The 72089-nt window shown below is 38.4% G+C and overlaps 3 protein-coding genes and 1 non-coding gene across 4 annotated transcripts; 3 read left to right on the top strand and 1 right to left on the bottom strand.

Annotated features, from left to right (window-relative positions):
• Nucleotides 1-6792: 6792 nt before the first annotated feature.
• On the top strand, nucleotides 6793-16518 carry LOC141653190 (DDT domain-containing protein DDR4-like). Its single transcript, XM_074460870.1, has 12 exons — nucleotides 6793-7754; nucleotides 7869-7979; nucleotides 10102-10188; nucleotides 10311-10348; nucleotides 10426-10507; nucleotides 11125-11231; nucleotides 11380-11548; nucleotides 12598-12690; nucleotides 12808-12931; nucleotides 13931-13973; nucleotides 14074-14250; nucleotides 15217-16518. Exons 1-12 carry the CDS (start codon nucleotides 7290-7292, stop codon nucleotides 15929-15931), a joined length of 2211 nt encoding a protein of 736 aa, XP_074316971.1. The 5' UTR covers nucleotides 6793-7289; the 3' UTR covers nucleotides 15932-16518.
• A 4861-nt stretch (nucleotides 16519-21379) lies between these two features.
• Nucleotides 21380-24489, top strand: LOC141653188 (eukaryotic peptide chain release factor subunit 1-2). Its single transcript, XM_074460869.1, has 2 exons — nucleotides 21380-21578; nucleotides 22917-24489. The coding sequence occupies exon 2, from the start codon at nucleotides 22945-22947 to the stop codon at nucleotides 24256-24258; it is 1314 nt and encodes a 437-aa protein (XP_074316970.1). The 5' UTR covers nucleotides 21380-21578; nucleotides 22917-22944; the 3' UTR covers nucleotides 24259-24489.
• A 24631-nt stretch (nucleotides 24490-49120) lies between these two features.
• On the top strand, nucleotides 49121-49850 carry LOC141652136 (auxin-binding protein ABP19a-like). Its single transcript, XM_074459767.1, has one exon. It carries the CDS (start codon nucleotides 49121-49123, stop codon nucleotides 49757-49759), a length of 639 nt encoding a protein of 212 aa, XP_074315868.1. The 3' UTR covers nucleotides 49760-49850.
• A 6875-nt stretch (nucleotides 49851-56725) lies between these two features.
• LOC141654469 (small nucleolar RNA R71) lies at nucleotides 56726-56832 on the bottom strand. Its single transcript, XR_012548028.1, has one exon. It is a non-coding gene; the product is annotated as a small nucleolar RNA R71 (small nucleolar RNA).
• Between the last annotated feature and the right edge of the window lie 15257 nt (nucleotides 56833-72089).

Genomic DNA, 72089 nt, shown 5'->3' with positions numbered 1-72089 from the left:
ATTTTTTCTTTCTTTTTCTTTTTCTTCAACTCTAATTCTTTCTTTCATAGCACAACCGGAAAACAATGACATCCGACAAACAAATTCACAATGACATAAATTTTAAAGAACATCCCAATTTTGAGCATCCCATCACCAAAAGACATAGCTACTAGCTTTAACAAGGGTAGGCTATTTTTAATGTAGTTAGGGAATACGAACATGTGAAGGGGGCTAGAAAATGGGCAAATTTATCAATGTGAATTTTGCTTCAAAAATGCATAGCAAAAGGAAAGTAATGCTTAAAAGAGATGAAAAGAAGACCATATTTGTGCGTTTTGATGTAACACACACCATAAGGAGACCTACCACTCACCTAAGTGAGACCAAATAAAGATGAAATGGCCTTTAAGGAGGTTCTACCTTACCAATTTTGTAGCTTGCCAAAAGTCAAGATCAAGCCTACTTGGTTTAATTTCCATCTTCCACCTACTATGTCAAGACATCCCCATGCATGCTATATCCCGTCAAAAGTAGCGAATCAAGAGTAGACTAACAAGCCTCCCCCAAGCTAGCAGAAACATTAGGGGATTCCTTCACTCAGCATCTCATCAAAAAAATGGATCAAAATTCCGGTGGGTACTTTGTCCTTGATGCTAATAGAGGTTTTCGGAGGTGATTTTATTTAAAAATGAAGAAAAATAGAGATAAGAAGTATCGTCCCTGGCTTTTAAAGCATATGGAAAAGATTAGTATATCCCGTCTTTTATTAAAACGCGTAATAAGGAAGAAAGTCACGACCCCGATCGGGATTGACCGTTAACTTTTTTTTTTTTTTTTTTTTTTTTTTTGGAAATGTTACGACCCCGAACGGGGTTACAACATGGGGTAGTACGCTATCCTTCAAAACGCCTCTTCTCCTCTTCAAACACCTACAAATCACAACTCAAAATAGCTAATTAATCTAAAATTTATTCCTAATGAAATTGCGTAAAAATTGAAACAAAACAAAAACAAACTAGTTTTTTCCTAACGGATCCTCCATCATCCTCTAAAAAGCACGTCAATGCCCTAAGAAGTCTATCATATATTTGCGCATGAGCAACATGAAAACATATGTACGCAATTGATAAGATCAAAACATGAAAGAGCAAGGGTACAAATTTATAAATCTTATCGATGGGCGCAAGAGAGACTTCAAATATTACCACCGTATCACTCCACTCGTCAGCAAGAGATGGAGCATCATGCTTAAGACCATAAAATAAATCGTTAGAGCACAAATTATAATCATATATGGTCTCAAATGAGTGGCATAAAGAATAAAATAGGAGAGGGTCATCAAAAATAGGGAGTTCATCCCACTTAATTTCCATATCAAAATTGCTTAGCCCTCTATCTTTCTCGAATGGATCAACAACATTCTCTACAAATGGATTGTCAAGTGGGTAATCACAAGGAATCTCGACAAATTCATTTGTAGAAGGTGACTCATCTACTATGGGGTTAATTTCATCAACATGAGTCTCTAGATTTTCTATTTGAATGACACTAGGGGGAATTTTAATAGATAAAATCGGACCATCATCAAAATTCGACCTAGACCTGTCAAAATTCGACCCGACCCGGAAACCCGACCCGACCCGACCCGTTTTTTTAGGGTTACAAACCCGGTTTTTTCGACCCGCGACCCGTTCGACCCGAACCCGAAATGACCCGTTATTTTAGGGTCGAGACCCGACCCGAGCGGGTCGACCCGTTGGGTCAAAGGTACATCAAGAATTTTATTAAAATATTAATATTTATATATTATATTTGAAAAAATAGTTTAAAAAATATTTTTTTTATTACTTAAAATTACAAAAACAACTAAAAAGTTAATTTTATATAACTTTTATAATATTTAGTAATAAAATAATTATTAAAAAAACTTTATTTTAATCATTATGTCAATATAATTAATGTAAACATTGAATATCATTAAAATATTAATTTTAAATATGATTTACCTTTTAAAAAAATATTTTTTTAATTTAAAAAATCGTTTAAAAAAGACGTTAAAAATTATTTCTTGACCCGTATTCTGACCCTAACCCGACCCGTGACCCGTATAACCCGACCCGTATCTGACCCGACCCGTATTCGACCCGACCCGTATTATGACCCGACCCGTATGACCCGACCCGTATGACCCGACCCGAGACCCGACCCGCCCGACCCGTTTGACAGGTCTAATCATCATCATCCAATAAATCAAAATCATTAGATTGAAAAGACTCACATTGGGGAGGTGAAAAAGCAAAATGAGAGAAGATAGGCTCACGTCGTCTCGGTTACTCTTGAGAATTTTTTCCCAAACGAGCCTGTAAAACTTTAAGCTCCTCTTCGATGCACCAATAATGGAATTGGCGTGCTAATTCCCGACATTCGGAAGCCATGAAATTTAAGAAATTCCAAAGTTCCGGCCCAATCATGTTGTAAAGATTCCCATTACTCAATTTTAGAGTCAATCCACGGGTCTCGGAATCCATGCCGCCAAGCACGAAATTACCCAAGTAATCCCCATCAAGGACATGTCCAAAGGAGATGAGACTATCGCAAAAGTAGTAGAATCGGTCAAGATAGTCAGGAAAAGGTTCATCTTGGAGTTGTGGGATGAATTCGTAACTCATTATGTAAGGCCAAGCTTTATTACCTACAAAATAGGCACTAAAACTACAAGAAAATAGTGAGATGAATCTCAAAGAACAAGTGTTTCTCGAGACAAAATAAAAAGATAAAATTCAACAACTAATTAGCAAACAAAACCGCCTCCCCGGCAACGGCGCCAAAATTTGATAGGCTATCGCACACCTATACAAAGATAATATTTATACCCTAGATAACAAATGAATGTAGTACTTAGGGGTCGAACCCAAAGGAGACGGGAGTTATTAATTAATTGTTATGGAACGAAGTTTATCTTGAGTCGATGCGGTTGATTGATTGATTGGTTGATTATGCAAATAAAATGAAAACAACAATAAAAAGAATTTTTTTAGGGAGGTCGGGTCACACATGCTAATTACGTAAATGTTTATGTCAAGTTAGGAAGTTTATTTTGCGGTAAATGTTTAGGCTTAGAGATACCCACCTTACGGCATTAGTATCAACCATAGATCGAGTCCTAGAGAAACTCCCGTCCATGACTAGGTCGTCCTACTACACATGCTTAGTCTAATTCAATTCCGTGCCTCTCGACTTTAAAACGAATGAACAAACTTAATCGATGAATAAGACCTTTAAACATAGATTAAACATTATGGTGCAAACATGTGATAGAAACAATTATACAATATTAACTTATCCTTATTTTGACATTTACAAATTACTTAATCATGTATGGCTTCCTTTATTCCCTAGACAAAGGTAAATTATTCTAACATTGTAAAAATATAAACTAAACTAATGTTAAATGAAATGATAAATAACATAATTAAAATAAAGATAAAATTACCTTGAATGGAAATAGAAGAATAATTGCAAATGGAAATAACTTGGAATAAATCTTGAACTTGATAATAGAAATGTTGTAACAAACTAATACAAGCTAAACTAAACTACTAATATTTAGAGAGAATTTTGGAATTAAAATATATGTGAATGGTGGTGTGTAAAGGTGTGTGATTAGCACCCCTTATATAGGAAATAAGAGAGCAAAATTTGTAGAGGGATCCAAAATGGCATCCTAAGCACACTCTTAATTTTCTCTTCAATTCTTGGTTTAATGCTCAAGGTATCCAATGTTGGTGCTTTAATGCCTTGTTTATGAGTGTGATTAAGAGCATTAAGGAGGACATCTTAAGTATTTTGGCATCCTAAGCTCTTCTTTAGCATCCAAATTTTCCACCACATTTTGGACTTGAATTCTTGGGCTTTGACTTGCACATTGACTTTGCTTGCATTTTCATTTTGATCCAACACTTTCTTCATGCAAAATTCATGCACTTCCAATACTTAGTTCAATCTTGCTCTCATACTTAGCATTGCTTCTAGTGTTAGCACATTTTATAGTACTTTAGCTCATTTAGCTCATTTTCCTACAAAACACACTTGAACACACAATTGCATTAGAAACACAATATTAGCTTAAAAACACTTTGATAAGTGCTAAAATGATATGTAAAATCAAACTAATATAAGGGGTTAAAATGTATAGAAAATGTACTTATCATGTATATACAAGAGCAAGATTTAGAAGAGAGTATTGAGTTTTTTTTTTGGGGGGGAGGGGGGGTAAAAGTAGGTGTTTAAGGGATGCTTTTAGCGAGGTATGCATGGTTCCTTGGGGGATGAGCGTCATTTTCTTAGGGGTAGAGGCTTTTTTCAAGGGCTGGCGGACTAGTTAGGGTAGGCGGATTAGTGGTGGAGGTTGATTACTGGGCTAGGGTTGAATGGGATTAGGTAGGATGGTGTTTGGTGAGTGTGCGAGTTGGGTTTTGTTTGAAGGAGGCTATCTTAGGAAGAAGTGACACAATGTTATCTATTACACCATTCATGGACAAAGAACAAGGAAAGAGGAGGAAACAAATTATTAGATGACAAGTGGACCAAATTGAATGTGGAGATCAAATTGTCTATCAAAGACATTCCTAAACTAGAAAAGCAAATAGTTAACTAAGACATTCTAAGATGGAATGAGTAAACAAATGTACTATCAGAAATGTAAGAGTGCAGTTAATGTATAATACGTAAAGAATCAGTTAATGTATTATACAACTGGTTGCATATACAACTTATTCAATGTAGTTGCGCTTTGTTATAAAGTCATCGAGCTCTACTAACAAAATTATCGAGCTACGATACAAAGTTATTGAGCTTAACGAATAACTATTAAGCTCAATAATTTCGTAAAATTGCTCAATAACTTGTAAAATAGCTCAACAACTTTGTGTAAGAGCTCAACAACTTTGAGGCGGTTGTACAATGCCACTATACAACTGGTTGTAGGATAATATTTGTGGTAAAGAATAAGGGGTAAGAATGTCATTGTGCAATTAATAAGTTACCAAATATATAAAATTCTAAAAATGGAAATATAATACTTTTAAAATAAATGGATTACAAAGTCTTTTAACTCGAATCCGTCAACTGTTTGTTGTTGTATCAAGTGAGATCAAAAATTGCCACCTCTGCGCACAAGGTCACTGAATTGCACGACTTAACTATAAAGCCACTGAATAAGTAGTAGTCAACGACTTAGTGACTTATCTCCTTACTTGAAAAATAAATAAATGTGAGTCTATGTGCGTCTATTTTGGATAATAAATTCCAGTGTTTCAATTTTTGATAAGAGGTATTTATTTTAACAGTACACTTCTTACAAATTACAATATTACCCGTCTCATTTACCCTCCTCTCAAATCCTCTCATCTTTTTTTTTTATCTTACATGGAAAGTAAATTGATATATTATGTATACTTCATACAATACGACTAAAATTCATTTGGTAATTGTACTACACGAACAAAAAAAAAACGGAAAAACGTACCCAACATCCTCAACATCCCCTCCCCCAACCACCAACTACCTACAACCACCCTTGCCCACAGACTTGCATTCCGTCGGCCACCTTCTCTTTGATTACATGCGAGTCATAGACTCTGTCCCACGAGCAAACTACCTACTTCACTCAACCACAACCCTATAAACCATCCCCCAAAATTCGATTCCCACCACTTTCGCACCCTTATCACCACTACACACTCTCTCCCATCACCCTTATCACCACCCTAGTCGCCTCATCCGCTAACCACCACCACGTACATATCTTTCTTTTATCGCACACGAACCACCAAACCATACATTAACAAAACCAATAGCTAACTAAAACAAAAAAAAATTGAGAAACACAACACTAATTCCATGTATAATTAATTGGCAAATCAAGGTTTTTTACATTAGAATTATACGTAATTCATAATTGAATATATATGATTGATTAGAGTTTAATAGTTAGAATTTTGAGAGAATTTAGTTTATTAGAGTTTGTATAATGTAGGTAGAGCTGGCCAAATGGATGTGTTAGCCCGGGCCGACCTGCCATTCGGGTCAACATTTTGTCGGCCTGGCCAACCCGATCCTCTACTCGGAATGACCCGTGAATCGTCAAGGCGGTTGTGGTCGAAGAAAATGGATCCAGACCGCCTTGACTCGGCCGCCCAAGGGCTTTGCCAAGCCTCTCCGAGTCCACCTCCCTTTGAATGGCCCGGTCCATCACCGCTCTACACCAAGGGCCGTTTCAAGGTCGAGTTTGGTGAACCTGACTCGCCTCCGAATGACCCCGCCCGTCCCAAACGCGGCTCGTGGCCACCTCCAAGTATAGAGATATGAAAGTGAAACTATGTGAATAAGGTAATACTCCCTCCTATTCTAAATAACTCTCCCTATTTCCTTTTTCGTCAATTCACAATACTCTCCCCATTTCCTTATTTGGCAAACTTTTATACTTATTTTAATCACCCTACCCCACAATACTCATACTTTATCTTATTTTAATCACCTTACCCCACAATAATACTTATTTTAATCACACAATACCTTTCCTCTCTCCAATCTCCTACCCCACTACAATACTTTACCATATAATACTCCCTCCTTTAATTTCCGTGCCTCTATATAAAGGGAGGATTATTAAAAATAGGAGGAGTATGTTAGTAAAATAACTACTCTGAAAATAAATTCACAACTAATCCGATTATTCTTTACATTTTTTTTCCCAACCTTTACTCCGAAATTAAGGACCATAATACGGTAATACCCTTGAGGGCTTGAGGCCTTGACCCATTTCCTCGGTCTTCATCCATTTCTAAATTCCTAGATTCCCAAGTCCCTATTATATCAGATGTCCCCCAAGTCTTACCCGTTTCCTTTGTCGTCTCCAAAGGCTCCCTTCTCTTCGAACTAGCCCTAATTAACCCCTTTTCTCCCTCTTAAAAAAATCTGGAAAAATTTAAACAACTCCCCAAAATTTACCACTTTCTTTACCAAAAACAAGAAGTAAAAAAAAGATAAAAACTTCCGAAACCCAGATTTTAAACTACCCATTAAGGCAATTATTACCCTCAACAAATCCGGGATTAAAGGGTGTTTAGGCATATTTAGTTATTTTACTGGGCAATATTCAAAATCTTTGGGTGTGTTGAGTACCCAGAAAGTTGAATTTGTTGATTAAAAATCATTTTAGAGTGTATTTTATGTAAAGTTATGATCTTTGGTATAATCCCTCTTTAAGTTAGGTTAATACTCACAGTTTTGAGCTTTTATTGAGCATGAACGACACCGTTTTAGACCCGATCCATGGATCTTCGGGTGGGTTAGACTTAAATGGAGATACCAACAAACCCGAATTCGAAAACCCGGGTTTAGTTGAGGTAAATAGTAATAATAGTAATAGCAATGATGTTGTTGTATGTAGTAAGGGTGTGAAAAATGGTAGGAATAGTAGTAATGATGTTTTTGTTAAGAGGGAAAGGCCCACCCGGGCCTGCACGACCCGGGCACCGAAGTATGTGGACCCACCAGTGATTGAAAGGCGGCCCAGGGCACCGAAGAAGGAGAAGGCGGTGGCGGTGGTGGAAGAGGAGGATGTTAATGTTAGTGAGGAGGAGAATGAGGGTATGGGGCAATGTAGTAAGGTGGTCACTTCATTGGTTAACCAACCTACACCTGATCAAATGCCACGGTGGCAGTTGCGGTCCATGTGGGAATTGGCTTCAATACTTCATTTCTTGCATGTCAGTTGAGATTTTATAAAAATGTGTTCTTTTTAATTATTTGCTTAATTATTATTGTTTGGTTGGGTTTGATGATTGAGGTTAATGTGGGTGGATTTTGGTTTGGGAATGTAGGTGTTTCGGCCGCTTTTGAACATTACAGTTGAGTTCAGTGCTGAGGAGTTGGAGTCTGCATTGCTTACTCCAAATGGTACACTGGGCGATGTACATATACCCTTGCTAAAGGTTGGTGCTGTAAAATTCTTCATTTTCGAGTTTGCATGTGTTTTTTCACTTTGCATTGTCTGTGACATTGTGCAAATGTTGGTGTCTTGGTTGCCAATGCCATTGTTGGTTCGTTATGAATGTAATGGCCTGTGCTCATTGAATGGTGGTTTGAATTAACCATTTTAGCTCAGAAATTGTGGCATGCTTTTCCTTTTAAGTTGTTTTATGCTCTGGGTGTGTCTGCCTGCCATTGTATTTTAAACGTCCTTTGGGTCTAAGGATAGGACTATTCTTTGACGTTAATGGTCATGATTTATATGGCGCTGTTCAGTTTATATTGCTACTCTTGTTTAGTTGATGGATAGTCTTATATAGCTTGGTGCTCTTTCTAGGTTGAATAGCTGTAACCTATTATGTTTGAAAATTACCCATTAGAAAAATGATGTCGACTACAAATGCGACATGAACCTTGGTATTTTTGTACCTCACCCTGAAGGCCTGAACCTATGAGCTTATTAAGTGTTACTCGAGTATTTTAATGGTAGGTTCTAGTTGACCAATGAGATAGTTTAGCAAATTGCTGTGCTTGCATGTATGCATGGAGGAAGTATAGCTCATCATTTATCTTTAGGGAACTATATAGTAGAAGCTTGGAGATGAAATTAGTGACCTTCTTCAGTTGTGGGTTTGGGTGGCTAGTCTTTTTGCTATTTTGTATGAATTACATGTCAAGGAAGTAAGCATTGTTCTAAATTTCATATCACGTGATCATTTAATGCTTGTTGTTTGCGGTTATCAGCTTAAAAAAGCAGCTGGATATAAATAGTTTTAGGTATCAAGTTATCGGTTGACAGTATCACCTAAATCTGTGGTGTCTACCCAAGGGCCTGAGCCCTGAAGTGGCTTAGTGGAGTACGCTTCTGTTCACCTTGTCTTTTCTGCTGAGTTCTATTCATATGAGAGTATGTCAACTACTCTTGAGCCTCTGGTTTCATCATCTGCACATAATTTAATGCAACATTTAGAAGATGTGACCTTTGGTGGAAGAACAGATACTCTATATTCCTACCGTATTACTAGTTCCTGTGCGAATTCTTGAATGTTGAGTGCGGTATGCAGTGATAACTGATAATAGGCATTTTACAAAGATTTAATAAAATTTAGAGGTCATATATCAAAGCTGAACATAAATTTGTGTTTTTTCCTTGTGTATTAAGATTTCACATTTTGAGGCCATTTTCAGATATATACTGACATATATCCATTAGTTTCTTGCTCGCTACCCTGTCAAAAGAGCCAAAGATAGATGACTTGGTTCACTAATATGGCACTTAAACCCTTGTTCCTGTCTTCTGTTGGAACCAAAGTGAGCTTCGTCGCATTTTTCTTCATTGTGAGTTGGATAATGCTATGCCCTGAAGACTAATTGGTATTCGAGACAAGCAATGATCATACTTGAATTCTTGCGGTAGGAAAGAAGGGAGGTGGCTTTAAATACGCGTGACCAAGGTTTTGTTGGTTTTGTGGCCAAGGTAAATAAATATCAGGGGTGACTTCCGACCAAGGCTTTGCTGGCTCTGTGACGAGGGCAGCTTATAGAATATATACCAGAGGTGTTTCCGAAAGAAAGTGATGTAGGCTTCTTGCCTCCTATTCTCCTTGCTATGTTTCATTCCCAGTGTGTTCTCCCCCAAAGTTTTGTCAAGTCTTTGAAAGTGTGGAGACAATTGCTAATTATGTGGGTTGGGGGAGTTTCGTTACATGTATTCCTCCAGTGTTTCATTTATGTTATTGCTCAACTTCTATTGAAATTATAGGAGAGTTGTTTATGGACTAGCCGTTTGTCTTTGCCACTGAGTTTGTAAAAGACTTAAAAAAAATACACACTATTGAGTATTCAACAGCTCTGCCTCCAACAAATAAATCCTGTACTCTTGTATTGATAATGTGGAGTGTGTTTGTTGATTAACTCTGATAAAGAGAATGGTAATCATTGCATTGGGTATACAAGAGTTAGCGAATGGCGAGTTTATATCTTGCATTGGTCTGTAGTGAGAATATGGGATGTTGTATGATAGCATGTTATCGCCGAAAATGGTATTTTCACTGATTGATGTCTACTTCTTTTTTATGTTCCTAGGCAATTCCCCCAGTTATCCGCTCGGCTTGTGGACGTGATACATGGGTTACCGTACTATGTAGAAAATTGAGAGACTGGTGGCACTGGGTAATCTTTGTCCCTTTATTTATTTATTTATTTATTTTTCTATTATTTTTCTTATGATTAGCTTGTTGTAATCTGCCTTCTTTTTTTTCAGCATTAATTGTAGTTGACTTGTAACTTTGCAGGTTGCTGAAGGAGATTTACCTATTGTTTCTGCCCAGGGGTAGGTCTCAAAATGCTTCTACGGTTTTCTCTATTTGCTAATTAGATCCCAACAGTTTCCATTATGTTTATACGCAGGGCTGAGATCGAAACATATAAGAATCTAGATCCGGCAGTTCGTGTTGTGATTCTGAAAGCTTTATGTGACATTCGGGTTGAGGTAGTGCCATCACTTATAAGTTAATTTTGCATGCTTGAAAGTAGATGGCATTAGAAATTAGAACCTCTCATTTAAACGGTGCTGTTGTCTTTACACTCTTGGATGTTATGTAATATACATGTGCTTGCTGTTGACATTACACTCTGATACCACATAATCCTATCAGCAGGCGTTGCAATTGTTTATCGTTAATCAGATATGTATCTACAACAATATGCAAATACACAATTCCCTTGACGACAAGACTAGCCTTGTTATATCTCCTAATGTACAATGAAATCTCGAACAAGGGTGTTTTGTGTTAGACTGTTAGGCATGTTAGGAACTTGCTTTTACTTAATTATTCTGGCTTCTGTGTCTACTGGTTCCAGGACAGCCTTTTTTATTTTGGCTGTGTATCAGCGAACATCTGTTTTTTCTTTAACAAGGATTCTTTCCTAAAACGACAAAAGTCAATTGAAACCAACTTCTTTGTTATGATAGGGAGGTTGCGTTACTCTGATCCCCTTCCCTCTTTAACCTTCTTAGTTGTGAAGCTTGTTGGAGCAGTAGACGTAATGATAGTGCTTTTGTTCCCAAGATGCTTATGTTGTTTCTATTTTGCCTTTTATCTCCAGCAAGATGATATCAGAAGTTATATTGATAACTCGGTGAAACATGGTGTTCAGCTTTCAGCATTTCGCAAAGCGCGCATTGGGGGTGATTCACATGGAATTTCGTATTGGTAGCAGTCCTAATCTAGTATCTATATCTCTGTCTCTTCAGTTTTATTTGTATTTTTGTATGGCAATGCTTATGCTTTGTTTTGCTTATGCTGCATTCTGAATAAGTGCTCATGTAAATTGGAATTGAACTTGTTTGCGGTTGTGTAGGTATGAAGACGATGAGTTAATTGGCCATAGGCTTTATCGTGAGTCCCGGAAAGTCGAGAAAAACATTGAGGTGAAGAAAGGAAAGACCAAGGGTTCCCATGTTCTTCCGAGCACATCTTATGAGTGGGAAACAGTGGCGACTAATTTGGATGAATTTCTAGATGTTTCTGTAAGTGTCCCATTGTGTAGAGTATCATTCTTCACCTACTTTCTACTTCAACAAATTTGCTTTAACATGTTTGATTCCCTTCCGGCTGGTAAGAGGGCAAAGCTGAACACTTTCCAGGCTTTGACAGATCTGTGTGATGAAGTAGTCTTTAGCTTGATTCATGCCACAAAGTTAAGCTGGTACTTTCTCGAGTCTGAAATAGTCCGACATGTTGGCTTTTACCGAACTCATTGCATCACACAACAGTTTACGCCCCATTTAAGGAAGTAACGGAACCTTCTTTTTCTAATGTATTACCATGACTGTTCATTTCTTGCATAAAATGCCTGAAAAAGAATTACAGTTGACGCCTTCTATCTGAACATCAAGTTGAGCTCAAGCCCTTTGGTAAATTGCTAAATCAAGCCAGACTGGTTTATTATCTTCTTCATTGAACCAGACTAAAGTTAGTTATCTAATAGCGATTGAATTGTTTATGAAGGGCTAAGAAGAAGCTCAGCAATGTTTACTTGCTAATAATTTGGTGTGTCGCCTCATTCGTAGGAAGATTTTCTTCAGATATGTACCATTTTGGCCTTAGAAAATTAAATAATGGGAAAACCCCATCAGAGTGGAACTTGAAGGAAAGCGGTGTATCTTTGTGATAGTGATGTCACCGTACACATTCGACTCCATAGTGTTAGGGTCTTTGTTGGTTGCTATCTCAGCGTATGAAAGCCCATATTCGTGGACTAAACTGGTCATTTTGTAATACATTTAGCTTCAAGAAGTTGTTTATGCTGCAGACAAGAGTAATTCAAGAGATGTATCCTGCCTTGATTTGCCTTGGTGTGAAATTCATCATCTTTTATCAATAAATATGCTATCCTGAATTGGATTTAGTGATTAAGTGCTCCTAGTTTGACTGTTTTAGACTTCAGGCATCTGTTGAATTGATCGTGTGAGTGTGTTGTTGTTCTTGCTGGGGGAGGGTTATTGTTTCTAGAAGGCTAACATGACCTGGTAGTATGGATACTCTTCCAATCTGAGTTTCATCCTCCTGCCTGCAGGAAAAGCTTTTCTCTAGCACAAGCCGAACAGAAGTTGCGCTTGGCAAAAAATTGAAAAATGATATGATTCCTGAGATTGAAAGGATTCACAAGGTATTATTTCTTTCTCCCATATGTGCAACTCCAGTAGTAATTGGTCTTTTGGTTTGCCCATGATAGTTTTTTTTTGTTTGGCTCGTTTTTTACGTTGCTCATTTTGTTTTGCATCAGAAAAAAGAAAAGTGGTTGAAAAAGCAGCACCGACAAGCTCTTCTTCTCGATAATTTTGTTAATATGGATGGATTTGGTGCTGGACGATCTCTTCGTGACAGAAAACCTGTTACTTACACTTTTGGTAAGGGCGTCACCTTCAATACTAAACCTTGGATGCTTTGAATCTCATATTTTCCCTTATTCGTGAACCTAAGGGATAGTGGTATAATGACGGCCACTTATGTTTATAACATTTAAGATCACATAAGCTGTCTACTTAGATGCTATGTTACTCCGACTTGGCTGCAAGTGTTGGAGTATCGAATACGGTTATTTTGTGTGAACTTTTCTAGTTGTTGGTCTAAAACGAAGTGTCAAAGTGTCGTGCTGTGTCGGAATGTCTGACACGTGACATGCAACCAAAGTAAAGAGTTGGAGTAACATAGCTTAGATGTTTGCAGAATTTGGGACTGAATTTTTCTTACATGGGCACTCATAATAGGTAAATAAATTCATGGGAGACTGACAATTTCCTGGTTTATTTAGTGGACAATAGCTTTTATTGGCTGTTTGATGGTCAGTTTGTTTTGCCGTATGTGTCACTTGGCTTTGGTATATGATTGACTGAAGCAAAATGACTTACTGAATTTTCAGTGGTATAGAGGAGATAATATTATTAAATGAGTTTGTGAGAGGAAATGGAGAGAAAAGAAATGGAGAGGATCCTTCTTGTGTTAAGCAAACACAAATTCTCATTATAGACGGACACTATCCGTCTATACGTATAGACGGATACCATTTTCCCTCACAAAATACTCATTTGCCATAAAGTGGGAAACACATGGAGGGTGCCCCACCTTGTCCCCTACCCATTTTATTAGAGGTCTTTACCCGTCTGTTCGCCCCACCCGTCTATACCAAGACCTATTGTTAAGCAAATGTTTTTCTCCCATGAATTTTCATTTATGACTCTCGGATGAATAGATGTAAAGATGATTAGACAGCTTGTGGTTGTACTTGATCCATGATTATTTTTTCAGTGCTAAGCTTTCTTAACATTATGAATGAATAGTATCTCGTGTTTTTTTCAGTACCAAAATCATCTACCAGAGTCTGACTAGATTATTGTATTATTTTGCAGATGATTTTGACCGATCAATCAATGAGGCTATTAAAGTCACCAAGTATGCAATCTTTAGATAAATGTTACTTCATATAAAGTTATCTTTTATGAATCTTCGGGCCCTTTTTTTTTACATCAGTGTCTTGCATGTCCTTAATCAGGCGCAAACAGCATTCACCAGAACCTGGAATTAGAAGGGAACTTACTAAGCCTGAACCCTCTGCAAATGGTAGATGGAATGGCTCTTCACATTCTTCGATGCATGAGTCATTTAGTGCCCTATCTCCTGATTTTGATGAAATGGATGAAGATCACAAGTCTGAACCATTGGATCGTAGGTGAGATTATTTATAATACATTTTGGTAATTAATATTGTCACAGGTGAATTATATCCTTTCACCGAAGATCTCCAAATATTAGAAGACTGGCCCTCCCTCTTCCCCCACCAGACAACGCACAACCACTCAGCCCCTCACGCCATCGCTACCCACTTTGTGCCTCCCTTTGTGCCGCCTTACGCTGCCGTCCTCCATCTATGCCGCCAGGCCACCACCACCCACGCCCACCACTACTCAACAACTCTAAATATTTTTCAAAATCCTGAATAAAACAAAAAAAGTGCCTAAAAAAAGCCCATAAAATTGATTGACTTGATTGCAATTAGCGACTTAAATACATGTTCTATATTCAAATTATCGAAGAAGTTTTATTGAATTCAGAGGTTGTGTGGGTAGTACTTGAGGGAATGAGGTTTATAGTCTTTTTAATTAGGGGTATACAATTTGAAAGTAATGCGCAAAAAGTACTACGGTGAGTAAAAAGGTTTTGTGAAAATAAATTACGTTGAAGTATATCCTTTCTCGAAGGATCTCCAAATATTACAAAACTGTCCCTGCATTTTGGCCCTCTGTTCCCTACTGTCTGGCCTCATTTGACTTTGGTGGTCAAACAATGATGACTTTCACCGATATTGCCTCACCAAATACAATAATTACATTTTAAAAATTATATTATGAAGTAGTTCTTTTAAAATTCAAGTGGCACATATGCCTTTATGTCTTTACATATACATATATATATATATATAACTTCATGGCTAAAGTGACATTGGTTGGCCAGTAAAGTCAAATGAGGACAATAATGTTGGAATGGAGGTGCTAAATTGTGCTGAAAGAGGGAATTTTGGGGACATTGCAAATGAAATTAATGGGGATAATGCAAGCCCCCCACCCATATAAATATAATTTCCCTCGTTTTCTAGCCTGGGTTTTGTTCCATCTTATAACATTCTCACCGCTGACAGTTCCCGAAGGAGACAAAAATCTCAGAGATATTCAGTGGAAGAGTTTGTTGGTGCATTATCAGATGATGAATACGTTGCAAGTGATGATGATATTGTTGGGGAAGCTGTTTATTACGATGATGAAGAGGAGCTTGAGGATCGTAAACAGAAGAAGAAGGTGACAAGCAGCTCAGAGGGCGAAGGAGAGGAGGAGTATGATTGGAGCGATGAAAATGGAGACGATGAGTTGGAAGAAGAAGAGGATTCAATGAGCGTTAGTGAAGATAGCGACCAACCGAGAAAGAGGTCAAAGGAAACACAAGGCAGGGCCCGCCGACAAACCAGATTGAGGTCAGCTGACGATGACCCTGGTTTAAGGCGGAGTAAACGGTCCACAAGAAACCAGATTGATTACCAAAAATATGAATTTTCGGAATCTGAAACCGAGTCTATAAAACAGAGCAAGACAAACCTAGTTGAGTACTCGATGGGAAGTCAGGACTCTGACGAGGGTGAAGAAGAAGAAGACCAGGAAAGAGGGTTTGACGAGTCTATTCCCATGGCGGTTGAGAAAGATGAAAACCAACCCTCGATTAAGTCGGAAAGTCCAAGCCAAGATGAGGATGATAGAGTTGGAGAGAGACGGTTTCTTGACCTTAATGAACTTGCACCGGGTCCTGGTTTGGAAGATGGACCCAGTGCTTTAGTGAAGGACAATGATGGAAAAGATGAGTAATTTGAGTTTCTTCCAGTATCGAATATCTTTCCTAGCCAGGTTTAAGTCTATGGGCGGTTTGAGTTGACACTTGAGAGTGAGCCCACGAAGAATATTTAGTCAATTTTCCCTGCTAGGGATTTCTTCCGGGGGACTGGGAAACGATCGCTGCTATGCAATTATTCCCTTGATCTTTCTGCAGGGATCGTCACAGTGCAGAGAGAAATTTAGTAGATTTATTAGTCATTCTTCAGAATAGTACATGGAGAATGGAATAGATGTTGAGATTAGTGGTAGTGTGTTTAGTGTACGAAAAACTAATTAGTAATTTTCCAGCCTTCCTAGAGTAAAAGCCCTGTTCTCAAATTTTGGCGACTGATGACAAAAGTGTCTTGTAGTAATATTACTCCGTATTATCATTATTTCGGGTGGCTATATTGGCTGGAAATTCATGTACTTATGGAGCTGAGGTTTCCTATGTTGTAATTTAACCCATCTCCCCCCTTTAAAGGGCTGTCTGGTTTATCTTTGTACCTTTAAAAGATTTCTGTAATTCTTACTCTCTGCAGCTTGATTCATGCTAATATACAGACTTGCCGAATTCCTTGTAGAGAGGTTTTCTGACGAGCTACAATGGAAATTGTGTCAAAACTGCATTTTCATTAAATTGTATGCAACTATTTTGTAGATTAGTTTGCTTTGTTTCTATGATTATGTGAAATCGAAAACTTGTGGCTCTTTGTTTCTATTATGAATGTAAAAGATGAAGCCATTTCATAACCGGGTTGTTGCGAGGGTTGAGATTGTTTTTTCAGGGTTGGAAGCAATTTCCTGTGAAAGTTGGCGACTGGGTAGGATGACGGATTGGCTGAGGATGGTGGGTGAGTAGAGGTTCGGTTCAATGAGGATAGTGGGTGAAGGAGGGGGTCCGGGAAGGCGGGAAGTACCAGTGCGATGGTGTTTGAGTAATTGTAATGACTAGACACGATTTGCATTTAAAAAAAAAAAAACAATCCGATATTAAATGCAAAGAATGATTCAATGATTTGAGTCCAAATTCAAGGATTTTCTTATTGAATCGTAGCTATAGTAAGTAACTATATCATATACTAATACAAAAATTTCAACAGTCTTATACTCCCTCCAATTCATCATAATGTTCCCATTTGGGAATGGCACAATACTTAAGAAAGTTGATTATAAAATAATAAAGGACAAATGTGGGGTATAATGATAGGAGAGAGGGAAGAATAATTAGTAGTTAAATAATGATGAAGCTTTTGGTAATTGTTCCCTCCAAAAGTTAAACACAAAATTAGACATGACTAATTGTTCCCATATGAATATGCCTTAACCCATCTGCATACTTGATTAACCGCCTAATTAAAGTTTACAAAACTTGGTTGTTTAACAACCATTACATATGGAGACATGCCTCCATTTACCAATAAACCAATGTTTATTAAATAAAATTACATAGGATTAGTAGCTGATTAGTATACAAATTACAGCAATTTTTCGTCAAAAAAAAAAAAAAAAAAGATAAAACGGCAGATCAATGATCAGAGGACTTCAGTTTTCATTAAGGGTTTCCCCTATCTTGTCAGCCAAATTGGTTGTCCTTCAACCAAAAACCAACTGTCAAAGTCTACATCCAACAAAGCAAGTTGCCTTAAATATGAAAATTTGGCACCAAATTCAAATTAGGAGCCAAATATCACAAACATTTCAGTTTTTGCGCCCAATTACTTCTCAAACATTGTGCAAAGTTCAAGTGTATATAAATAGAGATGCAGTTAGCAGTTGGATCATTTATTTGAATAGAGCCAAAAAGTATCTTTCTTACCATTACATAAATCAAACAATAAACATTCTCAATAAATGAAGAAACCAAATCTAGATAACTTGGAAAGAGGGAGAATCAGTGATCTTCTTCTAGAGAAAACCATTGATGGAAAAGTAAAGTATGGAGCAATGGCAGAAATTGCAGCACAATTTGGTGTATGCAGCAAAACAATAACCAAAATTTGGAATAAAGCTAAAGTTCAACATGCTGCAGGCCAGGGAATCAATGTCAACAGCAGACTCAAAGGTAGAAAGATGCCAAAAAGAAAGGAGTTTGACACTTCTAAACTAGAGAGTTTGGAACTTGCAAAGAGGACAACTCAATATGAAGTTAGTAAAGGGATGGGTGTTAGTCAATCAACAGATGCGAGATGGGTGAAGGCGGATCTGTTGGATTCACATACAAATGCAATCAAGTCACTTCGACAGAGATAAGAACAAACTTGAACGATTAATTTATTGTCTTTCACACCTTCAATATGATAAAAATACCAAACGTTTTATTTTCAAGGATCAAAGCAATGTGATTCACATAGATGAAAAATGGTTTTTTATTACAAAACCAAGTCAAAGGTTTTATGTAGGAAAAAAAGAAAGAAGACCTTTTAGATGTGTGCAATTTAAAAGATTCATAACTAAGGTTATGTTCATGTGTGCCGTATCAAGACCTAAATATGGTCCAAATAAAGAAGTAATTTGTGATGGGAAAATTGGTATATGGCCATTTGTAATGGAGGTACCAGCTAAGAGAAAATCAAAAAATAGAAGTGCAGGCACACTAGAAACAAAGAACATAGAGTCAATTACTAAGCAAGTCACCAAAGAAATGTTGATTTCTAATGTTTTGCCTGCCATTAAGGCTAAATGGCCGCAAACTACGATAAGAATATATTGATACAACGAGGATAATGCAAGACCCCATATAAATAATGTGGATGCAGATTTGAAAGCATGCTCATCAAGATGAGTGGAACATTCAATTTAGTTATCAACCTTCAAATTTCTCGATTTAAATGTTCTTGATTTGGGGTTTTTAGAGCCATTCAATCTCTTCAACAAAAGGAAAAATCAAACACACTACAAGAACTTCTTGACAATGTTATGAAAGCTTATGAAGAGTTGGAAGTGATCAAGCTTAACTATGTGTTCATTACTTTTGAGGCATGTATGTTAGAGATTATGCAACTCAAAGGTGGGATTGACTATCCTATACCTCATATGCACAAATCAAAATTAGCATCACAAGGTTTATTACCTGAGTATCTAGATGCTAATATAGAATTGGTGAAAGATTGCATTAGATATGTAACAAATCTTGGTCATGGAAGTAGAATTACTGAACTGGTAGAGTCATTTAGTAGTGCATAAAATAGTGCGAGAAAATAGTGTAGAACTAACGGATGTTGCGAAGGTTGCGGTAATGATCCAACGGTGAACATGAAGTTGTTGGTAACACATCAAGACGAGTGCGATTACTAATGCGATTCGGGTTGCGAGATATAGTAGAAGCATGAATGTGTCGGTGAAGATAAATCGAGAATGAGACAAGTTTTTGAAGACAACGACGGATGTATGTATTCGAGACGTTGTAGAAGCAAACAAGTTTTTGAAGACGACGGATGTATGCATTCGGATATAGCGAAGCATGAATGTGTCGGTGAAGATAAATCGAATGTGCAAGTTTTTGAAGACAACAGGACGAATGCAACCAGAGTACAAGCATGTAGAGTAGACAACAAAATGAATGCAGTAAAAACATAGAAGGCACACATGCAATTTATGTACTCTTTTGAACTTTGCACAAGTTTATATTGTCTTTTGGGCAATTAATGTAAACTGAACTAGTTAAATGGCAATTGTGCTATTGTAGTAAGACTTCAACCAAATTGAGTTTCAAGTTAAGATAACCAACAACACAATCCATACATAGCCTGCATCACGATTACGGTGGTGGCGTAATGCATGAATCGTGTAACTATGCTCTCAAATGAAATCATTGAGCATAAATAAACTGAACAAAAGGAGAATAAAAACCCATAAACAGCAACTTTTACATCATCAGTCCTTCAAACCGTATTAAAAAAAAAAAACAATAAATTAGGAGAAGAATTAGACCTCCCATCGTGTTTTTCTTCCAAATCAGGAACAAACAAAGAGCAATACTGAGAATCAGGGACGAATGTATCAAGTTCCCCATAACTGTCAGGAACAACATCAAAGGAGTCAACTATGGGCTGACTGTAACCACCAACATCCTCAAAATCTTCATGCATGACATCACCAGTAACTTCATCTCCCATTAGTCCTTCATCGGCATCTTCATCTTCAATGGCAAAGATGGGATCAATTTTCGCCATTTGAGTCAGCATCAAACGACGGTATTTTGGGCTTTCTCGTCTCTCAACCATTTTTTTCATCCTTCTTTCTACATCAACCGTAATAAACTCCGCCATCTCTTCCCTAGCCTTCTGATAATCATCATTTTTCCCAAAATCAAGGATACCATCACCAGAATCAGTAACAACTTTCTCACCTACATCATTTCTTTTCACCCCCTCGCAATCTTCATCAAACCCAACCAAAACAACAGAGTTGTTAAACAAACAAGGGTCATCTTCAAGATCCGAGTCAAGATAACTCAAATCTGGAAAAAATTGATAAAGTTATCGAATTTCTGGCGATTGAAGTAAAAATCCATCGACATAATGATTGAATGATAGAAAGGAGAGTGCGAAAGTGAAGATCAGAGATGAGGAAAGGGATTATATGTGAAACAAAGGAAAATTTGGACGGAAAATAAGAGAGATCTGAGAGAGAAAGTGAGGAACAATGGCGGAAAGAGAGAGAGAGAGTGACAAATAGGGTTTGGCTGATTAAGGGGTTAAATATGGCGGGAGGGGTTAATTAGGGTTTGGTTAATTAGGGTTACGGGTTAAATGGGCTGGGTTAATAATTGGGTTAGTATTTGGGTTGGGTTAATTAGGTTAATTAGTATTTGGGTTAGGAAATAAAGTAGGGGTACAAAATGTAAAAACACAAATTAAGTAAGGATAGAATGGTAATTTTGTAGGTGAAAAAGTTACTAAAAAAGGAAAGGGGAACATTACCTGAATAATCCGTTTTGGGAAACAGGGAACATTATAGCGAATTGGAGGGAGTATAATAAAGTATCAACTAATAATTACTTGAAAGAAAAGACTAACTCACCCGAATTTGAGCCATTGGGTTAGCTCAGGCCAGACCCTATCACGTTGACGAATCAGGGTCAGGTCCAACCGAGGCCAACGAGTCAGGTTTAGGGAAATTTTTCTTTTTTAAAAGATTAAAACTAGTATAATATATCTAATCAAAGTTTCGCAACCTCGACAGGAACAGGTTGAGAATCGGGCTGGTCAGCTTAGGATCAACGTTAAGGTCCGGTCGAGGAAATTTAAGCCTAACTAACTAGTTTTTCTCGGGTTGAGGGCGAACCAGGTCAAGTTAGATCACCGTCAGACAGTTTGGGAGGAATGGACCCCGACAAGTGGACCAGGCCCGAGCAAAGCCGAGTCAACCCGCACTCTTGAGTCTTGACCACCTCTAGTTGGGATAAATATATATAGTTGTGCAATAAACGCACAAAATAGTGTGGGACTGGCAACTGTTGCGTGAAAAAAACAATCTAGAAACCTAAATAAAAAATTCCTTACGCAACCCAAATTACTGATACTATATGAACCAACAAAAATAAATCACAAACCCTAATTCCTCAATTTATCTCTACGCAGCCGTCCATACCTTGCTCTTTCCACACCTCAATTTCTCTCAGATCCCCAAATTAATCGTAAATCTCTTCTTTCTTTCTCTTAATTCTTCTTCTGTATTTAGTTTTTAATTTTTCTCGTTAATTCCATGTTTCAATCGATTTGATATGTTGATACTATTTCTGTTGGATTAGTTAGTTTGTATGTTTGCGCGATTTCTGATTTGTTTATTTGTTGAATCTCGGATTTTTGATGTGATTAGGATTTTGAATTTTGGATGGGTGTGTAATTATGTGATTGATGATGATGTTTAGCTGAAAGATAAAGATTAGTGGATTTGGTGTAATTTGGTGTTTTAGTGTGGTTTTTATGCGTATTTGAGAAATTTGGAGTTGAATTTTGGGAGTTGATTGATGTATTTGCGTCTGCTTTGATATAGGAGTAAACACGAATTATCCGACTCTAGAGTGAATTGATTGTTGTTACTGGTTTTTCAGTTTATTTGGTTCGAGTTCGTAAATTGGAGGAATTGTAATGAGTGAATGCATAAAATTGGGGAAAGATATGAAATTGTTAGATGGATTAGAAGGTGACATACGGCTTGAGGTGAAATTAATGAAATTTGCACTTGTTTCACTGGAAGGAAATCGATTGTTGAATTTGTTGTTGGCTATTTTGTCAGTTTATGTGGTTCAGGTTTGTAAATTGGAGGGATATTGACGAGTTAATGTAAGAATTTGGGGCAACGGTTGTTAGGTGAACGTTGTGTGAGGATTAAGAAATTAATAGCATAAACTGTATTCATGTTGCTTACACAAAAAGAATTTTTTGAAGTTGTAATGAAAGTTTGTTTGCTTTTGGGGTACTAGGTAGAGGAATTGTTTAATCCCAAAACCAATTTGCTTCTTTTATTGGGTTTTTTCTCAGCGGAAAATAGTTGTAAGAAACAGGAATGGGAAGGACTGTCTAGTCTTATAATACCTCTTTTAAGTGAGAGCAAGGCTCAACTAGGAGTTACAACAAGACGTTTTTTTGAGTAAATTTGCTGTGCCTCGTCACAGAGGGGCCATTGGCAGCTGAGATGACCGTGGAACCATGTGATGTATTCTGACATATCAAATCATATTTTTCTGTAATCTGTTCTGTCCTTGGTCCAAGTCGAAACTATAATGTTCAAGTTTTTGTTTGGATATAGGGATTGGTCGAGAAGGGGAGGGCTTCATTGGATGTAGAGGGAGGTGACCGATTATACTTTGCTATTTGTATGGAGTTGGTGTTCTGTAGAGGGATAAGTAGTGGAATGGAGAAATATTTTCCTTCACATTTTACAAAATAAACCTTCCCGTGTCCTCCTTCTATCTAGCCAAACTGTTTTAGACAATTTGTCTTCTGAATATACATTTTTGTACCCTTTGCAGGTAATTTTGATCTCCGCTTAGGTTCAAGATGTCAGACAGCCAAGAGACTGACAAGAACATTGAAATATGGAAGATCAAGAAGTTGATTAAAGCATTGGAAGCTGCTAGGGGAAACGGAACCAGCATGATTTCTCTTATCATGCCTCCTCGCGATCAGATTTCTCGTGTGGCAAAGATGTTGGGTGATGAGTATGGAACTGCTTCCAACATTAAGAGTAGAGTCAACCGTCAATCTGTGCTGGCAGCCATTACGTCTGCCCAACAGAGGTTAAAGCTCTATAACAAGGTCCCTCCTAATGGACTCGTGCTTTACACTGGAACCATTTTGACAGATGATGGCAAGGAAAAGAAAGTAACTATTGATTTTGAGCCATTTAGGCCAATAAACGCCTCTCTGTACCTGTGTGACAACAAGTTCCATACAGAAGCACTGAATGAGCTTCTGGAGTCGGATGACAAGTTTGGTTTCATAGTCATGGATGGTAATGGGACCCTTTTTGGGACCTTGAGTGGGAATACAAGAGAGGTACTTCACAAGTTTACTGTGGATCTTCCAAAAAAGCATGGTAGAGGTGGACAATCTGCGCTTCGTTTTGCTCGTCTTCGTATGGAGAAACGACACAATTATGTGAGAAAGACAGCAGAACTTGCCACTCAGTTCTTCATTAATCCAGCAACAAGCCAGCCTAATGTTTCTGGACTGATACTTGCTGGGTCTGCTGACTTTAAAACTGAACTTAGTCAGTCAGACATGTTTGATCCCCGTCTTCAAGCAAAGATATTGAATGTGGTTGATGTTTCTTATGGTGGTGAGAATGGTTTTAATCAAGCTATTGAGCTGTCTGCCGAAATTCTCGCCAATGTTAAGTTTATTCAGGAGAAGAAGTTGATCGGAAAATACTTTGAGGAAATTAGTCAGGACACAGGTAAGTACGTATTTGGTGTTGAAGACACACTCAAGGCCTTAGAGATGGGAGCTGTCGAGATACTCATCGTTTGGGAAAATCTGGACATCAATCGCTATGTGCTGAAAAATGCATCAACTGGGGAGATTATCATAAAACATTTCAACAAGGACCAAGAGGCTGATCAGACCAACTTTCGCGACCCTGCTACGAATGCTGAGCTTGAGGTTCAAGAAAAGATATCATCGTTGGAATGGTTTGCGAACGAATACAAGAACTTTGGTTGCTCTCTTGAATTTGTCACTAATAAATCACAAGAAGGGTCTCAGTTTTGCCGGGGATTTGGAGGCATAGGAGGAATACTCCGTTATCAACTCGATATTAGATCGTTTGATGAGCTCTCTGATACTGAAGAAGTCTATGACGATTCTGATTAATCAATCAAAATCGACGAGCAATGAGTCAGTCGGCTCTCACAAGTGGCTAAAGTGGGCATGAATGATATTATCCCTTTTTGAGGAAATACAGTTATATTTCAAGGTTTAATTCATCTTTTTCGACAAACTTGTGTGTATTATCTTTTATTTTTCTTCAGAATTTTTGTCATCAAGACGATGTAGTATCATTGTTTTTTCCGAGTTGGATAGTGCTTGAAGTGGTTGGTTTGATTTAGCTGTCGGATGAATCAAATTGCTGTAGATTGGAAATCCGGGCTTGACGGGTAGATGATGTCAAGATGCCATTGTCTTGAGTCTTCCGAATCTTCCTAATAAATAATAATGTATGGTCACAGGCAGTCTGACATCTTGATAGTCCGTCGTTTGAGAGCTTTTTTTTTTTTTTTTCCTTTTTTTTTTTTGTGTATCGTTTTGCCCAGTTTTGAATGCTGTTTTACCAATAATTTACTATGCCGAAGGCAATTTAAAAAAATGATCTGTTTGGTTACATTAGAGCATCCGCAATGATGAGGTTCCCCATATTTTATCTTTCATTTTCTTATTCGTCCACCTCATTTTTCACTAACTTTTTCATTAACCCTCCTCATTTTATAATTACATCTCCGCAATAATGAGGTTTCCCAACAATTCTAATATACATGTAATATTTTGGGAACCTCTCCAAAAGAACACACATTTTGCCTTGTATTTTGTTGAGGACCTCTCCTAAAAGTAGTGGAACCCCATATTATGGGAAGGTGTGTGCAACAAAGAGGTGCCTCATATGAGGAGAGAGAAGGTATATGGGGAGCTAAAATCCCACCTTTGCGGATGCTCTTAAGTCCCATGAATTGTAATGATCTACGATTTTCATTAGTTCAAACTTCAAAAATGGATGAAGTCGCTTGCATAAAATGGATGAAGTCGCTTACCAAGATCCCCAAGGTAAGTTGTTTATCTAAGCATTGGATCTTCCTACAATAAATTCTTACTTAAGACCGTCTTAAGTTAAGATAATACTGACAACTGATTTAAATAATGTTGAAAATAAAAAAAGGTTATAAGAGGTCTTTAACTTAAGATTGTCTTTAGAGTCGGTCTCCTGAGAGACGGTCTCTTAATAAGCTTTATTGAGAGACCATTGTACAATTTTAAGAAAATGTGGTACTAAAGGCAATAAAATAGGTACAAATCATGATTAATGATAAAATGGGTACATTTATTATGTAAATAGGTACGGAATTACTTTGTCACGATCAACAATAAAAGGGTACGAAATACAAATAAAAGGGTACGAAAGATTGGTCTCTCAATAACTCAGTGAGAGACCGTCTCTCCTAAGTTTTAGTGTTGTCTTTAACAAGACCCCGATTGAATCAAAAAATTTTTTTGCAGTTTGAAAATTTTCCTTTAATATTTACTTCGATGATTAATGATTATTTTTGCACTTTAATACAGTATGTAGAACTGTAGAAAACATCAATTTTACTACCCCTTCCATTCAACTCCATGTTTGCTTTATCACGTTTGTCAACGCGACTTTTACGAGATAAATATCTTTAGCTACGTATTTGCAAAAATTATAAAAGTTAGATATTTTTAATGTACTCTTAAAGATGAAACAAATAAGATCCTACATGAATATATTTTAACTTATGTATCGAGAGAAAATTGAAGTTAAATGTCCGCTTGTAAATAGTGTGCAAAAGAGAAACATGCAAAGTGGAGTTGAATGGAGGGAGTATGTTGTACTAAGATTTTGACGACACTTTGGAAAGAGGTTTGCATGAAATCGAGACAATGTCTGTCACTCGGACTTTCTCTACTGCGTACGCTAGTCAAGTGGAGTATGCTAAGGTTTCAACTAAATATTGGAAACATCGTGCCAAGATTAAATGGAATATAGAGGGAGATACATGCTCCAAATATTTCTTTAATTGGGTTAAGGGTAGAGCGGGTAGGAATTATATTGTTGGGATTAAAATGGATAATGGGGAGTGGAATTTTGACACCGGGGACATTATGGGATTATTTGTCCATTACTACTCTGGTCTTTTTAAGGAAGGAGTGAATGAAGTATCATTTGATGAGTACTACCCTCTTTGTTAAGAACTTGTTCCTTTGTCAATAAAGAGTTCATTTCTCCGGATGACGGTGACGCTCTTGGCATCCATTTCACTCCTAAGAAGGTTCGCACGGGCGATTTTTTTTCGGCCCGTTAAAATCTCCTGGGCCTGATGGTATTCCTGCTATTTTCTTCCATAAATGTTGGCACTTCATCAAGCATGATGTTATTGGAACTGTCTTGGCTATCCTGAATGGTAATAGTTTACCAGAATTCCTGAATAAGACTTTCTTAGTTCTTATTCCTAAATCTAATGCCCCTGAAACGGTTGATAATTTCCGCCCTATTAGTTTGTGTAATGTTATTATGAAAATTGTTACAAGGTGTATTACTAATCGATTGAAGAAGTTCATGGGAAAACTAGTGGGTGATTTCCAAAATGCGTTTATTCCCGGGAGGAATATTGGTGATAATATATTGATTACTAATGAAATTTTACAGAAAATTTCATCATCTAAAAATTGTAGGATGGGTAGAATGGCGTTTAAAGCGGACATGAGCAAAGCGTATGACCGGTTAGACTGGAATTTTATTAGAGGTACGCTGGTTTTGAGGGGATTCCCCTGCAACTTCATTCAGCTGATTATGAAGTGTATCACGACGGTGTCTTATGAAATATTGGTTAATGGTGTTCCCTCAAGGCGTATCCATCCAAGTTGCGGTCTTCGTCACGGCGATCCACTTTCTCCATATATCTTTGTTCTATGCACTGTTCTCTCTTTAAACATTCTGCGTATGGAGAAGGATGAGCTTATACAAGGAGTTAAGATTATCAGGAAGAGTATCCCTATCTCTCATATGCTCTTTGCTGATGATTCTATGTTTTTTGTTGAAGGTAATTCTAAGAGTTGCGTTAACCTGGACAAAGTTATCAAGGATTACTGTCATGCATCAGGTCAGGTTATTAATGATAATAAATTCTCTATGACTCTAAGCTCGTGCTCTAGTCTTTCCTTTGCTCGAAATGTTTGAAAACCTTCAATATTTCGTGTGGCACCAATATGGGTTCCTACTTGGGTATTCCTGCTGATGTGGGTCTTTCAGGGTGTAATAAAAGTAGAAGAGAAATTTTTGAGTTTATCATTGACAAGGTTAGAAAGCGGTTATCCTCATGGAATTGTGTTCTCCTATCGTCGGCTGGTAGATTGGCTTTGATTTCTTCTGTCTTGTCTTCCCTTTCTGTTTACTTTCTATCGGTATTTAAAATACCGATAAGTGTGACAAAAAGATTAGATGCTATCTTGTCACATTTCTGGTGGGCAGGTTGATAAGGCTAAAGTCGTATCACCTTAATCAAAGTAAACCTAAACTACTACGAACAAAATAGCTAGCGGTAAGTCAGGGTCGAATCCACAGGGAGGCGGTGATTATCTAGTTTGTTTATATTTAAATTTGTCTCAAAGTAACCAATTGTGGGGGTTTGTTTTGTTTGATTTCTAACAGCTAATTGCAAAGTGAATAAAAGATGAATAACGATAATATTAAAAGTCTAGGATTTCCGGTTCACTAGGTCAATTATATGGGGTCTATTAATCAATTGCTAGATCTACCAAGTTGTCTAAGGTCATAAGATCGGTCGACTCTATTATGCCTTTTAGATCGATTCTAACATGCGGTCGCTATAATTAGATACAATCTATTCGATTATCGCAGCCTATATTAATTCTAACCCGGTCGGTGAAAGGATTAATTCGCTACACTAATTAACAACTCAGGCTTAAGTTAATTAACTAGAATAAGAACAATAATCAAACAACAACTTAAACGATTTCACTAGCAACTAATCAATTTTCCTCTTTTAATTAACCTAGATCCCCTTCATCCTAGATGAGGAAATTAGGTACGCATAATAGAAAGAATAACAATAATAGTAATGGAAAACATGATGAACAATAATAAAGATAAACAAGTAATTGAAATAATAATTGAAGAAAGATTAGAACAATACCGTAATTAAAGGCAATAGATCCGAACAATAATTAAACTAAACTAAGTATTTGAGAGAGTTTTCTAAGGTAGCTATATTAAACCTACTGAAAATAAGGCACACTCTAACCTAGAGTACGAGTTTTGGTATTTATAGCAATACATAACCGACTTAAGGAAAGTTGCGGAATATTGCGGAAACTAGTGTTTCCTCGATCAAGCCAAGGTTAACTCGATCGAGGCACCAATTCCCAGATACCCCAACTCTCGACATTGCAAAGTTTATTGATTAGGTTGGTTCCTCGATCGAGTCGAGAGGTGACTCGATCGAGCATGAAGTTCCTCGATCGAGCCAAGGTTGACTCGATCGAGGCACCAATTTCCTTCTTCGCGCACTGAACTTCAAACGGAGGCCATTTCTTCGTTACTTGTCAGAAACAAGCGATTTTTGCGGCGTTGGAAGGCTAAGAAGATAAGCTTTCACTTCCAATTGGAGTAACTTGAAAATCTGTTGTAGAACTCGAGATATGGCTCTTCAAAGTAGGCACTTGTAATAAGAAGCTCTTTTCTTCGTGTTTTCTTCTTAACTTCTCTTCCTTCATTCTTATGGATTCTCGTGCCATGCTTCGTGTATCCCTTCATGCTCACTCCGCGATGCCCATTTCAATCCTTTGCTCCTCAAATACATCATTCCTGCATTAAACATCAAAAGGCGGAAGTATCGACATTCTAACATAAAAGACATGTAAATGATATAAACTAGCACGAAAACCGTATCAAAAGCTATTAAAGGGAGGCATAAATATGTATATAATTATGACTCATAAAAATCCCCAAAACATCTCTTTGCTTGTCCTCAAGCAAAGCAACGCAACACACAATTACAAAAGACAAATATACAAATGGCGAATAAACAACTCAGAGCTAATGTTGATGCACATACAAATTCCAAGCTATCCATATCTTGTAACAAAGCAATGACTAAAGTGTACCAATAAAACAAATTCAAAGGTACGGGAAATAGAAAACATAGCTCAAGTCTCAAGTCACCATACTAGATACAAATGCCAAATACCTTTCGATATTGCAAGACAAATTAGTCGGATTCTCGCGGATTCACTCATGCACTCATAAGTATATATGGTGAGTTATATGTGAAGATAGAAAGAAGTAGAAACACTCACTCAACTTATGAAACATGCATGTAATCTAATGTGATAGGGATTTCCCCAACTAATATGCAATCATCATATGTAGACAAAAGTACATGTATCAAGGACAATAAGGGTGACAAATGGGTTAAAGGAATAGAAGTGGTTTGTGCCAAAGCACGTTATGGATAAGTGGAGCTAAGACGGTAGTCGCAGCGCTAACCAAAACAAAAACCAAATCTTTGATAATAAATACACCCAACTTAGAGAAATAATCTCAACTTTACAACATATGAGAGCTTACAAACTACTCTCCAATTATACATTAGACTCTAACAACCATCTTTTTGATCCTTGACAAAATCAAATTAAGCAATCTCTTTTCTTTTCTTTCTTCTTTTTCTATTTTTCGATTTTTTTCTTTCTTCTTTTCTTTTCTTTTTCTTTTTTTTTTTTCTTTTGCTTCATATTTTTCTTTTTCCAACACAAGGATACAACACAATCGCTAAAAGTATTTTGCTATACCCACATGACAAAAATAAGTCCCAACCCAACCATAATAGCAAAATAAACATGATAAACAAGCAACTGCGACTGTCCCGAAAAGGTAGGCAAATTCTTGGATTGTAGCTCATAGGATGTAATTTAAGATTGGCTACAAGGGTTCAAATGGGCTAACAAAAGGTAATGTAAAGCTTATTTGAACGATAAGAATCGCCTATCCACATGTACTTAGTCAAATGAAAGCAATAAAAGTATCAAGAAATCAATGTCACACTTATGCAGTTTGATATTACACATTCCACAAGGAGAAACCACACTGAAGCCTAATTGACAATGAGACCAGTTTATTGATGTTCCTAGCCTTGGAAGCTCTATAGACCTCAGAATTTAAGTAGTTTACCAACGTAATTATGTCAAATCTAATCAATATAAGGCATGTCAATATGGTTAAGACTTGAATTATGAGCTTTGTTTTCATGGCTAACGAGTCAAAACAATATACATAGACAACTATATGGGATTCAAATGCAAAAACAATGCAATTTAACATCATTGTTATTCAATTCACCAAGACTCGACCTAAAACAAAGGTAAAACATGTTTTTGTATTTTGAAAATTTTTAATTTTTATGGATTTTTTATATAAATGCACACAACATAAATAAAAAGCACACAACATAATAAAAGATCCTCCCCCAAACCTAAATGTCACAGTGTCCTCATTGTGACGCCTACAACATAGCAATCACACAAAAATCCAGCAACCTAAAGGACACAACTAACAAAAGGAATGGAGAAGAAATAGACAATACAATAAAAGAAGGTACAAGGGAAGAGAATACCGGGTAAGAGCTTATGATTCCCCCAAACCAGCTGTAAAACAGGGGTAAATAATCATCCTCGCAAATCTTATCATCATCTGGCTACGTTATTGACCCAAAAGACGAGGTGACTCGATCGAGCTCCATGACACTCGATCGAGGAACCTTCCTGTCGAGCAGATTTCCTACATTTAAAATAAATGCGCATACAAGTCATAATCAATACAAGTTAAAGCTCGTAACAGTAAATCAAAAAGTAGCGCATGTGCTACACACAAACATAAGTAGCACCAATATATAGTCCAAGCAAAGAATAAAAACAATGTAAAATGTCCTGGCTCATCAAACTCAAAATCTAATGTAAAATAAGAGCAAGGGTCATTGTTCTTCAGGTCATCCTCTTGAGGAAGGAGATAAGGCACTTCGTCCGTCATAGAAGCTGCATCAAAAACTCTAACTCGCTCTTCTCTGAAAATTTCAACTTCCAAAGCCTCCAACTCAGCTTTTATATCAACATTCTCATCACAGCTGTAAACCATCTCAGGAGGAGGATCATTTCCATAAATATGCTTCTCTATCTCATCCACTTCCTTGCTCCATGGATATGACGCAGCAGCAGGGGCGTCAGGTAAACTCCAAGAATGAACCGTGGGTTCGAAGTAACTTGCCAATATCGGCATCTTTGGCATTGTAGAAGTCACAGCTGCAGAAATAAGAGTGTCCTCTTCAAAGGACGAATCTTCTGCAAAAGTATACCGCTCGTAGTCAAGTGTACTCAAGTCTTCCACTTGACTTACTTCTCTTTGAAATTTTCGTCTGTACCAAAAAAGTCTTTTCTGGCTCGGGATCAAAAGGTATAATCTCTAACCTATTAGACCTGGGCATATACTGTAATACTCCGTATTTATAAGTCTTGGGGTACTCTATCGAGTAGCCCTTACTCTGTCGAGTAAGGGTAAGTTGCGAGATAAAATAGTTTCTGACATGTTGGGTACTCGATCGAGTAGCTGGGGTACTCGATCGAGTAAGGGGGTACTCGATCGAGTACCTTGGGTACTCGATCGAGTGTCCGGTTTTTCGGGGAGTTTTCTCGGGTTTTGTTAATTATGCGATTAAGGTATTTAAACATATTCGTCATTGTTTTAAATCACTTTTACAAAACCTAAAACCCTGTTTAAGAGAGAAAGCAGCCACTTCATCTTCCTAATCGCATTCTTAGCAATTTCCGGAGTTCAGATGGTCGGTTCTTGTCGTTTTTCGTATCGTTGGATTCCTTGCGTCGAGGGTAAGCTTTTAATATAGTTTTTATAATGTTTTGTTAAGATTGGTTAAACCCTAATTTAGGAATTGGGGGTTTTGGTGTGTAGTTTGTGATGTGTAGTCTTTATGTGCTGTATGATAGGAGGAGAATTCGTAGAGGAGCCGTTTTGATACTGTTTGTTGTAGATACCGTCTGCGTGTTGTGCTTTCCGGGTAGGATTTCTACTCGTATTAGTCCCATAATGGGATATTGGTGATGTCTTGTAGTTAGTTGTTTGATATGATGATTGTGATTGTGATTGTGATTGGTTGTCTATGGCTCTCGAGATGCGTTCTCGGCTGAGTGGGGTCACTTGCGGGAGTGACTTCACGCCCTAGTTTCGCCCTTCGTGGAACCCGCCACGGGAGGGGATGTGCACATTAATGGGACAGGGTTATCGCTCGTACGATGAGCGGGGCTTAGGTGGGAACGGCCTGCGGTCCCCCATCGGGCGGTGGTGGGTCCAGTGGACGATCAAGTATTGAGACGATGGGAGTTGGTGGTGTGTGTGTGTGTGTGTGTGGTTCAATTTGTCTGTTTATCTTATTGTTGATATATGTATTGAATTGTGTGATTAGTATCGACCCGTTTAAATGTTTTAAAACTGTGGTGATCCATTCGGGGATGGTGAGCAGTTATTGAGCAGATGTGATATGACGCGTATGGGATAGCTGGGATGAGTCATCACGTGGCGGTTAGAAGTCTTCCGCCGTGTCGACGAAGTCTAGTAGCTTTGATAGTTTTAATTTGTAGACCGTATGAGAACCTTGTAATTCCTTTTATTAGTTTTGGTTTGAGCATGTAATCACTTAATCTATAATTACTTTAAAAGTACGTTTCTTTATTGTCTTATGATATTCAGTACCTCGGGCAACCGAGATGGTAGTATCCTTATACCTGAGTGGTCCTGGTAAGGCACTTGGAGTATGGGGGTGTTACATATACGAAAACAACAAGAAAAGATAAAACTGTCCCAAGGAACTGAAGTTCCCTGAAACAAAAGACAAAAATAAACAGAAACAAACAAAACAATTGTTGCCTCCCTGACAACGGCGCCAAATTTGATAAGGTTATTTCAGTCGTTGGCCTTGATCAAAGTAAACCTAAACTACTACTAACAAAATAGCTAGCGGTAAGTCAGGGTCGAATCCACATGGAGGCGGTGATTATCTAGTTTGTTTATATTTAAATATGTCTTAAAGTAACCAATTGTGGGGGTTTGTTTTGTTTGATTTCTAACAGCTAATTGCAAAGTGAATAAAAGATGAATAACGATAATATTAAAAGTCTAGGATTTCCGGTTCACTAGGTCAATTATATGGGGTCTATTAGTCAATTGCTAGATCTACCAAGTTGTCTAAGGTCATAAGATCGGTCGACTCTATTATGCCCTTTAGATTGATTCTAACATGTGGTCGCTATAATTAGATACAATCTATTCGATTATCGCAGCCTATATTAATTCTAACCCGGTCGGTGAAAGGATTAATTCGCTACACTAATTAACAACTCAGGCCTAAGTTAATTAACTAGAATAAGAACAATAATCAAACAGCAACTTAAACGATTTCACTAGCAACTAATCAATTTTCCCCTTTTAATTAACCTAGATCCCCTTCATCCTAGATGATGAAATTAGCTACGCATAATAGAAAGAATAACAATAATAGTAATGGAAAACATGATGAACAATAATAAAGATAAACAAGTAATTGAAATAATAATTGAAGAAAGATTAGAACAATACCGTAATTAAAGGCAATAGATCCGAACAATAATTAAACTAAACTAAGTATTTGAGAGAGTTTTCTAAGGTAGCTATATTAAACCTACTGAAAATAAGGCACACTCTAACCTAGAGTACGAGTTTTGGTATTTATAGCAATACATAACCGACTTAAGGAAAGTTGCGGAATATTGCGGAAACTAGTGGTTCCTCGATCGAGCCAAGGTTGATTTGATCGAGGCACCAATTCCCAGATACCCCAACTCTCGACATTGCAAAGTTTATTGATTAGGTTGGTTCCTCGATCGAGTCGAGAGGTGACTCGATCGAGCATGAAGTTCCTCGATCGAGCCAAGGTTGACTCGATCGAGGCACCACCCGCTTCACAGATGAACTTCAAACGGACGCCATTTCTTTGTTACTTGTCAGAAACAAGCAATTTTTGCGGCGTTGGAAGGCTAAGAAGATAAGCTTTCACTTCCAATTGGAATAACTTGAAAATCTATTGTAGAACTCGAGATATGGCTCTTCAAAGTAGGCACTTGTAATAAGAAGCTCTTTTCTTCGTGTTTTCTTCTTAACTTCTCTTCCTTCATTCTTATGGATTCTCGTGCCATGCTTCGTGTATCCCTTCATGCTCACTCCGCGATGCCCATTTCATTCCTTTGATCCTCAAATGCATCATTCCTACATTAAACATCAAAAGGCGGAAGTATCGACATTCTAACATAAAAGACATGTAAATGATATAAACTAGCACGAAAACCGTATCAAAAGCTATTAAGGGGAGGCATAAATATGTATATAATTACGACTCATCACAGGTCACAAGAAATCTTCTTCTATTAGTTGGTGTAGTAGGCTTTTCCTAAGCCAACCTAAAAGGAATGGTGGTCTGGGTATTAGACGTATGAAAGAGTTCAACCAAGCTCTCTTAGCAAAGATTGGTTGGAGAATGATCATCTATCCTGATTCTATCCTTAGTAAGTCGATTGGCGAGCTGCTTTTTAATGATGGCAAGAGTAATTCTTCGTGGGGATGGAAAGGTATTGTTTGGGGTCTTCAACTTATTAAACCTCTTTTAGCTTGGAACATATCTCCACTTTCTGACCTTAGTGTCTGGAATACTAAATGGGTCAATGGATGGGTGACAAAACCACTATGTTTAGAGCTTCATACCGACCCCCCTGATTTGAGTAATTTGAAGATCAAAAATCTTATTAGCAACAATAGTTGTTGGGACCAGAGATTAGTGTCTATGTTTTTTGATGAAACCTCTATGAGGGACATTCTTGCTATTCATATTCGATGCTCTGAAGGCATGGATAACTTCTTTTGGTCAGCTTCGTCGTCCGGAAATTACTCAGTTAAGATTGGCTATCATATTGCACTAAAAACTTTATGGAATACTTCAGCTACCCCGAAGGACCATTCAAGAGTTCCTGTTGCGTGTATGGGTGTCTTTCAGAAAATCCTTTGGAACCTACCAGGTCCAAAAAGCTGGATCATTCTTATTTGGAAAATCCTCACTGAATCGCTGCTCTGTGGGAAAGGTTTCTTAAAGAGGGGTTTTGATGGCCCATTTACTTGTGTGCTGTGTGACTCACCAGAAACGGAAACGCCGGGTCATCTTTTCCGTGATTGCTCATTTGCTAGTAGAGTTTGGGCTGGAAGTGTGCTGGGGATTCGGGCTCAATCAGAGAATAATTTGAATCTCCAGTCTTGGGTTTGCAACTGGCTTTCTGTTCTAGTTAAGGCTGATAATAAACAAGAGGCTTGTCTTTCCTTTTTGTGTATTATTTGGACTATCTGGGTGGTAAGGTGCAGAAAGGTATTTAATAATTGTGAATGCTCTCCTACTGGGGCTATCTTACTATACCAAGATTCTCTTAATTTGGCTCTTTTGGCCGAGGATAGGAAATCAGGGTCCATAACTTTCCAAACACCTTTGGAGGAAGACTTGACTAATCCCAGGAATGGTGCTCTTTTTCCTTCACTACTACAAATACAGGCAACCACAACGGCCCTTTAACAACGCTTATTCACGAAATCATCAAAACACGTTGTAGAATTGATTCCGCGAATTTTACCAAACTTAATTACAACGGTTATGTGTTGTTAACCGTTGTTATTGGTTTTAACAACGGGTCATACTTAAACAACCGTTGTTAATGAAAAAACTAATAACAACGGTTAAATTTTAACCGTTGTTAATGGTTTGGCGCCAAATTAGTGAAAAGTAATCACAACGGTTATATTAGAACCCGTTTTTAATACTTTTTAACAACGGTTGTAGACTCAATAACCGTTGTTATTAATATTATGAAAATCTTAAGAACAACATATTGCTTTATTCTGCTATACGCTACAAACACAAACACAAGCTAATACTGCTACTATATCATCCTCCATTCCTCCCTGATCGTCTCTCTGTCTTCATCTCCGTCACTGTTGTCACGTCTTCTCTCCCTCATCGTGTTTATCAATCAGGTATATATATGTTTCTTAGCAACGCTTATAGATATAGGATTTTTTGGGTTATTATCTAATTTGTTGATAATTTAGCTTAATTGCTTTCCAGAATTTCGTTTATTTGTTTGCCTATTATTGTATTTTCTGAATTAGTTGCCTATTATTACGAATGTAGAATAATGACTCGAACTTGGATGATTGATGCAAATATGAGTGACCGCACCTACAAGGATGGTTTAGCTGAATTTTATGAATTCGTTTCGAACAATTTGAAAGGTTCTTCTAGTTTTGCATGTCCTTGTGAAAGATGTGGTAATATTAGCTATATGGCTTTTCCAGACGTTAAAATACACCTAGAAAAATGGAGATTTAGTCGATCCTATACACTTTGGATTTTTCATGGGGAATCATTAGAGGAAGAGAATAACTCCGAAGAAGATGATGTTGAGGTACACGAAAGGCTAACTGATGATCCTGAGTTTGCCGAGTTTTTTGAGTTGGAAGAGTTGGAAGTAGAGAAGTTGAATGTTGGGTCTATAGATAATGAAGAGAATGATGATGAGTCCATTGCTTTTGAAGATGTAGGTGATGACACTAGTAATTGGGATGACCTTAACAACATGTATGAGAAGTTGTGTGAGTCTGAAGCACCTCTGTATCCTGGTTGTAAGTTCACAAAAATGTCGGCTGTGGTGAAGTTGTATAATATCAATGGGGCAAATGGGGTGAGTGACACGTTTTTCACTAGTTTTTTAGCCTTGATAAAGGAGTTGCTTCCTGATGGTAATGTTCTACCTGTTAAGACATATGAGGCGAAAAAACTAATAAGAGGAGTGGGTATGAAATATGAGAAAATACATGCATGTCCAAATGATTGCATATTGTATCGGAAATTATATCAAAACTTAACCAATTGCCCTAAATGTTTGGAGTGGCGTTATAAGGATAAGGAAGGGATCCCGGCTAAGATGTTGTGGTATTTTCCATTGATACCAAGAGTCATAAGGATTTATGCGAATCCCGATGATGCAAAAATGTTAACTTGGCATGAAACAGGAAGAATAAATGATGGAAAGCTAAGACACCCGGCAGATGGTAAGCAATGGAAATCGTTCGACGCTAAGTATCCCGAGTTCGGCAATGAACCTAGAAACTTACGTCTAGCGCTGTCCACTGATGGAATGAACCCACACGGAAACATGAGTAGCCAACATAGTACTTGGCCAGTAGTGTTGGCTATTTATAACTTACCTCCATATGTGTGCATGAAAAGAAAGTATTTGATGTTGTCGTTGTTAATTTCCGGCCCTAAACAACCGGGAAATGATATAGATGTATATTTGGAACCTCTTCTAGATGATTTGCGATTGTTGTGGGATAGTGGGATAGAAGTATTTGATGCATATAAGAACGAAACTTTCAATTTGAGAGCGATGTTATTGTGTACAATAACCGACTATCCGGCTTATGGCGACCTTTTCGGGCACACAGTTCATGGGAAAGAGGCTTGTCCATTGTGTGAGGAGGATATCGAGTCTGAATACTTGAAGTCTTCTCGTAAGTATGTGTATATGGGAAATAGGAGGTTCTTGTATCATGACCATTGTTATCGCAAGATGCAGAAAGCATTCAATGGAAGACAAGAACTTCGTCAACCTCCTAGAATTTTGAGTGGACATGAAGTTTATCAGAAAGTAAAGCATATTGAGATAGATTATGGGAAGAAGAGCGGCTCTAAATTGTCTACTCGTGGGTATAAGAAGAGATCCATATTTTTTGATAAACTTCCATATTGGCCCGACTCGGAGGTCGTGCATTGCCTCGATTTCATGCACATTGAGAAAAATGTCGTGATAATATTATCAATACCCTTCTGAATGTTCCTGGTAAAACAAAGGATAACGCCGCAGCTAGGGAAGATATGAAAATGATGGGTATTAGGCTAGAGTTGGCACCACAGAAGAGAGGTAATCGTACATTTTTACCGCCAAAGAACTTTTACCCTTTCACGGAATGAGAGAAAAGAGTTCGTGCATGCTTGAATGGAATTAAAGTGCCACATGGTTATTCGTCGAACATCAAAAGCCTAGTGTCGATGCAAGACCTAAAACTCACCGGGTTAAAGTCACATGATTGTCACACTTTGATGCAACAATTACTACTGGTGGCTATTCGTTCCATTTTACCTGAAAAGGTAAGATATGTTATAACTAGATTATGTCTCTTCTTCCAGTCCATATGCAAGAAAGTCATCGATCCCGATGACGCGGATTCATTGCAGGACCTCGTTGTAACCTCTCTTTGTCAGTTGGAAATGTATTTTCCACCCTCTTTCTTCACTATCATGATTCATCTGACCATTCACTTGGTTAGGGAGATTTTGTACCTTGGGCCCGTGTACTTGAGATACCAGTATCCTTTCGAAAGATTGATGAAAGTCTACAAGGACTATACATCTAATCGGTATCGTCCTAAGGAAGGTTGTATTCTGAACGCGCTATTTTAGACGAAGCTCTTTCATATTGTTACGCTCATCTCTCCCCGAAGGAGTTGATTGGCGTTCCTAAGAATCGTCATAGTGACTGGATGACCGGAAAAGGTATTAGGGCCGGGTTGAAAAAATTGTGACACGTGAAATTTTGCATTTAGCACATATGTATGTGCTAAACAACGAAGATGAGGTGCAACCTTATATTCAACAACACAAAGATGAGCTCAAATACGATCACCAAAATAAGACCGAGAAGTGGATTGCAAACGAGCATACGAAGACGTTTCCAGAGTGGTTTAGGAATATTGTCTTACGATGTACTCGATCAAACCGGGTGATGACATCTCTCCTAGGTTACTACGTCTTGGTTTAGGTCCAAATGCCAGGGTCACCTTTTACAACAGTTTTGCCATTAATGGATATACTTTTTACACCCGCGAGCAAGATGAGTTGAGCACAATGCAAAATAGTGGTGTGAGTTCTGAATTTGAGGCAATGCACTTTGCTACTTCAAAAGATAAAAAGCCTATTTGGGGAAAATGCCTTTATTATGGTGTTATTCAAGAAATATTGGTACTAGATTACATTGATTTCACAATGCCTTTTTTTCGATGTAACTGGGTTGATAACAACATCCATTGTGTCCGAAAGGATAAGATGGGATTTACGTTGGTCAATCTGGGTAAGGTTGGCAATAATAAGGATGATCCTTTCATAATGGCATCCCAAGCTAAACAAGTGTTCTATGTCACCGATCCTATGGATAAGAAGTGGTCTCGTTGTAATTGTCTATAAGGAGTAGAAGGAGTAGTCCATCCGATAATGGTGATGATGATCGGGATGTCGTTTTTGAGGGAATGGATCAGTCTACCACTGTATCTTATTTCGACGATGTTGACACTGATCATGAGGACACTGAAAGCATCTATATGCGTGATGACCATGGTGAAGGTATTTGGGTTAACGAAGAAACTATGACATCCAAGAAACGTCCCCGATTCTGAGATAGTTCATCAGGACACAGTGATATGGACGACCAACATTTTGAGTCATTTTCAGACCAATAATTTGATGGCTTAATTTGCATGGCATGGTAAATCCTGTAGCTTAGATATGCAGTAAGCATGCATGCTGGTGTTGTCTTATTTTCTTGATCTTATTATTAGATGTGGATGTTTGGTGTTGAAATTTTGAATAATGTTTAAAGATATGGTGCTTCATTACATAAAGATGTATTGTTACAGTTTGATTGTAATGGAATTGATAATTTTTTAAAAAAAAAGGTTCAACAATAACAACGGTTATATTTAAATTACCCGTTGTTAATACGTTCAACAACGGGTGTAGTACCTCTACCCGTTGTCAATGATTTTTTTGACATATTTCATTTTGGCGCAAATTTGGTGAAAATATATTACAACGGGTATATTTTAACCGTTGTAATAAATTTTTGACAACGGTTGACTTTTATTGACCCATTGTTATTAACATATAACAACGGTTCTTCTTTGAGCACCCGTTGTCAATAGTTTGTCTTAATAAAAAACTAATTTAGAAACCCATACAGCATGCCATACACAAACACACACAACATTATTAGTTCAACCGTTGATATCCTGAGTTAATTCTTCTCTCTTCCTCGCTTTCTACATTCTCGTTGCCGGTCGTCGCCCAATTTCCGACGCCCAGATTCCGTTGCCTTCCCTTATCATCCTGCTCGTTCTCTTTATCATCATCATCAGGTATGTTCACTTTAATTTTGTGTTTCGTCATTAGGGTTTTAAGACGATCATCTTGTTTCTTTTTCATGCATCTGTTTGTTTTTCGCTTCTTTGTTATCTTTATCATCCCGCATCATCTACTTCACTCCTCTTATTAGGGTTTAGAATTTTAGAAGCTCAATCTGTTGTTTTAAATTTTCATTCCTATTAGGGTTTAGGGTTTTAGATAATACTCTGCATGTACGTTGTTAAGTTGTTCATTTCCTATATCATTCATATTTGGGTTTTAGGATTATCATGGGTGAAAAACGTAAAAGAAGTCAAAAGAATAATAAGCCTGGTGATAATAAGCCTGGTGAGAGGGGTGCTACGAAGTGCCAGAAAGTCCTTGCAGCTATAACCGCTAAACAGCCGTTCAAAATAACATGGAGTGAGATGGGTTTCCCTACTGTTCCAAATGCGGGTCTTTTCTCCAGTTGGATTGGTACTTGCACAAGATAGTTTGTGCCTATCCATTTAGATGATTTTATAAATTTGAATCCAAAATTGGCGGAGTTATACTTGGCTCGTGTAAAGGAAGGCTTTATTATACCCGATGAAAGTCATGATCCGTATTTAATGCATAAGGCAGCGGATGTCCACAGGCAGTGGAGGTGTGACGTTGCTAGGGATTGGTTGTATGTGGACAAGGCAACGGGGTTGATGCGTAAGATCCCACAGGAAAACAAGTGTCCCACCATCAAGCAGGAACAATGGGATCTTTTCAAAAAGATGAGAACTACTGAGAAGTTTCAGGTTAAATATCCTCGCCTTTTAACGATTTACCTATCATTTTTTTAATTAATGAGTCCTTTATATAATCTTTTTATTATCTCATCTACTTGCGCTTTTTTTTAATTATTTGAAGGCCGTTAGCAGAAGAAATCGTGCTAACATTTCATGCAAGAAGGGGAAATGGTATGGTTCTCGAGGCGGTTACAGAAAGATAGAAGAGAACCTCGTAAGTAGCATGCATTATTCCCCTGTGAGACTTTATTTTTTTAATCACACTTGGACTTGCATTGATACACATTTACGTGTATAAATGTTACCATGTTAATGTGTAGGTGGCAAAGGGAGTGAAAGAGGTGGATCGGCATGTAACTTATAAAGAAGGGCACACGCCTAAAGGATCCCGGTCGCGTGACAAATATGATGAGGAAGTGTTGGCCAACATAGTAAGCATTATTTTATTAAGACGAGTTCATTACTAACTTTATTATTTTAGTCACAAATATAATTTGAAGTTTATTTAATATATTATAGGACAACGTATTGAAAGAGGTAGAAGAAGGGAAATTCACTCCCAGTGGTCGTAATGACGTTCTTGCTAGAGCGATCGGCCGACCCGAACATCCAGGTCGTTTGAGGGGCGTCCCGTTACAGGTTGGAGTAACGAAATATTATGGGAAAACTGCCTAGATAAAGAAGAAAAGGAAGACTAAGTCTGAGAAGGCTGACATGGTAACATTTATTCTATTATTTTCATTTAAGTTCAATTCACATGTTATTGTTGGGATAAAAATTGCTGACACATTACATTCTTGGCAAGCAGCTTCAGTTAATGGCATCCGTACTACTAAAGCTGAATGCTGGAGGTAAGCTTTCCGAATAAGAAGTGAAGATGATGGAGGATGTCATTTCTAAAAGGGGGTAATAATAAGGTACAACAGATTGGTCAAGAGGCCGATACTACCTTGGCAATACATGAGAAGGAAGTATCGGTCAACGAAGCCGATCAGGTACCTAATAATGCTTCTAAAGTTGTAACAACTAAAGCCGATCAGGTACCTAATACTTCCTTATTTTTCTTTTCTTTTTTTTTTTGGGTAAGATCAGGGGGTGTGTTCCCTGCCAGCTCTAATGCTATAACTTCTGACATGGTGCCATTGGTTAATTTTATTAGGTAAATAATGGGTCTGAAAAGGAGATGCAACTTGAGAAGACGGCTGATGGAAAACAAAGATACATCCCCTTCAAGTCGGTTCCTGTTTTCAGTAAGGTATGCATGAAGTGTTTAATTAGTTAAATTTATATGAATGCTGAAGTTTGTGCAAAAATCGGCCCGAGACAGAAAGCGTTTTTGCAAAATCTTTTGAATTTCAAGCGTTTTGCAAAGATATAATAATGTATGTGTATATTCTTCAGGCCGTAAACAAGAGGCCAGTTATTCTTGCTGACCCTAAAACCGAAAACTCACATGTGCGTGTTGGCCGGGGTCTCGTAGAAATGCACACCAAATCTGCACCCGCGGAAACTGTAGTTTATGGCGAAAAACTTTTGCCGAATCATACCAAAGTAGAGATAACTACAGTCTTACCAGGCCATGAAAACTTGCAAATCGTCTGTCCCAGTTCGTGACGACATTACCATTTGGGAGATGCGCTTGGAAGTTTCATCCAATGGCCTGAAACTCACATCTACTTGGCTCGGACGTCTCCGCTCGAAGCGGAAAGCGAGTTGGGGTTAGAAGAAATACCTTTATATATATGTTAAATTTTTAATTGTTGAATGTTTTTATATGTTAAATTTATATGTTATTTTTTTTTTGTAGAGAACAAAAAAGCCGGCTTTGGCGGATAAGCCTAAGTCCACAGACATGCCAACGACCTCGTCGAGACAACAACTTGATGAGGTATTTAATTAACTTCTCCATTTTTTTAAAAACCTCGCTCCCTTTATTTATATTTTGTCTGTATTTATAAAAAGCATGGTAATTTTGTGTAGGGGTCAAAAAAAGACCGATAAGCCTAAGTCTCAGTCTTACTCGCTACTACTACCTCATCATTGAAAGTTAGGAGTTTAAACGACACACAATATAAAGGGAAGGATTACATGGGATATGTAAGAACGGTGACGATGAGGAAACTGCATGAGGAGTCTGGCCATCGCATAGCCACCGATCAATTGATAGTTATTCCGCTCGAGGAGGATATTCTAGGGGTTGAGCGCCAAGCACTTCTATCATGGGATATGCTAGCCGTATGGGCTGGTCTAGACCAGATTGATATCCAACACGTATTTGTTTGGATGAAGTAAGTTTCTTAATAAATAATTTCATATTCTAATATTCTGACTACTAGATAGTGTTTTAAATACCGGAATTAATACCGTAATAATGTAGGATATTGAAATTGAGAGTGATCCCCGAGAAGAATATTCCATCTGATCAATACGGATTCCTGTGCCCCTTTATTTTATCTTTATTTATTGCGTATTTCTCGTTCCAACAACGGGTAGATTATATTGCTCAGCAATTGGCGACAACCAAGAAGCTGATTTTTGGCGCTTATAATGAAAAAGGGTAATAAACAAATTAATATTACGTTTCCCCCTACAATTGCATTTTCATAACTAATATATGTACTTGTTAATAATGATGATGTCTCTTGATGATGTACGACTCATTGGGTGCTAGTGACCATCATGCCGACAAGGAATAAAGTTTTCTGGTTGGACTCTTTACATCATCAACCAAGCGAGACTTTTAAGCACTTGATTAATATGTAAGTTTATAATACTGATTTATTTATAATAACATTAAGTTTCAATTTTTATTTATAGAAAAAAGCTCATTTTTGCCCCTAAAAAAATGAGTTTCGCCTCCTTTTTATTTTTAAAAAAGGGCCTTTGAGAAGAAAAGAGCAAACGAGCAGGATCAACCCACGAAAGATTCTGATGTTGGCCCTGATTTTATTACGATAACAGGGGTACGTGCTCAAATACAATAACATTAAGTGCAAAATCTGTGTTTAATACTAATACAATACCTAAAGTTCAAGATTCTGATGTGAGCCTTCTCTCGTCTGTTTGTTTTTATGTAATAATAGGCCCCTCGCCAGCCGAATAGCATACAATGTGGATACTACGCTTGTCGGTTCATGTTGGAGATTATTAGGCGAAGATATATCATTATTTCAGAAAAGGTTAGTAATTTAATAATGTGTTTATTACTTTTTTTAAATTAGAGCTAATGTTGTCTTACTTTCGCTATATATACCATGATGTTGCTAATGTTGTCTTGCTTTGTCGCTATATATACCATAATGTCTTCTCTTTGTTTTTTCCAAGATGCAATCAACCCGTCAACAGATTGAGCAAGTACTCAAGTATAGATATAGACGAGGTAAGAGACATGTGGGGCAACTACGTCTTAGAATATAGAAATGCATGATACTCAGAGTTTAGATCAACTTATTAGTAAATTTTTTGTTGAAGTTAGGGAATGATTAGTTCATGTAAATTCAACTCCTTAAGTATATATATATATATATATATATATATATATATATATATATATATATATATATATATATATATATATATATATATATATATATATATATGATGATCTTCTTTGTTGTGGTTGAATTGAATCTATTGAGTTCGATGAACCCATTTGTGATTTATCTTTGTCTTTGGTATATGGTGTCTTTGATATATGCAGGTTTTTGAATGACATGAAACAAATTTAATTTTTCAAAACATTAGGAGTTCGTAATAAAAACGGTTACTAAAAAAAAAACCGTTGTGAAGACTTTTCACAACGGTTAATAAAAAAAACACCGTTGTGAATGACTTTCACAAATACCCGCGCATAATATTCAACAACAGGTTTTAAATGAAGAACCGTTGTTAAAAGTCTTCACAATTTTGAAGGTAAAGTTACAACAACGGTTGCTTCAACTAAGAACCGTTGTTACTAAAAATTTCAACAACGGGTATGTAGCATAAACCCGTTGTCAAAAGACTTCACAATTTTGGAGGGAAAGTTACAACAACGGTTATACATACGACAACCGTTGTTATATTATTCCCTCCAAATTTTTGAAACACTTTCCACAACGGAGAACACCCAACAACAACGGCTTTTAACCGTGGTGAATACTTTAGACAACGGTTTCATTAAATAACCAAACCGTTGTAAATACCTTCTACAACGGCCACTTTAACAACGTCCGCTTTTTGTTTTTACAACGGTTTTTACCCGTTGTTATAGGCTGTATCTGTAGTAGTGCTTTGATTCAGGGTTCTCTAAACTGCCCTCAGTCTCATATTTATGTGAATGCTGCGTGGTCCAAAGATCTTGCTGCTGGTTTGGGTGGGTGTATCATGTTTGAAAATGAGGTTGTGTCTGAATTCTGCATAAAGGGAAGTGCTGAGAATGCTGAGCAAGCAGAAGATTTGGCAATCAGGGAGGCTTTGAAGTGGGCGCTCTCCCACAATATCCTTCATATTACCATTTTCTCTGATTGTCTACAGGTTCTTTGCTCAAGTCCTGAAGTTTTCTCAACTCAAACATTGGACTAGGAATACGGTTGAAGACATCACTGAATTAGCGGCAAACTTTCATTGTGTTTCTTTTGCTTATGTTCCTAGAATTTGTAATAAAGCCGCTAATAGGTTAGCTAAGCGTGCTATTAAATTGTAGAACCCTCTAACCCGATTGTCAAAAAAAAAAAAGATTTTCAATACAGAGGCAGTTAAAATTTTACTATGTCGTAACAATTGAGTTAATTTTACCTTCGCTTATTTAAATTTAATTTCACACTTTTACAAAAATAAAATGGTATATTTATAACTATATAAAATATAAAATTTACCAAATTTAAAGTGTCCAGTGTCCTAAATTTCATGGGTTGCGTGTTACGTGTCCGTTACGTGTCCGTATCCGTATTAGTGCTACCTAGGTTCTATTCCTGTCAATTATATACATTTTCAAAAATATGTTCCGGAGATTTTGAAAAATGTATACAATTGATTGAAATGGAAGAAAACACCGCGGTACTATTAGTTAATCACAAAGGCAAGTCTAGCTTAACATATAGGGAGTATGTGGCTATGCATTATATTGGTGTATTTATATGAATTGCATTTGGAATTGGCCCCAATTTGTTGAACGTCACCTCGATTGACTATGCCGGGATAGGATTTGTTGATTTTATTTTTGTATTTCAGTATGCTAGTAAACTAGTAGTTTCTCCGTTTTAATCATTTATTTACGTTTGATTAAAATACTCTTTATAATGAATATAAAAGATAAATAAATAACGAGATGGAAAGAGTGTAATAGGTGATTCGATAGTATACTAAACTACCATCAACGTAGAGGCGACCTTCCAAGTTTAGTTTAGGCTTTTGTTAATTTTGAAATATTAGGGCGACAATTTGCAAACAAATGAATGGAAATCGTTCACATTTCAAGGCTTCACGGTGTCACTTATCTCTAGGGCTGGGCACCGGTCCAAAAATCGGGCCGAAACCGCTTTGGACCGAAACCGAATTCGTCAAAAATCTTGGGTCGGAACAGGACCAGATTATAAAAATTCTGGATCGGGACCGGACCTGAAAAGTTCCGGTCCAAGACCGGACCGGTCCAGTTGGACCGAAATAATTTTACATACCTACTTTTCCAAATTTCGGTCCATAAATCCGGACCGGTTGGACCGGATTGTACCGGTTGAGCCGGATTAAGTAGCCCTTCAATGTATTTTTTGATTAATATTTTAAGGAAAAAATAAAATAAAAATAATTCCGGCCTTTCCGGTCCAAGACCGGACCGGATCGAAAACCGGAATCTTAAAAAATGGTGGACCGGACCGAATTTTTTAATTCCTGTCCCGGTCCGTTAGATTCCAGTCCGGACCGATCCATTTTTCTGGTATGTTGCCCACCCCTAATCTCTTTCAATTTCCGTCATGGCTTTGTATTTAACTTTAGGGATGTGCTTTTTCACATACGGATTTTACTCTTTCACATACGTCTTTTACAATTTTACCCTTGTTATTTATTTTCATTCTCTCACAGATTGATTTTTTTCTCCCTTCCCTCATCTCCCTTCACCATCAATAACACCTCCGTTCAACAACCCTTGCTCGTCAGTCCAGTCGTCGGTTGATGTTTCTCCGACCGACCTTGCTCCGGCAACCCCTTGCTCCGGCAACCCCTTGCTCCGTCAGTGTTAGCAATACATGTAATCTTGTCTAAATGGAAATTAAACGAGCAGACACAATGATCGAATAGCAACAAATTATAAAGGTTTAGTAGCAAAAATTAACGAACAACAAAGTGTGCGTTACACTTGCCTACAGCATGATATGCAAAGCACCACATAATAGATATTGATAATAGTGATACTGCAAATGCTTATCTGTAGGACTGAGAATCAGTAAATGTCAATGATACGAGTATACTTCAAGACGCGAACAATGACGGAGTAAAAGCATAGAAGAAAAATAAAAAATAAGTAGATATTAATTTCATTAATCGAAAAACCCTAATAATTTTAAAAAATATATATATTAATAATTGTTAAACAACTAAATCAATTCATTAATTAGAGTATTATAATCCATTGTTCAAGTTTATAGAGTAATTAGATTGGATTTGAGAAAAAAAGGTATCTGGAGTTAATTTGATTAGGGCCCTGTTTGGCAAAACTACCTGAAAAGGTAGCTGAAACCTGAAAAGGTAGCTGAAAACTGAAAAGCTAACTGAAACCTGAAAAGCTAACTGAAACCTGAAAATTAGGAGCTGATAAGGTAACTGATTATCTGAAAATGTGTTTGGCAAAGTAGCAGAAAAGGTAGCTGATTTTAGTAAAATGACGTAAAAGGATATGAAAATTATTTAATATTATCGAATAAAGGGGTAAAAATAGAAAATAAGTCATTTCAGGTACCTGATTTCTCAAATGCTACCTGAGGTAGCATTTCATTTCAGGGATCTTATTTGACCAAATAAGCTACTTGCCAAACACTTGTAAAAAAATCAGGTACCTGAAATTTTGGTCAAATAAGCTACTTTGGTCAAATAAGCTACCTAAAGTGTCGTGCCAAACAAAGCTTAGATCTAGAAAAAAGGGTATACTATGAAAATTTTATGGAAAATTGTATGTGAAATAGTAAAATCCGTATGTGAAAAAGTAATTCCAATTATTCTCAATCTTTTCTTCAACACATAAACTTTTAACTCAAGTCACATTGCACATTTGGGTCTCATAAACATTATATAACCAATTAACGAAATATAATTGATGCATATTATACTCCTACTTTGTCACTTGAAACTCCACTAAGCTATACGAAGTATAACACATACCAATACCGTCTCATCACTTGCGGCTTTCCAACTAGTTTAAAAAAAACATCAAAATTTTATCGTTAGAATATTTGATGGATGTTGTAGCTTGTAAGAAGTAGTTAATTGCACGGGTCGTCTCGGCCTAAACAGGACCAACCCGCTTCTCGATGTTCTTATGTGAACGAATAAGGCAATAATGTATGGTGATCTTTTACAAACCCATTGGGTCGTCGTTGACCAAATCATTAAATCAATGTTTAGAAAGTCGAATTTTAAACTCACAAATTTTCATTTTATGCCATCATGAATTATTACAGTCTTCTACACCCTCACCTTCCTTTATTCACACATAATAATAATTAAACTAATATATCTTTGCATTTTTTTTACCTATATATATGATCTCAAATTCTAAGAAAATATATCAAACTCAACAAAGAAAAACATACATCCTACATACAATAAACCAAGATACATAATTTCATAAATTTCAAAAATACAATAATGGAGCTAATAACCAAACCAATCATTTTCGTTATATTTTCGCTTCTTATATCACTTTCATCAGCGAGTGTAGTCGATTTCTGCGTAGCAGATTTCAACTTTCCAGTCGGACCAGCAGGGTTCCCTTGTAAAAACCCGGCTAACCTAACCGTCAATGACTTTGTATTCTCAGGCTTGGGTGTAGCCGGAAACACATCTAACATATTCAATGTCGCGGTAACCTCAGCAAACGACAATTCGTTTCCTGGGGTAAATGGTTTAGGCATTTCAATGGCGAGACTAGACATAGGCGTAGGAGGGGTCGCCCCATTGCACACACACCGAGCGTCTGAGGTTATCATAGTCATTGATGGGACCATCATTGCCGGGTTCATTGCGTCCGATAACACTGCCTATTTTAAAACATTGAATAAGGGCGATATTATGATATTTCCGCAAAGTTTACTTCATTTCCAAGTTAATATTGGTAAAAATCAGGCTCTCGCATTTGTGAGCTTGAATAGTGCTCATGCTGGTTTTCAGTTTACTTCTGCTTCTTTGGGTGATAATGATCTTCCTACTGAAATCATTGAAAAAATTACGTTGTTGGATGGTCAACAAATAAAAACTTTGAAGAATGTTTTTGGTGGTACTAATTAAGTACATGCACGTACTATATAAGTTATGATTATACATGCTTGCATGCATGCAATAATGTGAGATTCTTTAATTTGGTATTTTATATTCGAGTGTATTTATTAATTAGTTACGGAATAATTGAAGCAAGCTTGTTATAATTTTTTCTGTTTAAAATCGTCTTATTGACAAAGTATTTGTATTTATGATTTGATTATGTAAATTGAATCTCAATAATATTTCTTTACGTTTATTTTCACATTTGTAAATATACATTTTGTTTTGTTCATACATTTATTTACATATTATAAAAATTATAAAAATTTAATATTCATAATATACTCATTAAGACGATTCAAAAAAAGATTCCACATAACTATATTTTATGTAATATATTAGAAATTATATTAGAGATTCTTTCAACTCATAAATAGTGTCAAAAAGTAAAGAAATGGATGAGACAAAGGGATATTATTGAGTGTCTTTACTAAAACACTCATTCTGTAAAGGTCAAACAGGTCTATTTCCAATTCTTAATTATATTCCCAATTTAATGTTGGTAACTTAATAGTTAATCAGTATAGATCTCGTGGTAAAGTATGGTATTTTTTAGATTTTTTTGAGGGTAAAGTGTGAGCTTTCCATTATAATAAACGTACCACATACTGCTAAGAACAATATCAATAGAAGAACTCTATATAAAGTTCTTCTCATGCCATATCATATTTCTCTATTTTCAATATTTAAGAACTTTATTCTACAATAGAAGATTTTTTTTTTCTTGGAAATAGATAATGTTTAAAGACACCCCACATTTTCTATGTTATGATCATTGGTCATCACATTTTCATTTGCTTAGCAACCTCGTTCTTATTTTAGAACTCAATTCTTAAAATTAAGAACCAACTTTACGATTTAGTAAATAAGTTTTTTAAATAAAATTCTTAATAACAATCTCAAGAATAAAAACTAGTATTGCTAATGCTCTAAGTACATTTTCAAACCCACTTTTATGACAAAGTATATGACTACAGATAAATAAGAATAATATCTAATCTTTATAGCCAACTCTTATCTAGACTTCTTACGGGTTGTACTCATTAAGACGATTCAAAAAAAGATCCCACATAACTATATTTTATGTAATATATTAGAATTTATATTAGAGATTCTTTCCACTCATAAATAGTGTCAAAAAGTAAATGTAAAGAAATGGGTGAGACAAAGGGATATTATTGAGTGTCTTTACTAAAACACCCATTTTATAAAGGTTAAACGGGTCTATTTCCAATTATTAATTATATTCCCAATTTAATGTTAGTAACTTAATAGTTAATCAGTATAGATTTCGTGCTAAAGTACGGTATGTTTTAGATTTTTTTGGAGATAAAGTGTGAGCTTTCCATTATAATAAACGTACCACATACTGCTAATAACAATAACAATAGAAGAACTCTATATAGACATTTAGAAGAACTTTTTTTTCAATATTTAAGAACTTTATTCTACAATAGAAGAACTTTTTTTCTTGGAAATAGACAATGTTTAAAGACACCCAACATTTTCTATGTTATGATCATTGGTCATCACATTTCCACTTCAGTACATGGATTGTACATCAGAGGTAGTACATCATGATTTTGTACTTTCCGAGTTTTATGATAAATTTTTTGAGTTTTATTTAAGAAAATATGAGTTTTTAGGATAAATTTTTTGATCTCATTCATTTAAACATTAAGCGAAAAAATTTCAATATTGCTCAAAAACTATACTTATAAATTCAACTAATTTTGAGTTTTTGATGAGTAGTATTTAAGTCTCTTTTTACCCCTCATTTATAACTTATTCCGACTCGATTTTTGCCTTCTTAAATGATTAAATAGCTCATTTATTAGTTTTATTAGTTAATTAGTCTTTTATAGTTTGATTCTATTTATCGTGAATAAATAAATATATTTATATGTCGGAATTTAGTTTTAGCTCATTTTATATGTTAATTAGTAATTATTAGTTTTATTATGATAATTGCAAATAATTGTTTTTATATGAGAATTAGTTAGTGCGATTAGTTGTGTTCATTTTGTAGGGAACGGATTTGTAAATAAAGGAAAGCAAATCGAAGTCAAGACGGGTCAACGCAAATCACGTGGAGCTAAAACTTTGACTTTAACCAAAAGAAACAGACTCCCTGCATTTCTTGTTCATCACATCGCCATTGATCATCACCTCCTTCACCAGTTATCGTCCCCTTCATTCACCTGCACCGTGTCATTCATCAACACCAACCACGACATCTCAAATAGCAGCAACTACATCGCATCCCCTTCCCAAACAAACTCGTATCACCCATCATGTTCGACTACCCCCACCGGCACAGACATCATCAACCAACAGCTTTTTTTTACTAGTAATCGGTGTCGGTCTTGTCACCGGCAGCCGGGCAACCGGCAGCCGACACCGTATTCCTAATCTTGCATCAATTTTGTTCTCTATGCCGGCATACCGGCTGCCGCCTCACCGGCTCCCACTACATCCCACATCAATTCCTTCCTTTAATTCAGGTTATTATTATTATTATTATTATTATTATTATTATTAGTGTGTTATTGTTACACTTAGTATAATAGAAGACTATTATTAACCGTAGAGAGAAATTCCTTAGAGAGAGAGATTCCTTCAAAATTCACGTTTGAATGTCCGTTCCCGCCTTTGGTCTCCCGCCGGAGATCAATTCGTCCCCATCTGCGAATAATATCCATGCCTCATCCTCTGATAACATGGATTCTTCCATCAGTTTGCCCCAAAAAAATTCGAAACGCAAAACTATGCATTTATCGGAATTTCTGGTCGGTTCAACAGATTCACATTCAACTCCAACCATGGCGCCTACTGCTGCTGGCCTGAATCTGGTGAACACCGCAAATTCCATTCCCTCCTATAAGGACACAGTACAAGGGTTTGGATCCGGTTCTTCCTTCCTAGTCGACCCATCTCTTGATGATTTGGATATCGATTCAGAGGATGATGATGCAGAGTACCCAACGGAAGAAGAAGAAGACATACATTGTCCCCGCATAAGCCTTACCAAGGAAGAAAAAGCTCTAATTCGTAAACCATGGCGATGCTCCCTTATCATAAAAATGTTTGATAAGAAAATAGGCTATCTCTCGCTAATGAGAAAATTGTAGGCCAAATGGTCGATTAAGGGAAAACTGACGCTCACGGATCTAACAGGCTCCTATTACGTTGCCCGATTCACATCCAGAGCGGATTATGAATTTGTCCTCACGCAAGGACCATGGATGATAGACGACCACTATCTCACTATCAGAAAGTGGATCCCAAACTTCGTCCTTCCGAGGATAGTATTAAGTTCCTTACTGCCTGGGTTTGTATTCCGAACTTACTAGTGGAATATTTCAATGAGGCATTTCTGAAAACAGTAGGGGCAAAAGTCGGTAAAGTTATCCGTATAGACAAGAACACGGCGTGCGCAAAGCGAGGGCAATTTACCCGAATGAGCGTGGAGGTCAACAACTCTAGACCATTGTTATCCAAGTTTCTCCTTAATGGAAAGGTTTATCCCATTCAATATGAAGGCCTCAAAATGATCTGTTTTCATTGTGGTAAACTAGGTCATAGTTCGGAAACATGTCCGTCTAACAATCCTACTATTCACTCTAACATTTCTGTCGATGGAGAATATCAAGGTGGACCGAGTTCGTCTGAAAACACAGACATCCCCCCCACCGCATTCTTTAGAAGCTGGCCTTCGACAAGAGGAGAAAGACAACTTTGGAGACTGGATGTTGGTGACTAAACCACAACGGAGAAAACCACCAAGCATGCCGGAGAAGCAACAAGCAGCACAGGTTTCAGACACCACAGCAAATCCAGTGTTTAATTTTGGAAAGAATCAAAAAATTTCCGGCTCACGATTCGAAATCTTGGAAAGTCAACAAAATACAACCGAAAATATTCACCTTCCAAAATCACCTGCTATTCCTTCAATAGCTACATCCTTTAATTCACATAATATTCCATCAAGCTCTAAAATCAGTCAAAAAATATTCACATTCCAAAAATAAGCTAATAAAATTATTACACAATCCCGTCCTAGTTATCTACCTAAAAATCCTGCGTTAATTACTAAAAAATCTTCCTCCTCAAGCACTAATATTATTAGTAATAATATTCCTAAAACTAATTCTAATATCCTAAGTGATATTACTAATCTCTCAAATCAAGCAAATAAAATCAACACTAATTCCAAACATTCATCGATAATCTCCACCAAGCATTCCACAACAAACACAATATCAAACAGTTTGAACGATAATGAATCCCCACTCGTATTGTTCTTATCTCGAGCAGCCATTCCCTCAACCACGATGTTTATTGCAGCTCCCGCAAATAGAGATGATTCCACCATCTCAATCAGTGTCGATACCACTATGGCCGGAGATGCCCGCACCCTATATGGCGGTGATGGTACCGGAATGTCCGATAATGGACGTCAGAATCGAATTGCAGAAGAACAACTCATCGAAGCTAGTGATGGTGTTGTCGATTCCATGGAGCATTAATCATATTCTTCAGCTTGTAAGTCGAGCCTATCTATCATCTCTTAATATTTTACCCGATCATATGTCTTCTCGCATACTGGTTTTGTCACCCAACTTGCCCCAGATCACATACATGGTCTGGAACGTCCAAGGTACTGGTAGTAGGAAAAAAGTTAACGCTATTAAAGAAGTTGTGCGTATATATAAATCGACTCCACATTAATCAATCTTATTCGTTTTCCTCCTAGAGGGCACTTTCGTCGTACATTCGAGTCGAGCATCACTAAACGTTAACTTAGTTCATCTCGTTTCGTCAAACATGTAAGTCTGAGGGTGTATAATCCTATTTTATTATTGTTCTTTAATCATTGTAATCACAATTGTAAGGTTTATATCGAAAGTATTCTTAAAACCGATTTGTAAAACCATGTTTTAAACCTTTTTTTACGATTTATCAGAAGACAACCGTCGAGAAAGGACGCAAAGAATCGCTTTGCGCCTCTTGAAGGGACGCAGCACACCTTTGCGCCTCTTAAATGAGGGCCGCCGATTCTCGCTTCCTTTCTTCTTCCTCCATCTTTTATTAATTCGCTTGTTTTACTTTTGCTTTCATTGTTTGTTAATATAACAATTCGAATATGATAATTTGACATGTAAATTACTCATCACCATTAGTATTTAATTCATCATTAAATCCCGACCTAAATCCCAAGTAATTCATATTTGCGGATTTTCGTCATTAAAATCAAATTCGGGTTTTAGAGGTTCGATTCATTCATATTGAGTCTCTGAAATTCATCGTTGATATATTCTCATCTGTTTATTATCGTCACCATCATTAATTCGTCATTAATATCTTGTTTAACCTAATTAATGTTATTTAGTTTGTTTTATATTCATTAATTAACCTTTCTCATCATATAAATAATTAGTTCTATTTAATTTTGTTCATGTTTTATCACAATCACATGTAAATAATCTGTTAATCACTTTCATCCGAGTCAATTATTCATAATCGAGAATTAAATTAACCAACGAACATTAACGACTTGCAATTCCGGCTTCACAGCCATAACTGAGCCAAGGAACAGACGCAACAACTGCTGCGCCTCTTCCAGAGGGCGCAGCTCTGCTGCGCCTGTTCCTGGTTGAGTTCTATCTCTGAAATCCCATTTTTTGCCTACACTTAATTTATTAATTACGTTTTAATTAACTATTATTTGTATTATCACCCTAATTTCTGTTCGTTAATTTATTTGTTTATTCTTTCTCAAATTATCCATTTTAAAAGTATTTACGACATAAATCATTAATCCGATGTAATTATTGTAATTTTCATTGTTGTATTTATTATTGTATTTCCTTTATTGTATTGATTGTATGCCTTCACATGTAATCAATTTAAATCCCAATTCGACCCAATTGTATGTTAAGCTACGTGATAACCGACTTAGTCTAATTCTCACATGTTAGGATTAAAACGTTGGATGTTGCATTGCATGCATATCAATTGACAATATATCGAGTATAGACGATTGTCCCTAATCATTAGTAGAGGCCGCTATCGAGGCGGGCGAGATTAGGTGTTCGATCAAAAGAGATTCCTAATACGTACCCTCACCCCTTACTCCAGATCTCTGTGAACATCCGTGTTCATTGGCATCCACGAGAGTCATTCTAGACATAGAATGTTAAGGGTAACGAGTGCTTAGTGTTCATGTCATTACTTTGTGTCTTGACATGGCACGAGGTATTCGAAGGTTTCCAATTTTCCACAATAAATTGGTGGCGACTCCACAAATGCAAACGCTTATCCCAAGCGCTCCCGTGGCCCACGTCCACAAGAGCCTTAAGGAATAGGACCATAGCAAGGGTTAGAACCTCTTCTCAAGCAACCTTAAACCAAGCAAATTCACCCACCCAACCTCTCATTGAAAACACAACTCAACAACAACCAAACAACACAATTGAGCCTCCAATAGAAAATCCATTTCACGACTTCCAACTTCCAAATAGTCCACGCCAAACATCACTCCCTCATATACCAAATCCACCACCACCAATGGCTTTACGTGATCACAATCGCCCTAACCATAATGATGCTTGTAACCTCATCAATTTTGGCACCTTGGTCCCAAACAATTTCGAGATGCACCCGGCTCAAGTTGGCCTAATCGAAAACGATTGTTTCGGTGGGCATATTGATGACGATGCTCATGCCCACCTAAGGAAGTTCAAGAACAAGGTGGACATGATGAAAAAGAATGAAGTGTCCGAAAAAACTTTAAGATTGATGCTATTCCCATTTTCTCTAACGGGCAAGGCGGATCGTTGGTTGAATGTGCACCCTCCAAACACATTTACTACATGGGATGCCTTAGCCAAGGCATTCCTAGACAAGTATTATCCATCATCAAAGACCGCCATGCTCCGAAATGAGATCCATACATTCCAACAAGAGGGTGGGGAGTCCTTGGGTGAGGCATGGGATAGATATCAAGACCTTATCGCTAGTTGCCCTCACCATGGGATTCCGGATTGGTATGTCACCCAAACCTTGTTCCAAACCTTGTTGTCAAGAACAAAAGAAATGGTGAATGCCTTCGCGGGAGAGGGATTCTATCATTTGGGTGATGAGGAGAGCACGACTCTAATAAAAAAAATGGTGGACTCCGAGGCAAATTATCGCAGAAGATTGAATATCTTGAGAAGAAGTAAGCACCCTTCCGAATTTTTAGTGAATGTGGAGACTAATGCTAAGCTTGATATGCTCAACAAAAAACTTGAAGAGTTGAGTAAGAAGAAACAAGTGAACCAAGTAAGCCAAGCTGCCACATCTAATGGACCATCCATGGAAGAAGTAATGCAATGATCAACTTGTGAGTCATGTGGAGGGATGGGTCACACCTATCATGTTTGTGCAAATAACCATCACAACAACTTTGATGGGAACAATGTGCAAGAGGTGAATGCTTTTCAAGCATTTAACAACTTCTCCCACCGTCCACATAGGTCTTCTTTCAACAACAACCAAGGATCCAACCAAAGCTTTGCCAACCAACCTCAAGCATACCAAGATTATGGAGGTAACCAAGGGAACCGAGGTAATAAAAACTTTTACCAAGGAAACCAAGCCAACCAAGGGTGGCCAAGGATTCAATCAATGGAACAAAAACAATTGGAACAATCAAGTATAAAACAATAATCAAAGGTACAACCAAGGGCAAAATCACGGATTAAATCAAGGGTACCAAGGGAACAACCAAAATCCAACTTTAGATATCAAAGATATGGCTTTCCCCTTCCATTTTTCAACCAAACTTTCAACCAAGAGCTACCACCCCAAGAAAGTAATACCATGGGAGATGATAAATATGACAACTTGGTGAAGTTGATAGGGGATTTGGCAAGTAATACCCAACAACAAATCAAGAGTCTTGAAACTAAAGTGGCTTCTCAAGCTCTCATAAGTTCTCAAAAATCACCGGGTGTATTTCTAAGACAAGGGCAAAATCCAAGGGACCCTATGAAGGCAAAGGAAGTTAATGCTATCATGGTGGAAGTTGAAGAGGAAAGAGAAGGGTCATATGATTTGCCAAATCAAGAGGAGTTATCATACATTACTCCCTTTTCCATGGCTATGGAAACTTTCCAAGAAGTTGACCATGAGCCCGAAAAAGAGAGCATGTGAGACTATGTGCTTGAGCAAATAATGACAATTCATGGTACAAGCTTGGATGTTGAAGTCGACCCGGATGAGGGAAAAATGGTTATGACTACACCAACCACTATGAGTGAAGAATTTGTGCTTGAAGAAATTGTGGAAGCACCAAATGTGATGATAGAAGTTGAGAGGAGCCCGGAAAAAGAAGAGATGATCATAGTGGAAGAACACTCTTTGGCCGAGAAAGAAGGGGCCAATGATACTTCAAGGTATGACAAATTTATGGACTTGGTAATGAAAATGGAGACCTCCAATCCACCTTTGGTGGAAATGCCTCATTACTCCGAATTCCTTGAAGAAGTCATTTCTAGAAGAGTGGACATTAGTGGCTGTTTTGGTAAAATTTCTACCAATTAGGGTTAAAGTGGTCTTAATGTTAGGTCTGTATAACGATTTGTTTGTTTGTTGTATGATAATTTGAATGCGCAGCGTAAATAAATAACACAAGAAATTTTGGTGACGGGGAAAACCCAATTTGGGAAACAACCGCGGGGGGAAACGGAATCCCACCAAGATTTTCACTATAATTCGAGAGGAAATACAGTTCGTGCGTTATGTTATGGATGCTAGGGTATAATTCTTGTATTATTTTATGATCTTCCTTCTCGGCATTGAGGCCCCTTATATAGTGAAGCTTGCTCAGCTAGGGTTCCTTGCTTTTCTTCCAAGTTATTCCTAATTTGACACGGAATAGGACTTTCATCCGCTGGATATGGTAAGTGATAGAGTTTCCATATAATTCTTCCATACGGATCCAAAGCCCACGCCTTGCATTGCACGCTGATGCTGCCACCCTAGCTCCCTGATGCCCTGCGTCCCACACTGCTTCTAGACCCGCTGCCCTGGATCAACCCATATCCAAATTTTGGGCCTAACAGTTTGCCCCTAATTTTCCGCGAAAGTCCAACCCTAATTATTTGAGCGGGAAATTGCAGTGTATCGTTAAGTGACTTCTCGCATACTCCTTTTCAATTCATATTTTAAAAACTCTAACCACCCCTCCCTATTTAATCTCATCCGTCCCCCCTCTTTCTCTTTCATCAATCATTTCATTTCCTCAAAACTCTCAAACTCTCCACTTCCCAAAACTCATCCCCTCAATCGTCCTTTCACTGTCAGCGCTGCCTCCCTTCGTCTCTTCAGGTACTCTCACTTCTCTCTCCTCATTTATCATGGCCAAAACCCGATTTACCTTATCTTCTTCCACCACCATTGACCTCGTCGAGGATGATGGCTTCCCTTCGCAGGGAGTCCTAAAAAAACCACATTCCGGTGACTCCCACAGTCCCACTTAACCCAGGAGGACATCCCTAGAATCAAAGCCCTGCTGGGCTAAGGTGACGATGTGGTGATCCATATCCCCAAACCTGGTCAGAAGGCAGATGCCTTTCGTGAGGGGTGGATCTGCTTGTACATCTACCCTTTCGTCCTTGGCCTTAGATTCCCCTTTCCCCTGATGATCCAAGAGTTCATCGCCTGAACTCCCTTCCCATGACCCAAATTGCCCCTTATGCATGGAGGATCCTCTTGTCCACTGTTGCTTTGAACAATAGCCTGGACGCCGGAATTGGGTTGTCAGATCTGGCCCACAAGTTTGAATGTCGGTCGTTAGGGAACGGCCAATACACTTTCAGAGCTGTGGAGAATACTGGAAACTTTCTTCAGTCGGCGACTAAGGGAAAGGATGACGGGTGGTATGAAGACTTCTTCTATGTCAAGCTTGACTCACTCCCCATCCATGCCGACTATCTATTCGAGCACTGAGTTTTTGCCAAGAGTAAGTGTATTTGCATGCCTATTTTTGATTGCCCCTGTCACTCACTGTTCTTACTCTTTGATATGATGCAGAACTCAAGAATCCTGAGAAATCCGAGAACGAAGAAACTTCCGTTGCCAAGCTCTTTTCCATCCCTGAAGACCGCAGACTATTCCCCATCCTGTTCTCCGGTTTAGACGACTCCGCCGCTGAATAAACCATGTCCTCTGGTAAATATCCTCTTTTGATTTCCATAAGTTTCCACATCTGTTTGCCCTTTATTCTGACTTCTCGTATCCTGGCACCTCCATAGGAAACACTAGACCCTCTTCCTCTGAGATCCTGATGCGTCAAGCCAGGAAAAGAACTGCTGACTCTTTTACCTCTCCTGCCTCCTCAAAAAAGAGATCCACCTCAAGACCTGCTCCAGAACCTATTGAAGTGACCCCAATATCACGTGCCCCTGGGTCCCCTGTCCATGCTGATGATCTACTGCTGCGCCTCCCTACTAACTTTGGGGATACTGAACGTGCCAACTACTGGTTTGCATTGGAGCGACTCCTGACTCCGGCTTGCTTCAGAACATTTGATGAGACTGCCCCCTGGAGATGACTGACCTGGCTGCTGAACACTGCTTCCTTGTGAGTCTTCTTTTTACTGGCCCCTTTCTTTCTTTGCTCCTTTGCTTCCCTGACTGGTGATATTCTTCATTGCATACTCTTCAATCATCCCTCTATCTCCGCAAGATGCTGCAGAGGGCAAAAGTTGAATGCCTGGCTTCTGTGGGGAAGAACAAAGAGCTCACAGCTACCCGTGCCAAATTGAGGGAGCAGCTTCATGTGGCCAAAAAGGAAAAAGAGGCTGCCAAAGACCAGCTGGAGAGGACGTAAGAGGCCAACTGTGCTCTGACTTCTGGGCTGACAAAGGCAGAGGCCCGTGCTGAAGAGATGGCAGAGGTGGCCAGGAACGTGGGAGCCTACACTGCCTTTGAGGGGAGGATTGACTGCATACGTGCTTATACTGAGGAGAGGCACACATCCTGGAACCTGGAGGAAGAGCTGGCTGAGTTTGCCCGTGGCTTTCCTAATGGTATGGACCTGAGCGCCCTGTTCCCTCCTGATGCTGAGGTTGTAAGCCAGGAGCCTGAGTTCACAGTCATGGATATCTCTGGGACTATCTCTGGGACAAACGCTGTAGAGGAGGTCCTGGCGGAGGAGACTGGTGACGGTGCTTCTGTGACCCCGAGGTCGTTCGGTACCGCAATGAGAAGCGAGATGGAGCACGGGGCGTAGTATTGGTCAGGATGCAGTTGTTGAGAGGATTGACCTCTCTTAAGATTTTCAGTTTAAGTTATCAGGGGACTTGGCCCTGTGTGGCGCAAGTTTGTATTTATATTTCAAAAACTCTTTTTTTATTTTGGCTTGTTTTGTTCAAACTCTGATGGTGCCTGCAATAGGTAGCAGGCGCCTTTACTGGAAGTAGTTCCGGGCCTAGGTTTTAGGACCTCCTTTTGTTATACTTGCGTTATTTGCCATTGGTTTCTGGAGTTTTGATTCCACATAGGTATATCCAGGAGGCTGACCTGGTTCCAGGTGCAAAGCCCTTGTTCCTGGTGACAGGTTTTTAATAACATATTTTACCCATGACGTAAAATATCTTATCACTAGGATTAGCTGACTAGAGCATACCTTCATTGACTGTTTCTGACTAACAAGGAATGTTGCGTTCCTTGTGGTTCCAGACGTTTGAAATTTCGTGCGTGCACCTCTTGCTCTACGTCATAGCTATGGATTTATTGAGATTAACGTTGAGGTATGAGTGGTCTTAGTATGACGTACCCTGCGCGCTACCTCGGCGTATGCTCCCCATGTGGCTTGACTTAGTAAACGTCTCGCAGCCTCACATGGCAGGGGCTGGACCCTCAAAGTGTTCCTTATCTGACAGGCAACCAACATTAGTATCAAAGCCTTTCCTCGTAGAAGCATAATAAATTCCAAAGTAGTGCAAATTACCTGGTGCTATCTCATGGTGTTCCAGGGCAACAACTGGATCCAGGAAGCCACAGCCTGGACTACTTGGTTTAAAAACGACTCGATTTGGTTCAAAAAATGAAAAAACTAGGGAAAACAAATAAAAGTAAAAAAGTTTTCTAAAACACACCACTACCTAAAGCATATACTAACCCCCACCCCGTTTTTTCTTCGTCTTTTTTTTTTTTTTTCTTCACGGACTTTTTAAAGGTTCTTTGTACACTAAAGTTTTGGCACTTTGTCAGACAAAGTACCGTTTCAAGTGACGAATGTTCCAGGGTTTCTCCAAGATTTGACCGTGCATGGTCATCAACATGTATGCCCCATTCTTGACAATGCTCTCGACCTGATACGGTCCTTCCCATTTGTAGGCAAAATTGCCTGCCTTGTGGTTCTTGATATTTTCGAATACCCTTCTGAGTACGAGGTCCCCTACTGCGAGGGTCCTGATTTTGAAGTTCTTGTTATATGTCTTGGCTACAGACTGTTTATACAACGCCATACGTATGTAAGCGCTTTCTCGTAGCTCGTCAACCGTATCCAGACTACTGGCCATTTCGACCTGGTTCTGCTCTGCCGTCTGACAACCATACCTATGCGTGGGTACCAGAACCTCTGAGGGTATCACTGCCTCCACTCCGTATACGAGGCTAAATGGAGTCTGGCCTGTTGCAACTTTCGGTGTTGTTCTGTCTGACCAGAGTACCAATGGTAGTTCATCTGCCCATTTTCCTCCCAATTCCTTCAACCGTTTTCTGAGATTTTCTACAATGATTTTGTTACTGGACTCGGCTTGGTCGTTGGTCTGTGGATATCTGGGGGCTGACTTTCTCAGTGTTATGTTCCATCGCGCACAGAAGCCCTCGGTGTTATCTGATATAAACTGGGATCCATTGTCGCATATGATTTCGGATGGTATCCCAAACCTGCTCATGATGTTACGTTTTATGAAAGAGATCACCTGCCGTTCTTTTACCTCTGTCATTGCCTCTACTTCAATCTACTTTGAAAAATAATCAGTCATGACTAGCATATATACTCTATTTCCTGGGGCCCTAGGCAACTTACCCACTATGTCCATGCCCCACATCATGAATGGCCATGGAGAGACAATTGGATGCATTGGTTCCGCCGGCTGGTGGATTGCTGGAGCCGCCTTTTGACATGATTCACATCGTTTGGCATGGTTAACGGCATCTGTACGCATGGTAGGCCAGAAATACCCCTGTCTCAAAATTTTGTTAGACAGACTTCGTCCATCGGCGTGGTTCCTGCACTCTCCACCGTGTACGTCGTGCATCACCGTCTCTGCCTCCTTTCTGCTCAAGAACCTGAGGCATGGTCCTACCAGTGATTTTCTAAAAAGAACGTTATCGATCAAGATATACCTGGAGGCTTTTATCCTGAAACTTTGCGCTTCCTTTCTATCCTCGGGGAGCGTTCCATCCTTTAGCCAATTTATATACGACACTCTCCAATATGGATCATGCTGTCCTTCACTGGAAACCAGGGTCCTGGCCTCCTGCGCATACTGCACGTGTACTGCTTCCTTTACCGGATCCTGGTCGGGCTCCTTCTGAATGACTGGGGTCAACACATGGGTGATAGGTATATTTGACAACTCTGTGGGCTGGAAGATGGCTCCTAACGTGGCCAAGGCGTCTGCCTCCACGTTCTGATCTCGTGGTACCTGAGTTATTTTGAACGATCTAAACTTTGACTTCTGCTCTGCGGCTATCTTCAGGTAGGCTACCATTTTTGAATCACGTGCTACGTATTCGTTGTTTACATGATTCACCACAAGTAAGGAGTTGTTAAACACCCTCAGGTTCCTCGCCTTAAGCCCCAGCGCCATCTGCATCCCTAGTATTAGGGCTTCATACTCGGCTTCGTTGTTGGTTGCTTTGAACTCACACCTAACAGCTTGCACTATCATATCACCTTTAGGTGATCGGAGGACTAGACCTACACCAGCCCTTCTTGCATTTGAGGCTCCATCAATGTATAAGGTCCATATTCCGCTATCCTGATTCTCCATTATTGTCAGCATTCCTTTTTCTGCCTCCCCACGGGTAGCAGGGCAGAAGTCGGAAACGAAATGTGCCAAGGCTTGGGACTTTATCGCCGTTCTGGGTTCGAATTGCAAGTCATACCCACTAAGATGTACCGACCACTTGGTCATTCTCCCCGAAAGTTCGGGCTTCCTCATGATAGTTTTTAGCGGGTAATTGGTTATTACATGGATGGTGTGAGATTCGAAGTACGGTCGCAGTTTATAGGAAGCAGTAACCAAAGCCAATGCTAGTTTTTCGAAGGAAGTGTACCTGGTCTCTGCAGGAAGCAGAGATTTGCTGATATAGTACACATGATGCTGTACTCCTTCTTGTTCTTTGACTAAGACCTCGCTTACAGCTGCTTCCGTAACTGATAGGTATAGGAATAGTGGCTCCCCTTGCTCTGGCTTTGCGAGTAACGGTGGTGTGCTTAGATAGCTTTTAAGTTCTGTGAATGCCTTCTCGTGTTCCTCGGTCCATTCAAATTTCTGACTTTTTCTCAATATATTATAGAACAGCTTGCACCTATCCGAGGCCCGTGAGATGAATCTATTTAGAGCCGCCACCTTCCCTGCTCGCCTTTGCACATCTTTTGGTTTCTGTGGTGACTCCAGTTGGAGTATTGCTTTGATTTGCTCCTTGCTTGCTTCAATTCCTCTTTGGGTCACCATGTATCCTAATAATTTCCCTGAGCATACTCCAAACGAACACTTGGACGGGTTAAGCTTCATTTTAAACTCCCTTAATGTCTGAAAGGTGTCTGCCTGGTGTTCCATATGCATTCCTGCTTTTTTGGACTTCACCACCATATCGTCTATGTATACTTCCATTGTCTTCCCTATTTGTTGCTTGAACATTTTATTTACTAACCGTTGGTAAGTAGATCCGGCGTTTTTTAGGCCAAAGGGCATGACGTTGTAATAATATATGCCTCTCTCTGACATGAATGCTGTTTTTTCTTGATCTTGTGGATGCATCTTGATCTGATTGTAACCGCTCCAGGCGTCAAGAAAAGTAAGTACTTCGTGTCCAGCGGTGGCGTCTACCATTGCATCGATATGCGGTAGTGGGAAGGGGTCTTTGGGACAAGCTTTGTTCAAATCTGTGAAGTCTACGCATACTCTCCATTTTCCGTTTTTCTTGGGCACAACTACCACATTAGAAAGCCATTCAGGGTAGCTGACTTCTCTAATTTTACCTGCTGCCAGGAGACTTTCCACTTCTTTGTTAATGACTTCGTTTCGTTCTGCCGTGAACTTTCTTCTTTTCTGCTGTACCGAGGTGCAGCCTGGGTTCACGCTTAACTTGTGCGAAATAACGGATGGGTCTATACCTTTCATATCGTCGTGGGACCAAACAAAACAGTCCATGTTGGTTTTCAGAAACTGAGTCAGCTGACTGCGTAGCTCTTCACTGCAAGTTGCTCCAATTAATACCGTCCTGTCCGGGTGCTCCTCGTCCAAGTGGACCTGGTCTAGTTCCTGTGAGGGTGGCTCCTTGTATTCTTTCGAGGTGCCCCGGTCCTGTAATTGCTATGAGGGGAGTCTGGTTGTAGCTTTGAGGGCTTGAGCGTAGGAGTTCCTGGATTCCTCTCGAACCCCTTTTACTATGACAGTACCCCATGGTGTTGGGAACTTGAGACACTGATGATATGTTGAGGGCACCGCCTTCATCTGATGCAGCCATGGTCTTCCTAGTATTACATTGTAAGTAGTTGGACCCTCAATGACTAAGTATCTTACCAGTTTGTTAACTCCTTCAATATACGTTGGAATGGTTATCTCACCTACCGAATGTGCAGTCTCACCACTGAATCCCACCAGGGGTACAAATTTCTTTATCAGGTTCTCTTTATGAAAACCCATGATTTTGAGAGTTTCCAGCATAATGAGGTTCACAGAACTTCCTGTATCTACTAATGCTTTTCGTACGGTGCAATTGCCAATGGATAACGTTATAGTTAGGGCATCGTTATGTTGCTCTGCGCCGCTTTCTATGTCGGTTTCATCGAACGTTACTGAGGGTAAATTGCTCTGGCTTACCCTGTATGAAGTTTCTGGATGATCCCCTTTACTCTCGGTGGCTTTCCTCTTAGCTGCGGAATATGTTAAACCTGATAGCTCGGATCCGCCTGTTATCACATTAATAATTTTTGTGCATATGGGTGGGGCAGAAGGAAGCACCTGGTTTGCTGCTTCTCTCCTGTCCTGCTTGCCCCCACGTGATAACAGGTGGTCCAAGTTTCCCCTACGTGCCTGGAACTTCACTTCCCTGCGTAGCCTATAACAGTCTTCTGTTATGCCCTATATCCTGATGCCATTCGCATCTCTTGCTGCTGTCTCTATTGTCGTTGGGTCGATTCTGGGTGGGAGGCTTTGGCCATCTCACCTGATCACCTAAGCCTCTTAATGCTTTCAGCAATCCTTCCATTCCCGTGTTGAATCCGTACTCAGATAGCTTAGGAGGATGCTGGGAGTCGTCGGCTTGCTTGGTTTTTTCTGCTACTCTGCTGATATTGGGTCTGCTGTATGGCTTAGATCGTTCGTCTTTCTTTTCTGTTGAGATTTTCCTGGTAGATTTGTCGAAGTTTGTTATTCCCTTTCTAGCTTGTATGTCTTCTTCTAACCTTAATGCCGCTGTGGCTCTCTGCTGGACTTCTTCGAATCTTTCACAAGGGCGAATTTTTAATACGTTGTAGAGGTCTGATTCCTTATCCAGGCCCTGCCTGAAGGCGTTGATGGCCGTTGACGTGTCACAGCCTCGTATTGAGACTTTTTTTTGCGTTGAATCTACTGACGTAATCTTTGATTGATACACCTATTTCCTGAACGATCCTATACAGATCGCTTGGCTGCTTCGGTGTTCTCCGGCTGCTAGAGAACTGCTGATTGAAGGCGTTGACCAAATCAGCGAATGAGGATATGGTTCCGTTGGGCAAGACGACGAACCATTGTAGTGCTGCTCCGGTTAGGGTTGAACCAAATCCTTTACACATACATGCCTCCTTCGAGGCTCCTGTGGCCGTGGTAACCATCATCTTCTGCTTAAATTGGCTAATGTGATCGCAGGGGTCTGTGGTTCCATCGAAGAAAGTCATTGTTGGGACCTTGAATCCCTTTGGTAGGACCACTACGGCTATATCATCAGTGAAAGGCGAGTCAGCGTAGCTTTCCGGTGCAGCCATCTCCATAGGTAGTGGCATTCCTGGGACCCTCCGGAGAAGGCTTCGTAGTTTCTGGTACTGCTGTTCTATATATGCCTCTCTCCCGGTGGGTCGCAGATGCTCCTGTGACTGGCGCTCTGCCGTTCGTATGATGTTCTGTTGTCCTGAGACTACCGGTTGGTGCATTTGTGATGCTGCTGCAGCCGGGCAGCTTACCCAGGTATACTCAGTTTGGTTTGTAACCGGAACTCTGGTCACCGGGATCGCAGCTGCCGTTCTGCTCTGCTGGCGTCCTTCTGCATCCGACGTGGGTGTCGGATCTTGGAGTGCTGGCTCATCGTCCGGTGTCATTGCTCCTAGTCCTGTTGGGACCCGGCCTCCTCTTGGCTGTGGCGTTGTGTCCATGTCCAACCTAAGTGCTACATCGCGTGACAGCACCCGCGTCTGCCTCCGATCCCTATTTTCTCATGGTGATCCCCTGGATCTATCTTCCTGCATCCAAGGGGCTGAATTAGCGGCATGGCTTCTTAATTCGTTGATCTGTGCTCGGAGGAAATTGTTGTCCTCTTCCATCTGGGATCTCATGCTCCTGTTCTCATTTTGCATTGCTCGGATTGTCTTTGCTAAGGTGTCAAATCCGCTTATCTTGATGCTGGTGGGACTCGGAGGAGCGTGAGTTTGTTGTCTGGAGTGTGCCCCTTTCTCAGGTTGTGGGATTCCTTACCGTCCCTGGACTGCTCCTGAGTCTTTAGCCTGGGTTCTCTCCGACGACGGGTTTGCCGCTGCTTGGGAGCTTTGACTCTGCTTGATGGCTGGTATCTGGACGGCACTGGTGGGCTGAATCGGGTTCGTGCGTGCTGCTGCCAAGGGAGATGGTGCCCGTGTTGCTGCCGAGGGAGATGGTGCCCGTGTTGCTGCCGAGGGAGATGGTGCCCGTGTTGCTGGGGCACCGCTGGTGTTGCCTGAGTTGGTTTCTTGGTGTCCGGACATGTTGTGTTTGCTGTGTAGACTGGCTAACGAAGACGACCACTATGCCCCACGGTGGGCGCCAAACTGTTTTGGTAAAATTTCTACCAATTAGGGTTAAAGTGGTCTTAATGTTAGGTCTGTATAACGATTTGTTTGTTTGTTGTATGATAATTTGAATGCGCAACGTAAATAAATAACACAAGCAATTTTGGTGACGCGGAAAACCTTATTTGGGAAACAACCGCGGAGGGAGACGGAATCCCACCAAGATTTTCACTATAATTCGAGAGGAAATACAGTTCGTGCGTTATGTTATGGATGCTAGGGTATAATTCTTGTATTATTTTATGATCTTCCTTCTCGGCATTGAGGCCCCTTATATAGTGAAGCTTGCTCAGCTAGGGTTCCTTGCTTTTCTTCCAAGTTATTCCTAATTTGACACGGAATAGGACTTTCATCCGCTGGATATGGTAAGTGATAGAGTTTCCATATACTTCTTCATACGGATCCAAAGCCCACGCCTTGCATTGCACGCTGATGTTGCCAACCTAGCTCCCTGATGCCCTGCGTCCCACACTACTTCCAGACCCGCTGCCCTGGATCAGCCCATATCCAGATTTTGGGCCTAACAGTGGCCATGAGCTTTATGCCTCATGTGAGGAGTGCAATGTGGTCAAGTCTAAATAAATCCCCTTTAAACTTGACGACCCCGAGAGTTTCTCAATTCCATGTACCGTTGGTGACTAAAAGGTGGATAGTGCTTTGTGTGATTTAAGGGCAAGTGTGAGTGTCATACCACTTGCCCTTGTGAAGAGGTTGAATGTTTCAAGCTTAGTCCGCACTTCCATTACAATCAAGCTTGCCGACAGGACAATTAAATCTCCGAATGGGATTCTCAAGGACACCATGGTTCAAATCGGTAAGCTTTTAATTCCTATCGATTTTGTTTTGTTGGACATCCCTATGGGAAAACGCTCTCGTGTCATTCTTCGTAGGCCATTCTTGGCCAGTGGAGGAGCTAGCATAGATTTCAAAGAGGGACGATTGTTATTCAAAGTCGTGAAAGAAAAAGTTGAATTCAAGCTACCACATGCTTCAAAGAAAACCGTGATTCAAAACATGTTTGTCGTGGAAACATTAGAACTTCATGAGAATGAAGATGAGAACATGAAACTCTTAATTGCTTGTGAGCTAAAAGTTGATGATGATCCACCGACTAAGTTCCTTGAAGAAGGAGTGAATGCTAAAGATAAGTGTGGGGAAAAGGGCAAGACTTGGGAAATCGAGTTCGATTCTAGCACAAATGCCCCTCCAAAATCAAAACCGAAAGAAAAGAAGAAACCAAAAAGATGGAGGAAGAGATCGAAAGGAAATAGGGTACGTGACCTTAGTGTTGACAAAGAGAATCAGGAAAAGCTTGAAGAAGAAATGAACATAAAATGACAAGAAGTTCAAGATACCATGAGTAAGTTGCATGATTTGATGATGAAGACCAAGGGTTCGTGTGTTGTTGATTCTTGTGTTGAAGGTGGAAGGTTGGTGGGATCTCAGGATACTGATCCCGGTTGAATGAAGTCTTTGAATGAAGAGGTTTGGTGGAGTTACTTAAGAAACACCGCAAGTCCGCAATGTATATATTCTCTTTCTCTTTAATTAAGTTTTTATTACATTTTGCATTTAGTGACATGATTCGAAAAGGAGCTAATTAATCTAAATTAGCTCTCTTTGCATTCATATAGTATAACTTGCACCGTATTTCAATATTGCATATAGATTAGATCATGCATTGCATACTTATAAAAAAATCACTAAAAATTTGAAAAATCAAAAATCACAAAAATATGCACTTTACTTTCCAAATTTCCTCGACACATTTATTTCCATTGAAAATATGTAAATAAATAAGTGTGGGGAGGAAATTTTGTCATTTAAAAAAATACAAAAAACATGTTATTTATTTTCTACTATTCAAAAAAAATCCAAAAACATGTTCTTTAATTTTGGAAAATCCAAAAAATCAACAAAAATATGTTATTTCTTTTCCTGTTCTCTCCCTATACTTTGTTCCATTGAGGACAATATAAATTTCAAGTGTGGGGAGGAAAATGTCCACTTTGTGCATATTGTTTATATTTGTGTGTGTATATATATATATATATATATATATATATATATATATATATATATATATATATATATATATATATATATATATATGTATATACATATATATATGTATATATATATATATATATATATATACATATATATATATATATACATATATATACATATATATATATATATATATATATATATATATATATATATATATATATAGAGAGAGAGAGAGAGAGAGTCAAGTTCAAATGAGTCCACCTAAAATGGTGAGTCTCTAAGTCCTAATCTAAGCCATTAGATCTTCTAAGATTGATGGTTGAGATTTGAAACTTCTAAGCAATTTTTGGAATGAAACTTTAATGTTTTACAAGTAAAACTTTAATCTGTGAATGAAACTTTAATTCTTTACGATAGTAACTTTAATTTTTTAAAACATTTTGTAAATAAAAATTCAAATTTATGAATTTTTAAATATAACTTTAATATTTTACGAGTGAAACTTTAATGCTTAAAAGTGTAACTTTAATTTTTAGGCCATTTCTAATATAAAAATTTGAATTTATGAAATAATGTAATTATAACTAATATTTATTTAATTCAACAGATTTTTACCGTAACTTTAATGGTACGCGAGTGAAACTTTAATGCTTAAAGATGAAACTTTAATTTTTTTTAGGCCATTTCTAACAAAAATATTTGAATTTATAATGTAATTGATACTAGAATTTATTAATTTCACTGATTTATGAATGTAACTTTAATATTTTACGAGAGTAACTTTAATGCTTAAAAGTGTACCTTTAGCTTTTTTTAGGTCATTTCTAATATAAAAATTTGAATTTAATTGTGACTAATATTTAATTAATTTTCACTGTTTTTTGAATGAAACTTCAATGTTAGATGGGTGAAACTTTGGTAATGAGTGAAACTTTAAGTCCGTATTTACGTAATAATGTAAATTTTGTAATTTTTCTAATTTACGACTGGAACTTTAATGGTTACTAGTGAAACTTTAATGGTATACGAGTGAAACTTTAATGGCATACGAGTGAAACTTTATTAAATATGATTTGTGTGACTTTAATGCACCCACCGTTATTGTCACCGCCAAACACCACCAACACGGACCACGACCACGCCCTACCACAGACAGCCACCCCACCACCACCACTACCAAACGACATAGATCTGAAAAAAAAAGGACAAGGAGAAGCGGTAGCCTTACCACGACCCGCCACCACCACAAAAAAAAAAAGATAAATGAAAGAGGCGGCAGCCTTCAACAACCGCCAACCCTACCACGATCTCCCTACCTGACCTACCATCAACACCAACACCTACCCCAACCACAACACCTCACGACATAGATCTAAAACACCAATATCCACCGCATCTCCAACCACCAGTCACCACCAACAATAACTTTTTCAGATTTGAAAGAAAAAAAGAAAAAAAAAAGAGAAGAGATAGAGGCGGCGTGACAGTGGCAACAACCACCACAACGACACCGAACAAAAAAAATAGCAGAGAAAAGGCGCGGCAGCAGTAGGTGGCGTGAAAGGCGGTGGAGGCGGCAGAACTTGCTCGTGGTGAATGATGGTGGTTATGGCCGGGGTAAGAGTGGTTGGTAGTTCTTGTTGGTAAATATGGTAATAGGTGAGGGGGTGGCGGTAGGTGATGTAGTGGGAGAGAGAAGAGGAGAGAAGAGAGAGTTAGAGAGAGAAAATAGAGTATAAGGAGGCAGAGAAAATGAATGAGGGAGGGAGGGGATTAGGGTTTTATGTTTTTAGTTTTAATCTTGACCATTGATTTAGTTTTAATCTTGGCCATTCAATCTTTTAATCTAATGGATAGGATGAGGACTCATGGACTTACCTAAACTAAGGGAACTCATTTGATCCTAATTATATATATATATATATATATATATATATATATATATATATATATATATATATATATATATATATAT

Source organism: Silene latifolia, chromosome 4 (genome assembly GCF_048544455.1).
Source record: "Silene latifolia isolate original U9 population chromosome 4, ASM4854445v1, whole genome shotgun sequence".
Taxonomy (NCBI): domain Eukaryota; kingdom Viridiplantae; phylum Streptophyta; class Magnoliopsida; order Caryophyllales; family Caryophyllaceae; genus Silene; species Silene latifolia.
This window is presented reverse-complemented; position numbering and strand designations above follow the sequence as displayed.

Coding starts and splice junctions, on each gene's coding strand:
- LOC141653190 (XM_074460870.1), top strand. CDS start 7,290: ATGAACGACACCGTTTTAGACCCGATCCATGGATCTTCGGGTGGGTTA. Junction 7,980..10,101: donor TACATATACCCTTGCTAAAG/GTTGGTGCTGTA, acceptor TTATGTTCCTAG/GCAATTCCCCCAGTTATCCG. Junction 10,189..10,310: donor TGAGAGACTGGTGGCACTGG/GTAATCTTTGTC, acceptor GTAACTTTGCAG/GTTGCTGAAGGAGATTTACC.
- LOC141653188 (XM_074460869.1), top strand. CDS start 22,945: ATGTCAGACAGCCAAGAGACTGACAAGAACATTGAAATATGGAAGATC.
- LOC141652136 (XM_074459767.1), top strand. CDS start 49,121: ATGGAGCTAATAACCAAACCAATCATTTTCGTTATATTTTCGCTTCTT.